Here is a 72,089-nt window from a genome sequence, read left to right as displayed (position 1 = left end):
ATTCATGACTCTGACACTGAACTAGCTGAAAAAACTGCTCAAATATTAAATATCAACGAGAAAAACCCAAACTTTAAAGGCAAACCATCATTCAAAAAATGGTGTAACTATTGCCGTAGATACGGACACAGCATTGCTGAATGAAGACAAAAACAACAAGATAATCAGAACAAACCACAAAAACACAAAGAACCAATTGAATAATTTTACCAATAAATGAAAAAAGACCAAAATCTACCAAACAAAAACATTCTTAGTAACAATAGTTCGGGAAAACTACTTCCTGATAACTATAATATCTCTAAAAAACAATCACCCTACAGACATAACTATTGTTGAAGATCTCCAGATCAAAGAAAATCACGCAATTTCTCACAAAATAGATATAGTCGATCAAACAGTCAAAATAACCAATATCGAAATAATTATTCAAGATCAAACTCAAACAGAAGCAATTACTCAAATTATAACAGTATTCGTTCAAACTCAAACCCCCGAGATAGATATTATACAAACGATCGTTCTAGAAATTCCTCATACAATAAAAACAGAAACTATTCAAACAACAGGAACAGACAATATCAAAATAACAGATCATGAAGTTATTCAAACAAAAGATCAAACTTCAATAATTATCACAATAGATCACGTAAACAATTCTCAAAATAGAAATTTAAACTATCCCAACCGACAAAAAATTTTTCTTAATCACCGCACCAAAATAATACACAATATCAGAATCCACAACAAAACTATAGAAGTAGTACACTTAAAAATCAAAGACAAATTAACCAAGTACAATCAACTGAAGAAAATCAATTAGACCCTCCCGGTATTTTAACATAGAAACCACAGAATTACACCTGAGTCGCGAATTCACAGACGATGAAAGCGAAACAGAAAATACACTTTCAATAAACATGCTTCAGATTGAAAATGAATACGATATACCAATAGAATCGAATTATTACCAATAACAATCTCCAAAACCCTGATAATATTCAAGAAATAATGAATTATACCGAACAAGACTTTAAAGGAAGTTCAAGCACAAAAAATATATATCAAAACGCATCAAACAAAAAACAACTACCCAAAGAAAAAAATTGGACAATACCACTTCTTTTAAAAAGTCCAAAAAGTATAACTTTTCAATCATCACCCTCGAAATTGATTTTTTAATAGACTCAGGAGCAGAATCAAATATAATAAACATTCCCATCTGGAACGACATACAAACACTCCATTCGAAATTAATACCCTCAAAAACCTCAAGCAAATCAGCTACAGCACAATGATCAAGTTTAACTAATTTTGGAAAAATCCAACTATTCCTTATTCCCACTCGAACAAAGGAACAAAATGAACTTTTAACCATACCTTTCAAACAAACATTCCATATCACAGATATAAAACACAATATCATTGGAATACCAGTTATCACTAAATATATCCCTACTATTAATATTTTAAATAGAAAAAAAAAGACAATTACACAAAAATAAAAAACTCATCACATACATTTTTTCAAAAACTAAATAAACAACCGTCATTTTTCTCACAATTCTACACCATATATAACCAAGAACGAAAACAACTGAAACAACTAGCAGGATATGTATATAACTTTTCAGTAACTCAACTCCATCAATATAACATGAAACAAAACAAACAACCGCTATATATGTCAAACCTTGAATTCAAGCCAATTCACAAATTTTTCCGATCAACAACCTCATCCATCAAATATACGAAAAACACAAATTCAGTTATAATTTCACCACATGTATACAATAATTCTCCATATACATTAACATTACCTCTAGGACTTCTAGGTTATAGCAAAACAAATGCAACAATCTCTCCCATATAGAGTAAAAAGTATTTTAAAATTATTAGATATATGTCAGTCAACAATTCCTAATGAAAAAATATCAATTAATATTATAATAAGTGATAACAAACGAAACACCTACTATTTTACAAAACATTTTATTTCAAATCGACATTTCAGATATCAAAATACACCCAGAAACAGCAAGAAACCCTCACAATGTTCAATTTTTTGACAATTTCGAATTACACAAAAAGAATTTGAACAACTCGCCGAACTGCAACTAAAACATCCAATGGCTTGCGCCACATCTAAATTTGATGTTGGAAAAGTAAATTCACCACTACATCTACCTTTGAAACCTCACGCAAGTTTCAAAAAGCAACGAGCAAGACAAAGTAAAAAGATTACTAGATATTCTAGAACAAAATGAAAATATTTCCTCAGTAAATAAAGAAGAACAACCAAAAGGAAACACATTCATAAATCCCGTTATTATTTCAGCTAAAGGAGTATCAATAAAAATCGTTCTAGACGCAAGATATCTCAATTCACTCATTGATGAACCTAATGTAATTGGCCTATAAAACCAATTCAAGTAATTCTCACAAATATAAACGGAAAATTTTTCACAACCGCTGACATGAACAATGCATACAATCAAATGCCACTAGACGAACAATCATGACGCTTAACACAATTTGTCATTGGAAACCAACAATATGAATTTATTAGACTTCTCCATGGAATTTCTATAGGACCAGCAGCATTCTCAGCATTCATGAGCAAAACTTTTTGAACACTCTTTATCAATAAAAAGGTAATAACATATTTAGACGATGTTTTCATGCAATCACAGAAAAAAAACGAAATTTTAATACCTTAGAAAAAACCATCAAATACTACTAAAAGAAAATATGAAAACAACACCGGATAAATCACATTGTTTCTCACCCCTGTAAAGTTCCTTGGACATATTATCGAAAGAAATACGACCACTCCATTAAAATTCCGCATAGACGCAATCATAAAGCTTCAACCTCCATCAAACAAAAAGAAAATCCATGAATTTCTTGGAATGCTCAATTTCTTAATTAATTTTTTAAGACCATTTTATATAATTCTCAGACAGCAAAATAATTTTGAATGGACAACAGAACATCAAAAAAGATTTGAAGAAATAAAAAACACTTCTCACTGAACAAATATCAAACACCATTACAGGTCCAGATCAATCATTTTATGCTATGTGCGACGCCTCCAATTTTGGAATCGGCGCAGCATTGTTTAAATCACACAGTGGAACAAATAAGATGAATTTTATTTCAACAAACTCAAGACTAATTACACAAGCTGAACTTAGAATCTCTACACTTATAAGAGAATGCACAGCTACAATATACACTCTCACAGAATATGAATTTTTATTACTTGGATCAAAACATCCAACAGATGTCTTTACAGACCATAAACATATAATTTTTCTTTTCACACAGAAACCAAACCCAAACCATAGAATTTTACAGTTTTTAATTAAATTTAATGAAATTCCCAAACCTACATATAGTTTGGACAGCAGGAAAAAAACTTGCACTACCAGACACACTTAGCAGAAACACATCACTTGAATTATTAACAAGAAATACCAAAGAATAATAAGTTTTTTCTTGCAAAGACGAAACATCACCAAGACTAAAATACAAATATGCAGTAAAAACCGACATTGATCAAACACAAATAAATAATTTACAACACTTTCCATTATATTTGGATTGCCAAAATATTCACTACGAAGTAGACCTCTTAGGAAACTCTACATTTAAACCAATACTATATTAATCATGGATAAAAAAACACACAACAAAAACCACTCAAACAAAAAACGTACAGAACAAATCTATTTCCTTTTAAAAAAATTTAACTGATAATATAAAATTATCAGGACCTCCAGATACCGATTCAAAATACACAATAAATCAAGTTTTTAACCTCCATGACCCCTTCGATAACATACCTCTCTCAAAGTTTGAAATCGAAAACATCTTTTTACAAGATATAGAGAAATTAACACTTGAACTACTACAAAAATACCAAAATCTTGACCCAGTCATCAGACATGGCACACTTATAAAACAACAACCATAAAAGCAGATATCACAATTCTAGGAAACAAAACACTTCTAAAACACTTTAGAAAATTTAACAATACATCAATAAATGAGAATATCATTTTAGAATTTCAAACATCAGAATTGAAAGTACCATGTTTACCACTAAGTATGATACTCCTAGCATTTAACATTTCACATTCCCTAGACACTAAAGGACATGCAGGATCAGAAAAGACATACTCAAATTTCGTTCAAAATTTTTACTTTCCAAATGGAACAATTTGGATTAAAGTATTATGCAATGATTGCATAACCTGCCAATTAAATAAACTGTAACAGTCGCCTACTTTAGTCACATATGAGGCTTAAGAAAAATAGGCCCTATAACCATTGGCTCAAGAGTCAGGGACACTATCTCTTGTGTTTTTCCGCCTCAAGAACGGTCGGAGCCAATTCGGTTCGCTTGCGACATGAGACTGGAACCCATTACAGCTTAAAGGCCACTACCAAAATACCCCCCCACTCTAGAAATAAAAACGTCCCCATACTTAGGCCTCGGGATACCCAAAATACATGAACGCCGTTAAAAACCGGGTCGGAACCATCCGCTTAGTTACTTTTTATTGGACAGTGGAACTTTGATCCATTTCAGATGGATCAACCTAAAACTCGCCTTATCTCAACATAACTATCATAAAATGCACTCGAGAAATTTAAATTGGAACTTACATATCGACGCACTTGAGTATGAGGAGTAAGTTAAAGATGAGCAGTTTGAGAATTAACTAATATAACTAAATAAGTTTTAAGGCCAATTAGTTTCAATAACAGAAGTAAGTTCTGTCTCAAGAATTGAAGTTTTCGTTTGGACCATTAGGACATTCGAGTAGTCCTCTATTCCGTTGAAGGTCCACACTATTCCATTCGAATAGTGATCCTTCCTCAAGTCAATGTTGTTTTCTCCTGTTTTCGGGATAAGACAGCTCTACTCTCTTGATATTTCGTATCGAGAAATTGCGAACAGCAATTTCCTGCCTTTTTCTTGAGTAGTTTCCCGCAATTGTTAATTCGGGTGTTCTGATTTCTGACTTTTTCATTTTCAGTTGGTTCGAGAAAATTGAGCATGACATGCTCAATTCGAATTTTGCAAAATTAAAATTTCACTCCAAAATTGCGTATTTCTCAAGGTCAAACCCCTAGACATGACCGACTGGCACATACTCCCCGGACTCGAGATCGATGTCCTCATCGTGTGTTGTCATCTGCCAATAAGTCCCAGAGAACCGAGTGTTGCTCAAGATACAGTGCCAGTGGTCATTTACAGAAGTTTGCATCGGACTTAAGTTTATCTACCTTGCAAAATTCACGACCATATAAAATTTTCACACTACCGCTAAACAGCAATCAAAATCTGCATACACCTGCACCCATGAATCCCCGCTTTTTAAGCTGGTAATTTTTAAAATTTCTTTTGTCCTATTTCAGTCAGAGAATTGTCATGCATCAATTTGATTCATATACTAGATCTATCATATTAATAACAATATCTTATTCGTCTAAAATTTCTTTTCCGTGAACCCAGATTTTATCCAAGTTCACGCTCAAGCCCCCTCCCTCTCAAGACTCAAGACTCTAGAATTTCCTTTCGAGCCACTGGCTCACCTCATGTTCTTCGCCTTCGAGGTACCTGATACCGGTGTTCTTGGCACTGTAATTTGTTCCAATAGTGCCTCTTCGTCATCGGAGCTAATCACAATTTCCTCCCAGGCCTTCAGCTGTTCATAGGCTCGCATCCACTCTCTCTGCTCTTGCAACCTTTTCAATTGACTTGGTAGGCCTTTCACCTTCGACTCCCGGTTCAAGCAGAAGGAGTTATGAAGACTCAAGCTCACATTCCTCGCCAGGTCCTCCTCCAGTATCGTTTCCCTCGCTCTAGAATTGTCTCTGGATATTCTGCCTACTCTTTTCCACCCCGCCGTGATTGCGTTTCGATGGGTTAGCAGAGGTCTCTTAAAGGCATCTGGCCCTATTTCAGCTTGGAATTGTCGATATTCCTTCTGATGTTTCCTCATGTGGTTCTTTGTCACTGCATACAACCAGGATGTTAACGTCGCACGAAACCAAGGAAAGAATCTCAGGCGGCTCCATATGTGTCTGACTTGCACTGGTATGGCGAATACCTTGCATGCAGTCTCGAACAACTCCAGTCTCCTGCTGTAATCTATCGCATAAATCGATTCAGCTGTTGGCGCTCTCGATTCTCTGTACTTCGCTATATTCTCCTCAATCCATCTCAGAGCCAGCATCGTGCTTACCACTAAGATGGTCACCTTTTGTCGATACTCCGGTAGTCCTAGCGACTTAATTTCTTCTACGTCCCAGATCAGACAGAGATTGGCGCGGTCCGGGTACCACACTGTCTGCGCCAGACAGTGTCATGGACAATCCCCATGCGTGAGGTCGATGCTTCTAAGGTTGCGTTCTCCCGAAGCTTCTAGGAGAGGCTCAAGTTCCATCATTTTCTCATGCACCACGTCGACTTCTTCCGAGCTTGAAGCACCTACTGCGGGTTTCCCCACCACGTTCTGCTTCCCATGATCACTTGCATTTTCGCTCTCCAAGCCTAGCAGTTCTTCACCCCAGATTTCACTCAAGTCATCTCTTTGCTCCTTTGGTACTGCTCCTCGGATCTTCCTCAATAGCTTGTGTGAGTGGTGTGACATCCGAGCTAGTCTCACGCACTTGGGCACTGAGAAGGCTTTGTCTATCATCACCCTCTGGCTGGACACCTCCACCATCGCCATGTGTAGTGGATAGTGGCTCCCACATAGGTTAGCCAACACTGATCCCACTAAGGATTTTGCATTTAGAGGCAATCCATAGGCTTCGCTCATGGGAAATCCCATCTCTGCCTCGAGTCCGATCTTCCAACTCTTGATGTGCTTCTGGTTCACTTGTAGCACTCCGGGCCATGATTCCACGCTTAACGCGGTCACCAGGTGATGTTCTGACTCTAGCCTCTCCAGTGACTGGAGACTGCACATTCTTGAGAAGAATCCCAAGGCTGTCGCTAGGTTCACGGTGGTCCTCGCGTAACATTCAGCCACTATCTGTACCTCACTCTTCTCCCTTTCAGTGATATCTTCAAACCAGGTAGTGAGGTCCTCTTTCTGGAAAGATTGTATCCTGACGCATAATCGTCCATCACAAATATGTTCGCCGTTACTGCATGTCGAATCAAGACAACTGCCCGGCTCCATCCTCCTCACCGGCTCTGTTCCACTTGTCACCTCACTTGATTCTTTCACCTGAGGCAAGATCAGTTTGTGTACTATGCTCAAGATCGCCAAGTCCTCATCCTCTGTCGGTGCCAATCTCACTCGCTCAGTGACCTCCTCAATCATACTTGCATGGGGATGTGGACACCAGGAAGGTCTGAGTAATTTCCATACCACTCCCAGGTTCGTGATCAACACGCCACTCCCATCACCCATTTTTAGCTCCACTCTTTTACTTGAGCGTGGCACACTTATCACTCCCGGCATCCCCTCAAGAACCAGACCCAGGCTAGGTCTCTCTCTCTCCACAACGTCTATCTCCACTATCTTCTCTGTCCAGAACTTCAACAGCTCCGCCACTTCATAATTTCTGTTGGCTCCTCCAGCTTCCAGGTCCAAGAAGGGGTTGTACGCCATTCCCATTACTCCAGAAACATATTGGTACTCTCCCTTTCTGTTGAGTTTCAAGTACTCCTCTGACGAAGCCAGGTTGCGGTGAACGTCGTGCTCCTCTTCAAACTTCTTGTTGTAGAACCTCCGTATCTCATCCAACTTCCTATGGTTCTCCAGAGATTGCCTAGAACCATCCTCCCTCTCTATCCCAGTGCTCTGATACACATTCAAGATGACTGTGGAGACTCTCCTTTCCAACGTCTTGCTTGCGACTGCTTTCTGATGACATGCTAGGATGGTACTGTCAGTCATCATCGACATCGTCCACCTCAAGAAACAGGTTGCATCCTTCCTCCTTGCCAGACTCAAGCCTGAGTTGTCCTTGGCAACGTGCTGCATCAACATTCGGTATATCTCTAGATTTTTTCCTCCCAGCTTCAACTTGTCGTATGAAGTCAGCGTTTCCAGCTCTATCCCCAACAGGCTCCACGCGAACATCAGTTGTCCTGCAGTCCTGATAAAGGGATTCGCCATCAGTGGTGGTGCCGATGAGGATGTCCTCATCGCCTCTTCAAAATGATCCTTCAATAAGTTCTGCCAGGATCTCTTCAGCTGGTTTGCCAACTCTATCTTGTTGACCTCAGCCTTCTGCTGGGTGGCCCAGCTGTATCGTTTGCGAGCCACTCCACTGTTCAACTTCTTCAAACAGCCTTCCATCTCCTTCAATGTCTCGAGAGCTATCCACCATGGTCGGGAGGTGTTTCTGGTTTTACTTTTCTCAAGTGGATCACTGGTCACTTGCTTCCCGACAGCTTGATGTTCACTTGAGACCCACTCTTTGCCAACATCTACTTCCCAGGTCTGCCCGCTCGTCGAACCTCGCTTCATTTTTATTCTTTGAGGTTTGAAATCCTCCTCCGTCACTGAACTAGTGGGACTCTCCATTTCTTTTTCTATGTCGAGCAGTTTCCTCGGTTCGTAGCTACTCTTGTAGGCTGCCGTTTTCCATCGCGCCAGAACCATGGGAGCCGTCTCTCTCAAGTCTTTTTCCGAGACCGCGTCAGCTGAAGGACTGCCCATTCCCTCCACGTCTCTCTTCCTCTTGCGAGACTTCACGTCTTTGCTTGGGGGCGTCATTGGTATCATCACTGATTCAACTTCCTTTTCTCCAGCCAACTCTTGCCTCCCCCCTGCTCGAGCCTTAAGGAGATTAGTACTTTTAATCATATTACTAGTTCCTACCTTATCCCCCCTTGTACACTTAATTATTTTATTGTCAGTTTTCTGTTTCGGAGTAGAGCTGTCTTTACATTTGTCTTCTCTGGTCTTTCTTGACTTTCTCAACTCGACCATTTTGTTCAGTAGTTCCACTCTAGCTTTCTCTTCTAAACCCGTCCCCACCAGGACAGGCTCACCAAACTTCACCACCGTGTCCCACAGTTCTTCTTTGAAATTATCCAACGTGGTGTCTTCATCCACTTCTCGATTGAATTCGCTCAAGAACTTTTGCCAAGCATCTCCATCCAGAGTGCCCAGGAAGGCGTCTCTGTTTCCCTCGAAGGTATTCTTCTCCCTCCTCTCCGTACTCAAGAAGATCATTCCCATGTTGGGATTCTCGCTTGTCAACGACATTTCCGGGTACTTGCGAGGGGACGAGGTCAAAGGTGGCGTGGGAGTATCTGCCCAGTTTTCTTCACTCAGGTCTTTCAACAATTCCTGCGCTGTGAATTCCACTTCCGTTGGCTTTTGCTCCGGTGTGTTTCCCACTTCCATATCCTCTCCTGCCTCACTGAGGGTTTCATCCATGCTTTCGTCTCCTGACTCTGCTTCCCTTCTCTCAAAGATCCTCTTGAATCGATCTGCCACGGTGCCACTCTTTTTATCCCCAGGGATGTCTACTGGAAGGGGTGATGGTGTCGCTGAACTCGTCGCCTCACCTTTTGTCAGTGCCACGTACAATGGACCTGCTGCATCTAACTTCTTTCCTTCCCTATTACGCTCCATCAGCTCAAGTCCGTAAGGTGCCCGGTACTTCCTTGTGGCAAATAGCATCGCGTCTGCTTTCAGTGCTACATGCCCTTCTTCCACTATCATCCTGCCGTCGTCCCATACCGGCCGCTGGTTCTCTAGGCCTGCCCGCTTAAGTACTCTCAAGGTATCTTGCACGTCGAATTTAGGGGGCATCGATCCTCTGATTTTCTTGGCTTGAGTCGTCCATGAGTTTATCTTCACATCGCTAGTATGGAAATAAATTGCTGCAGTATAGCCGATGAAGAGCGGATCCCAGCCGTCAGTAAACTCCTTCTGCCGTTCTTCAGTCGTGGTTCTCGCGTAGGAGGATGGGACAACCAGGGAACTGTTCATCCCTAGGGTCATTCTCCTCACCATGGGGAACTCGGGAATGCTCGTCGGTAGGGCTTCTCTCTCCAATATCGCTTCCAGCTCCTTTTTCACCAACTCGAAACTTTTTGTCCATGCAGGGATTCTCAAGATTTCTTGTCCATTGGCCGCCAAGGGATTCAAGTTCCAAAACTTGGGGTAAGTTTCGATGGGGCCCTCGCGCTTGCCTCCCATCCGGCATTGCATTTGTCCTCGGAAACTGTACACGATCAACTCTGGATCCTTTACCTTTCCGAAGAGCACCGTGTTGCTCATTTGTGCCCTTAGCACCTCTTGCTGGCACCAGTTCAGTGTCGTTCCATCCAGTACGCTTATGAGGCTCACGTGGGTCACGGAGTATCGATAAGCTGTCACCAAGGGATCTGGAAATGCGAACGTGACAGCCGGTCCATATATACAAGTCACGACCTCCCCCAGCCCCCGGATAATCCCCATGGGATCCGATCTCATGGCTAGGCATAGATCCGTTAATAGGGGCATGCCTCCATTCACTTTCCTCCACTCCTCTCTGGTCTTCGGGCTCTTTTCTTCGCCAGTCAGGTGCCTGTTCTGCATCAGTAGATACTGCACGAGCAGCGTCCTTAGCCCGGCTGCACACTTGTACGAGTAGGTCTCAATACTCGAGTGTGTTCTTCCCATCGCCAGGGGCTCCCCATACCTCATCAATCGGTGAAATGACGCCAGTTCACCGTGGGTCAGGAGTACTAACGTCAAGTATCCATCTATTCTGAGGGTGTCCACACCACGACTGAACATGTACGCGGGGCCCATATTAAACAAGTATCTTGGGTAGACCAGGTACAGCGCCAGCAACAGGCTGATCGGCATATTCAACATCTCCTGTATAAACGCATCAAAGATCGTCTCCTTCGCACTGTACACCTCAGTCAGGAACTCTCTTCCCCAACAAGGACTCAAGAACTCGAGAATCTCATGATCCCTCCTCGTCTTCAGCTCACCCCACGCGTGCTCTCTCCAAAATCCTCCAATCGTGACCTCATTGGCTGCCGTGACGAACCTGCCAACCGTCATCCCTTTTTCCTCAGCTTTTCCCAGTTGCTCCTCGAGAAACTCCCAGATCTGCTTCACCAGAGGCGGCGCATCCTCTCTTGTTTTCCTCGTGGCATTTTCCAACCTTGGGCTTAAGAAGGGCCATCTGCCTCCCTCTTGCGCCAACCGATTCCCCATCGACTCCAGTTGTTTTTCCGATGTGGCCACGTTCTGCCTTTCGTTGTTTGGCCCTCTAGATCTGCTGGTCGAGCTCGTAATGGTCAACTCCATGTCCCGAAACCACAGACTAGCCGTCAGGTGAATTATCACTGGGTGATCATCCCTAAGGATCGGGCTGAGCTTAAGTTGCCTGGCAAAGTTAGATATTTCCAGTAGGAGGACCTCGTCCAATACGATGAGGATATCAGCCAACTCGTGAAAGCCTCTCAATGCATGGGAGACGTCCGCCCACGCTGCCGCGAGTTCTGACTTGCACAGCCTCAAGTTCGTCGGTTCCAATTCTCGGTTGGGAGCTGCCATCAGGACACGCCACCCATTCCCCTCTGCGATCAAGATCAAGATCGCGTACACGAATTGCAGAGCCAGCGGCATGCTCGAGTACCCGGGGGATGTTGTGAACGCCACTTTTGTCTTGGCGCCGAATCTTGAGGCAACATTCTCCTGTACTTCATTAATCGCCGCGAATAAGGTCTGGATGGCCTCCCAGATCCTCTTTGGCGTAGGTTCACCACCCTTGAGCTGCTCAAGAAATCCCGTTGCGTGCAGATGATCGTTCATCCCCGCAAACAGCAGTAACTCAGGTTCGCAGGGCATTTCTGACTTTATTGCCACTACCAGGGTCAACATCTGGTTCAGTTCCGCACCCGGCAAGGTGTATATCAGGGTTTCTGGCCAAAACAACTTGGGAGACGTACCTTCGAAATCTGATCCTGCCACGATCACCACCCTTGCTGCAGCTGGGTCTGCTCTGTCGTAGACCGCTAAGGTTTTGGCCAGTTGCGCCTGCCCACAGGGTTTCCCATATCGGGGGTCATTGGCCAATTTTGCGCCTTCGTATTCGGCGTCTGGTAACTCCATCTCTCTTGGGTTCATCAGTTTGTCGACCACTCTCAACTGTGCTGGAGTGGCCACTCTAATTCTGGCAATGCTGGTCCGGTGCTTGGGAGGCTCCACCACCAGTCCCGGGCTCCCCAAGGACTTGAGAGGTCTGTAATTAATTGGTCCCATCATCGACCTAGTGGGAATTCCACTCAGGTCTGCTGTCTCTGTCAACTTCGCTCTCGAGAAACGCGTTTCATGAGCCTTCAACCAGTCCACGCACTTGTGCCTCCCCAAGTCTTCATGTGAGACCTGCTCAAGACCCAAAGCCCTCGCTAGCTCCTGTCTACACTCTAGGTCTTCCAGATCCAGTTCCTTGACCTTCTCCTCATACTTCTGTCTGCTGGTCTCCAGTGGCTTCTCTGACCTCTTTTTCTCCGCAACCACCACTGAGGACATTACCGACCCCTGGGGAGTTGCTGATGTCACTTCATCAGCTTCCATGGGCGTGGTGCTCGGCAACTTGGCCCGGCTATTCCTCTCACTATCTCTAGAATCGGCCCTCTCGCCCAAGCGACTCGACAAAGATCTCGGGTTGAAGAAGGGTGGGTTTGGGGGTGGCCCGAACGTGACCTGTGCTGTTTCCAGCAAATCCGTCTCTAGCGCGCATATATGCTTTTGAAAGACGTCGTTCAACCATTCCACCCCTCTGGGCCTGTCAAAGTGAATGCCATCCGCAGATGCATTGTCAGGGAAAGAGGTTGATTCCATTTGCTCAGCCACGTCCAGTAGCCTAAGGGGGAGGACACTCCTCTGATGAATCTTCCTGATTGTTTCGTTCAGGCTGCGCACCTTCGTATTCATCTCTACCGCATGTTGATCCGCTCCCATGTTGTAGGGAACAGTACACACCGTGAGAATGGACGGGTCCATTTGGATCCGTATCTCCTCGAGAATGCAGCTCATCTTTTCATGCAGCCTTGTCACCTTCCTCGCTTCCCCCCTTGACACATCATTCGTCCCGACCATCAGGGTGACTGTGTACACGCTCACCATCCCTAGCATCTCAAGAGTCGCTAACATCTGCGGCGTTGCGGCTCCGGCGAAGCTCAAGATTCCCGTTTGCCAATGGGATTGGATCCGGGTCAGCACCCGCAGCAAGCTGTCTCCAATAATCAAGTGAACCGAGCCTTCAGGCACTCGAGGATACGTGAAGTACTCCACCCAAGTCGCATCGTGGAAGCAATCTCTTCTCTCTCTCTGCGCCGGATTCCAGTCTATACGATTGTGCTTGCGATATCTCCCATCCGTATTCTTCTTGTAGCTCGAGATCATCACACTCCTGACAGGCTGTTCCCCCCAAGTCGAGGGTAAATCCACTCTTACCGGACTCTCGAGATTCCTCAGCTGTAACCTCTCCTGCAACTCTTTCAGCCGTGACGAGCCGCCACTACTACCTGGGGTCGAACTCGGTGTGTATCCAGGCAGCGCGACGTCCATCAATGGTCGTATTACTTGAGTCTCCATTCCACGCAGGGAGGACGTTGATTCGGGTGGTATCCATACCTCCAGCCCCTCATTCATATGTTCTTGCGCCGCACGATCGAGGTTGAATCGTCCCTTTGACCTAGGAGCTTCGTCCACCTCCATGCGTGACTCTGGCCTTGAGACAGTCACTACCCGCTCTTTGGGCCTAGCCCCTTTTTGCATATCGAGCTCGCGCTGTTGTTGCTGGATCCTCTCAAGTTTTGCTTGGTCTCTCTCGAGAGCCTGCTTCAGCTGCTCACAATTCGCGGCATTCTCCCGCACCCTTTCTGCCTGCAGCCGTTCCGCCTTCATTATGTCCAATTCTCTCCGCGCTTGATCCCTCTCGAGCACCGCTTGATCCCGGTCGAGGTTAGCCTTATTCTTCTCCCGCTGGGTTCTCTCGAGTTCTTTTTTCATGGCACTGACGTCCGGATAAGCCTCCCCCGTCTGCTGTGCCCGTGACATCGACGGTACTTTACTCGTACTCTGGCTCGCAGGCCTGACTGATGGTCTGGCCGGCAGTGGGAATTCCCCCGCGCCATACTCTGTGTTGTTGTTTAGACCAGGGTTCCTCGCCAAATCGAACCCCCTTATCGCTCCATCCACGTTCCAGGACAGCCATCTGGTCTGTGCTTGATCGGACACCCCTTCAGTGGTGTAGCCTACCATCAAGACCGCCTCCGTCGCAGACTCTCGACACTCGCCCTCATCCTCCAATTGTAGGATGGCGTTCAGCATCACTGCCATTCTCTCGTTCACTTGAGTGTAATCCAGATCTCTCAGCCGTCTGTACAGTTCGTCAAGTGTGGGCTTTTTCAGGGCCGATGGCATGGACTTCCAGTATCGATCGGCCATTTCTGTGACTTCGATTGACTCTTTGAGTATTAGTACTTGAGTTTTACCTGAGCAACTTGAGTTTTACCTGAGCAACTTGAGTTTTACCTGAGCAACTTGAGTTTTCTTGAGATGTCGTTCTCTTCTTTTGATTAAGATGAGTAGTCAATTTGAGATCAACAAATCAATCTGAAAATAACACCCGATATTTAGACCGACAAGCTATGTTCCTAACCAGAAAGCCCCATTACTTTTATGATTAAAAACCCTCCCCTTTTCGCCCTACTAAAATGATTCAATTTAAATTTTCTAAAAAACATGCAGACACATCTTATGTTTTAGCACCATCATTCATTTAAAATGATAATTGTCATGCCAATCACATCTTAAGATCCCCTTACCTACGCCGCACCCCAGTACCTAACTCAAGACTCCTCCCTCACACCCGACTCGATACCTCCATGTACCCGACTCAGGCGATGCTCAAGTAGTACTTCTTGTGAAGATGCACCATTATCTCGGTTTCTGCAAAGACCACATGTAGGATAGCATACAATTCCCTCGAGCTCAGTTTGCCCCTGTTTGGGTCGTACACCGGCATCGAGACCTCCACTATTCCTCTTTCAATCATGAAGTCACGTAGTCTTGTCAGTGCCAATATCACGTGTTCGGGATCAATTGTGTTTCTGTCGTTGACTCTCGTTACTAGGAAGCAGAGGTATTTGCCCGGGACTTGTGCCACTGACGGTGGAAGCGCTGCTATGCCTCCCAGTCCTGGCCTCTGTCTGAACAGAAACTCTACGTTCTGGTACTCTCTTTTGAAGTCAGCCTCCAATCTTGATTTGAAACTCATGTCCGCCGTGATGCAGATCGCGCTGGTCCTGTTTGACAGGATGAAGTCGCTATCCGTTATCATGATGTTCTCTGAGTATTCATTGGGTATTTCGAATTTCGTTTTGAAATTCCTTCCTATGGTAGGCTCTGGTTCTTCTTCCTCCAGTTCCAATCCGCTTGTTTCCCTCACTTCCTTGAGCTTCTTTATCATCAAATTTTCGGTGTGGGTAAGTCCTACCCCCACTCCCCGGACAAAAATATTTATCGACGTCCCCGTCGATGTCGTCGGGTCTGAATTGTCTTTAGGGATGTCCAGTGGCCTGTCTGTTGCTGTCCATCCGAAAAGAGGCTCCGCTGTCTTCATGTACTTTGCTGCTGATACATCGACTTGCTGCATGCTTTGTCCTTCGTGACCCTCGTCTTTGACATCACGCATCCACTCTAGAATCCTCAAGTTCGTATTTTCCCTCCTTTCTATTTCACCCTGCTCGAGATCCGTCTCCACTTCTGGCGTCGAGTAATCATCCTGCGGATAATGTCCACCATCGTCAATGACCTGCCATTCCTCTCCAGCTTCCAGTTCGCCTACGCCTAGTAGTTCCTCGCTTAACTTTTCTGGCTGTATCTTATCGATCAAGAAGTCATCCCCGTACCTATTGTACCTCATGCCTGTGCGTTTACGATTGCCCGTCCTGGTTTCCGGTGGTGTTGGTCGATCCGGTTCCATCCACTTCGGTACCTCGTTTTGCTCTGGGTCGTTCCAGTCTTCTTCTACAAATGAACCTGCATCCGACTCCACTTCTATCTTTTCGTTGTCGTCCAAGCTCAAGTTCTCATTACCATCATTTTTCTCTCTGGTGCCTTTCTCATTCACTTCGCACGCTGGTTCCACCACCAGGTAGTCAAGACCCTCCATGTCTTTCGGCAGGCACCAATCCTCCGGGGACGGAACGTGAGGTTTCAGATTTTCGTAATGTGCTGCTCGCCCTGTACTCAAGCGATAGAACCTTCCTTGTTGATGTACTTCCGTAATCATGAACGGTCCTCTCCATTTCTTGAGTAGTTTCTTTGTTCCCTTGGGCGGTATGACGTTTTGAAAGACCCACACGTATTGGCCCACTTCGTATGGCTTTGCTCTCAGTATCTTTTCGTCATATTTCTTGCGTTGCCTCGTTTGCGCTTGTGCCGTGTTTCTCCGACATAGCTCGTTCAGCTCTTGTTGTCTTTTGATCGCTTCCTTCACGTATGCTTGAGGCGACGTCCTCTTCCCCTCGTACTCCGGATAGAAGAATGTCAGAGGCATTGCCCTTTCCCTGCCCGTCAACATCATGAAAGGGCTGATACCCGTTGTAGAGTGCTGGGTACTATTGTAGGCTCCTACTACCTGTGGCAGGTATTTGTCCCAGTCCGTCATGTACCTTGAGCAGTACACCCTGAGCATGTTGACTAGTGTCCTGTTCTGTCTTTCTACCAACCCATTGGTCTGTGGATGATAGGTCGTCGAGTGTGCTTGAGCAATGTGTGACCTCTTCATCAATTCTTTTGTTAAGTCCCCCACAAAAGCCTTGCCGTTGTCTGACTGGAAAGTCATTGGGCAACCATACCGCGATATCCAATGCGTTATCAGGTGATCACATGTTTCCTCTGCTGAGGCTGTCTGGCACGGAACTGCTTCCGCCAACTTGGTGAAGTGATCTATTATAACTAGTATTTGGTTATAACCCGATTCCGTCATGCAGATTTTCTGATGGTCTATCTGCACCACTTCATTGAATTCCGAACTCTCGACAGACTTGAGGGGAAACTTCATCTTCCTTGGGTCTTTTACTTGAAGGCATGCTAGACAGGCATTCACCCATCTCTCGCAAGCTTTTCTCATTCCCGGCCAGTCAAACCTGTGAAGTATCCTTTGTTGTACTTTATCTATCCCCTGATGGCCCATTTGGACGTGTGATCTGAAGAGCACTTCCGTTTGGTACAGTTGTGGTAGTATGATGAGGTTGTGTTTGTGTAATATCTTTTCCTCATCTCTTCTCTTGCACGCTACCACCCCTTCCGCTGTGTGGTAAAGTAAGTCTCTCTTTTCTTTGTAGAACTGGCTCAAGATCTTGTAGCTGTCTTCCTCAAGTTCCCCCTTCTCCTTGACTCCAGAATGGATCCATTTGGAGAGGTTACTTGTCATTTTGTCATTCTTCTGGGCCCTTATTAGGTCAGACAGTCTATATCTCGCCTTAACGTGCTCCTTTAACGCCATGATCTGTCCATTCATCTCACCAGGATTGTGGATGTCATCGCTCAGTTTCACACATATTATCCTTTTCATGATCTTCATGTCGTCCTCTGGTACCAGATTCGTTCTGACGTTTGAGTTGCACGATAGTTCCCTAAGAGGCTTTCTTGAAACTGCTATTTTCTCGAGCTCTGTTCCACCTCGTACCTCTTGCATTTCCAGATTGTACGTTCCTGAAGATGGATCTGTCTGTAATTCCCTGTCGTGCTGTCTCATCTTCTCTTCCGCCAGTATCATGCATAGACTGTCTTGATCCTCACTGCTCTCGTCCGAGTCTTCATCCCATTCTTTACGCTCCCCGGACAATTTTCCTTCTCCGGTTTCGTCTTCTTTCATGAATCTGGACCACTCCCCGGACTCTTGATCTAATCCCAGGTGTTCAATTTCTTCTCTGAATGTCACTTTCTTATCCCTGACTTTTGTTTGCTCCAGAATTTTTTCGGGGATTTTCTCAACTAGTGATCGCACAACTTCCTTGCTATCAGTGGTGATCCCTTTTGAGACGTCAGTATTGTTCACTGTTTTTTCTCTCCGAAGTATGGTTAGTTCCGGTGCCTCCTGACTTTTCCCTTGGATCACGGGTTTGTCATCCGATAGTTTCTCAAGCAACCTCATTAAGTCTTCATCTATTTGGACCGTTCCCTCCTCTACCTGGGTGAGATCGTGACCTTTTGCCTTGAGTGTTTCCCTCACGATTTTGGACTTGAGCATTATTCCTACCGGAATCCCTCTGTTTTTCTTCAAGATGGTCTTTTCAAGAGACTCTTTTGGCAATTCGGGATGATCTTCAATCGGTTTACCTGATTTGTCCAGCCATCTCGTGAGTGGAAGACTGTCGTATGTTTCTTTGTCCATAAAGGAGAAACCATCTTTGATCTCAGGTCTGTCCGCCTCTCTTTGTTCTTGTCTCTCGTAGAACTCCGTCTTCTTGCTCAAGCTGTCGGCATTTTGATGTTTGTCTCGCGTTCTATGTTCAATTATCATGTTGTATCCGTCCAAGCGAACTATCCATCTCCCAATGTAGCTCTGGTCCATTGAGTACGTTTTCAGCCAGCTTAATGCTCGGTTATCTACTCGCAGTTTGAAAGGTTCACTGCCTAGGTACGCTCTGTATTTCTCGACAAAGGTGACCACTGCGAACATCTCTGCTTTCGGTGCTCCGTACTTCATTTCTGTGTCACTTAGGACTTTGCTCCCGTATGCTATTGGTCTCAAGACTGTCTTCCCATTCCATTCTTGTTCTTGATGGAGAACCCCAGAAATCGCGACTACCGACGCATCTGTGTCCAGCACGTACATCCCCTTCTCAGTCGGCATACCCAGTACTGGTGCCTCACATAGCTCTTTCTTTATTCTCTGGAATGACTCTTCTGCTGCGTTGTTCCACGTGAACTTCTTGCCCTTGTGTCTCATTAATTGTTGCATCGGGTATACCTTGTCCGCGTAGCCTTTGATGAACTCCCTGTAATAGTTAGCGAAGCCCAGGAAGCTCATCAACTGGTGCTCTGTCTTCGGTGATTTCCAGGTTAGGACTGCTTCCACGGCGTCTGGGTCAGGTCTGATGCCGTGCTTGTCTACCATCCTGCCCAAATATTTTATTGAGTCCTTGAGTATTTCACACTTTGATGGTTTGCACTTCAGCCCCGATCTTTTCATGCACGCGAACACCTCATCAAGTCTCTCAATGTGGTCTTCTAGTGTTGGCGTTGCTATTACCACGTCGTCCACATAGCACATTACCAGGTTGCCGTACTTCTTCGTCACGCCTATCAGCGCGTGTGCCATCAGCCGTTGAAACGTGGCTGTGGCATTGCAGAGTCCAAACGGCATCCGTTTCCATTGAAACAGACCTAACTCGCAGGCGAACCCTGTCTTGTCCCTGTCTTGTTTCCTTAATGGTACCTGCCAAAAAGCCGAGCCTAAATCAAGAGTCGTAAAAAATTTTGCATCACCTAACTTCGAGAGGCTTTCATCAATTCTAGGTATGGGATAGGCATCCTTCACCGTGACGGAGTTCAGGTATCGAAAGTCACAACAGAACCTCAACTGGTCGCCTTTCTTTTTGGCCATCACTACTCCACACGCCCACGGTGACTTGGATGGTTCTATCATGTCATACTCTAGTAACGTCTCGATTTCTTTTCTACACGCGTCCGATTTGTGTGGGGTCATACGCCTCGCCCCCTCCCTGTGCGGTACCGCGTTTTCCTCAAGTTCTATTTCATGCTCCACAAAATTACAACACCCGATATCCGCCTTATGCCTCGAGAAGACTTCTTCGTTCCGCTCTAGTACGTCTTTGATGGCTTCGAGCTGTTCATCTTTCAGTTTGCCCCTCAAATGTTCAATCTCCGGCAGAACCGGTTTATCTGTCTGCATCTCATCTAGTGTGGGTCGCTCTGGAAAGTTTGAACAGCTCGACAGCCCATCGTCCGTTTCTGACTTAAGTGATTTAATTAGGCCTGGAGAATATTTAATTTTTTGCAATCGTCTCAAGATACAAATTTTATCCCTGTGATTGGGACAATCAACAACTTCATTTTGTTTTAAGTTCTCAATCGTTTCATATCGAGTTTTAACCGGCAAAGCATATCCCAGTTTCCTCCCTCTCTGTATCGTGATCGGTATGTCAAGGGTATTCAACAAGACACTGACGCAGAGACCACCCTTCGTTATCGAAAATGATCTTCCTAAAACAGCAGCACTTTGACTATTAGGGTTTGGAACTATACATACTTGCTTATTGTCACTTAGTTCATTGTAGTTTTTCATCCTCAAGCTCACGATTGCTGCTTCATTAGCTTTTAGCCTCACTCTCCTACTCAAGAATACCGGTGCTTTGTTTTCATTTGCCATTATTAAATTTACCGGTTTGATTGCGTACCTCCTATCCGGGTTCCGTATCCTGAACATTGCATTATTTAGATCAATCGTTACGTCGAAATTCCTGATGAAGTCTCTGCCCAAAATGAATTGGTCAGATTCATCCAGGTTTTCTACCACGATGAAGCTCATCCACAGGTTACGTTCTCCCAAATTGAGGGCTATTATCGGCGTCCTGCCTAGCACCCGAAGGGCCCCTTTGTTCGCAGCTGACAGCCGTATTCTCGAGTCTATCAAATCATCTTTGTTGAAGCCCATTCGCTCCCAAGTCTCAATTGGTATGACACTCAAGACCGCTCCCGTGTCAAGTAACCCACGTAACTGAGTCTTCTTTCCACTTATGTCCAACACGTGCCCTGTCACGTCTGCTTCCGTTCCGATGTGCATTGCATCTTCTTCAAGCATAGCACAGTGTCCAATCGATCTTACTTTCAATTCCTCCTTCCCTACATAGATTTGTCCAATCAGGTCTTCGTCGCATGTTATCATCGTCTTGGTATAGATGTTGATTCCATCTATGTTTAGCATAACCTCGTGTGGACCGTAAGCTTCAGTGTATCTGTTATCAACACGTACCGACTTGCTGCCCCCTCTCGTGAGTAGTGCCCTGAGCGCTCTAGAAGTAGTTCGTGGACTTATTCCACTCAAGTAGTCTGCATACACGTCAATGTGCATTAACGTCTGGTCGCTCGGCTCGCTCAAGTTTCTAGTCACCTCGTGGCCGCCCACTGTGATTATCGACATTATTCTTGCTCCGATTTTCGATATTCCAAAGGGTTTACCTGTCACCATTTTCACGGTGTTACAATTCCCGTTCTTTGTTGAGCCCGTTCTAGCCTCTGGTACTACGTTCGTTCCGGTTAATGCTTCGTTAAAATTCTGTCTCTCGATCTCCAACTTTAGTCGTTGCTCTATTTCTTTCGCAGCCAGATCTTGTTTCACTTTGGCAATTGCTTCCGTCGCCGCTCTCTCATAATTTATCTCTAGAGAGCTCCCGGCCGCGGACTCTAACGCACCGCTAACATGTGTTACAGCTTTCACTGTCTTCGTCGGCAATTCGGTGTTTGGTGCCCCTAAGTTCCTAGATTCGAACTCGTTTTGCCTGTTCCGCTGATTCTGCACCGCCGCTAGTGCCAACTTATGTTTGGGGTGATTCTGGTCCTTGACCGCTTCCCAGAACAAGGGACAATCCATTCTGAAGTGCCCCTCCTGGTTACAGAAAAAACATCTGGCGCCTATCTTGATGATTAAGCCATTATAGTACTCGTGTTCCTCCATCTGACTCATGTCCTCCTCATCCGGTGCATAACCTAGGCTCTTCATGCCTTGTTTGTACGTTGTGCAGTCAGCCACATGATGATCCGCTGACCCGCAGTTCGCGCATGATCTGCGCTTATCCATATCATCTCTAGGTTTGTACCATGATGACCTCTGGGGTTGGCTTCCCCCTTGCGTGTTCCTGTTTTCAGAATATGAGTATTTCTTAGGTTTCATCAGCATGTATTCTCTTGATTTCTGTCTCATTTCTTCTGGGGTGGGTGCGCTGTCCTTCGACAACGTGTAGTATGTTGCTAACATTGTCCTTAAGTCATCACTTTTCACCCCATCAATGAACTTCGAGGCAATGCTAAAGTTCCGTCTGTTTGTCGACTCCTCTGGGTCACTCCTCCTTCTCAAGCTCTCGAGGTCATCTAGGAACCGATCTATTGACTCGTCGTCCCTCTGTCTCCTTTTTTCAAATCGCATCATCGCTTGATGACCCTTCATGCCTGAGCCGAATCTGTTCAACAGTATTTCAAAGATTTTGTCCGCGGTGTCGCGTTCTTCTTCTTTCTTCGCAACCACACACTTTAATGCCGTGCCTTCTAAATTGCTGAGTATGGCTGTGCACGCTTGTCTTTCGTCACTCAAGTTATCTTGCTCTAGATGTAGTCTCATCACTTCCACCCAAGTGTCAATGCATCCATCGGAGTCATCTTTGAATTCTTTTGGCTTCTTGAATGTTTTTCTTGACTTTCCCTCTCTCCTGTCGCTCGAGTCAGTGTTCCTCGTGGCGAAGGCCTCTAGAGTCCTGTTCATCATCTCCCAAGTGCTGGCCCATGTCATAGCATCCGGTCCTGAGTTGCTGTTGGCCGTTGAATCTCCCGGACCAGTCGTCGTGTTCGACGTTCCACTCTTCATTATTGTTTTCGCAGCTGTTGGTGCTATGCTTATTGCTTCCCTGGGTATGGGCAACGGTGTCGATTGCCGTTTGTTTCTTTGTGGTTCTACAAAATCAACTCTGGTGCCTTGCGTACGATCCGCTGCCGGTCTCTCTTGTGGTGTAGAACCTCTCAAGATTGCATCCAACTTCGCCTGTATTGCACACGAACTCTCTGCTTGACTCTTGCTCATTGTGTCCATTCTCCTTTCCAGGCTCCCTAATTGGCTGTTAACATCATCATATCGGTTCTTCAACTGTTGCATGTCTGTTTTGATGTTCTTTTCTCGTTCTTCATTGGTGGCCTCTACCTTGTCTGACATTTCCTTGAGTCTCTCCTCTGTTGCTTTAGCTAGGTTAAAATAACTGTCTAGATACTCGTGCTTGTTGTATCTTATCTCCTTTTTTATCACCTCTCTGTCTTCTTCACTGTTCTTAAGTCTTTTGTCGATCTGATTTAATTTCGCCAACAAATCGCCCAGCTCAATGGTAGTCTCTTCATGGTCAGCCGTGGGTTTCTCTTCGGCCATAGCCTCTGCTTTAGCTTGTTCCTCATTCTGGCCGGTTTCTGTCGCTTTCGTGCTCACTGTACCAAATGTTCGTGCTCTTTCTGCTTTTGGCTCTTCAGTCACGTTTTCTCTCGTTTTTATTCCGAACATTATTCCCAATTTTTCCGTAAAAGATGTCCTCTTTACTTGAGAGTCTTCTTTCACCGTTTCTTCGATGTTGCCTATTGCATCTTCCGCGTCATCTATCGGTGAGAACTCTATGGGTTTCTGGTTCGGTTCCTCTATATTGGGCATTGGAGTTGACTCTGTCGCCATCTTCCCTGTTTCATCCACACTTTGATCGGGTGTCTCTAGATCAATCTCGATGGTGGGTTCTACTCTCTCCCCTTCCGTGCCCTCTTTCGCCCTGTTCTCCGCTGTACTCCTTGTGCTGACCATGTTAACTGAAAAGTTCTTCTTTGTTATCTTCGGACCCATTGGTGTTGCTTTGCGTAGCGACGAATTATACCTTGCTTCGGTCGATCTTTTTTCAGCTACCGGTACCCTGCTCCGCCTCATTATTTACAATTGTTATTATTTACAATATTATTATCTACAAAAATTCTATTCTAAGGTTTAAAAACTCCAAGGAAAAAGAAATTAATAATTCGCTAAAAACAATTTTTCTTGAACTCTTGTAAGCTCTTTTCGTGTTAGGTTAGGATAGGGAACGTGTTGTTATACTTGGTGCTTCAACCTAACCTATTACTTTTGTAGTACCCCCTTCCTAATGCTGTTCCAAGACTTTCTCTTTACCGTCCCAAGACCGTTCAGCGTTGTCCCAGTACTTCTCGTTGGTACCTTTAGACCAGCGTCCCAAGACCAATGGCCCAAGGCTAACGTCCCAAGACCAACGTCCCAAGACTAACGTCCCAAGACCAATGGCCCAAGACTAATGTCCCAAGACTAACGTCCCAAGACCAATGTCCCAAGACTAACGTCCCAAGACCAATGGCCCAAGACTAATGTCCCAAGACCAATGGCCCAAGACCAACGTCCCAAGACTAACGTCCCAAGACCAATGGCCCAAGACTAATGTCCCAAGACCAATGGCCCAAGACCAACGTCCCAAGACTAATGGCCCAAGACCAACGTCCCAAGACTAACGTCCCAAGACCAATAGCCCAAGACCAATGTCCCAAGACTAACGTCCCAAGACCAATGGCCCAAGACTAATGTCCCAAGACTAACGTCCCAAGACCAATGTCCCAAGACCAATGTCCCAAGACCAATGGCCCAAGACTAATGTCCCAAGACTAACGTCCCAAGACCAATGTCCCAAGACCAATGTCCCAAGACCGCTTCGTACCAAGACTGCTCTGGTCCAAGACTGCCCCAAAGTTGCACTGTCCCAAGACTGTGTTACTCCAAGACTGTCCCCAGACTGCAATGTCCCTAGACTAGTTCGGTACTGTCCCAAGACTCGTTACTGAGTGTCTGGATATAGGATTTCTTTCTTCTTCGTTGTAGGGACTCCTTGGTTGTCTGTACCTTGTACCACCACTCAAGCTCTAGTGAAAATTTTCCAAAAACCCTCTCTTGGTTGCCAAATCTGGCCCCCCCTTTATTAGTTACCTCTTTTTGAATGTTCCCAGCGATTGGGAGCCACAACTTGTGTGCAGGTATCTTGTGATCACCTGTTTGTATTAAAAACCAATCGCAAATCTTCCCCAAAACGCAACAATGTCTATAGAAAAAATAAAATTCTGTACCGAAAAAATAACAAAACAGAGTAATCGACCCACCTAAAATTCAAAGGAGACAAATGTCAACCTTCTTTCAAAAAAAATGTCTGGTACCTAATTGCCACGCGTTTTCCTCCCCCCACTAGTTGTCTTATGAGGTGTCACGAAAACTGTCTATATCCGTTGCCCCCTACCGATCCAACCAGCGTACCAATCTTAACTCGAGATAAGTTTTGGATGTCCACCTATTGTTACCACGCGTGTTGATGGCTAATGTAACTAAATCAACGATGTCGATTAACTAGTTACTCTAATTCCCCCCTTTTTGCAATTTACAACCGCCAACCTCTAACCTAACCAGCCCCCCTGCTAACCTCCCCCCTGTTTAGCCCCCCTCTTAAGCCAAAAAATCCCTTAAGCGCCGGGTGCTAAACCTCTCTTGAGAAAACCGTAGACCTGTTTCCAGGTCTGCTTGAGTAAAAACTGTTTCAAAACGATGGGACTCCGCTTATCCAATTTTACACTTATTTCCTATAATGTAATGTGGATTCTAACGATACCCGTTGTCCGACTTGAGAACACCCCTGTGCGTCCTCTTGTAGTGGCCCTGTGCTGGTTGTCTCTGTTCTGCCCTTAACAGCAGACCCACTTTCCCACTCGACTGGTCACCTCTTCCAATCAAGCCTCCTGGTGGTCCGTTTCGATCCTTGTGAACCTCTTTCCCACTCGACTGGTCACCCTTTCCAGTCAAGTCTCCTAGTGGTCCGGTTGGGTCGCAATCTATCTAAAAACCCTTAACAACGCCCCCCACTCGGGCACCCTACCAAGGTCACTGGTTTAAATTGCTAGATTGATCGAAACGATCGGTCTTGTAAAACAGTATGTGTATACTATTTAATTAATACAAAGGTTCGATCCAACTAATTTGGTATCAAAGTCACTGTCTTTTTTCGTTTTATAGTTTTTGTTCCTATTTGTTTTCCTTTTTTGCTCGTTTTTTTGTCCCCCTAGTTGCCCCCCTTTACTCGGTTAGCTAAGCCTCGTTCGGAGAGCGTACCAGGAAGTTTTCTTGAGTTTTCTTAAAAAGCTATCACGGTACAACCGGAAGGTTTACACGTTCCCGCTGAACCGTACCACCGGTACTCTAGAATGGGCATGTAGCCCGGAGCTGTGTCAAGTGGGTTCGACTCCGTAGTCATGATGTCGTAAAAACACCCAGGAGCGCCATAAAAACACTATGTAACAGTCGCCTACTTTAGTCACATATGAGGCTTAAGAAAAATAGGCCCTATAACCATTGGCTCAAGAGTCAGGGACACTATCTCTTGTGTTTTTCCGCCTCAAGAACGGTCGGAGCCAATTCGGTTCGCTTGCGACATGAGACTGGAACCCATTACAGCTTAAAGGCCACTACCAAAATACCCCCCCACTCTAGAAATAAAAACGTCCCCATACTTAGGCCTCGGGATACCCAAAATACATGAACGCCGTTAAAAACCGGGTCGGAACCATCCGCTTAGTTACTTTTTATTGGACAGTGGAACTTTGATCCATTTCAGATGGATCAACCTAAAACTCGCCTTATCTCAACATAACTATCATAAAATGCACTCGAGAAATTTAAATTGGAACTTACATATCGACGCACTTGAGTATGAGGAGTAAGTTAAAGATGAGCAGTTTGAGAATTAACTAATATAACTAAATAAGTTTTAAGGCCAATTAGTTTCAATAACAGAAGTAAGTTCTGTCTCAAGAATTGAAGTTTTCGTTTGGACCATTAGGACATTCGAGTAGTCCTCTATTCCGTTGAAGGTCCACACTATTCCATTCGAATAGTGATCCTTCCTCAAGTCAATGTTGTTTTCTCCTGTTTTCGGGATAAGACAGCTCTACTCTCTTGATATTTCGTATCGAGAAATTGCGAACAGCAATTTCCTGCCTTTTTCTTGAGTAGTTTCCCGCAATTGTTAATTCGGGTGTTCTGATTTCTGACTTTTTCATTTTCAGTTGGTTCGAGAAAATTGAGCATGACATGCTCAATTCGAATTTTGCAAAATTAAAATTTCACTCCAAAATTGCGTATTTCTCAAGGTCAAACCCCTAGACATGACCGACTGGCACAAACCATACCCACTCCTCTATCGAAAGCAAATATCAGAAAAACAAAATTTTAAAGGACAAAGTTTATACTTTAAACACAGACTCTGATTCGATACAACAGGACCAAAATCACCCTCTTCAGATAATGGTCATAGTTGACGCATTCACTCACTAAGTAGCACTTAACCCAGTACCTCATTGTAATGCCTATTATGCATATACAACACTTTATGAACACTGGATAGCGAAATTCGGATTACCAGAAATCCTAGTCACAGACAATGGCACCGAGTTCCTTAATAATGAAATAATCACATTATGCCATCTATATAACATCGAACACAAACCACGAACATCTCAAGCCCCTTGGACTAATGGTTTAGACGAAGGAATGAACCGTTCACTGCCAGAACACCTCAGATGTATCGTAAATGGAAACGATACAAAATATACTGAATGTTCAACAGGTAAAAATTTATTCCCCTTAGCTTTCAATTCACAAATAACAACAACCTTAGGACTATCACCTTATGAAATTGTTTTTAATCAAAAACACCGATAATCAATAATGTTCACAGCAAACTCCTCGAAAAACGCACAAGGTTTTTGCCAACCCACAAAAGAATCAATGTGTTATAATCTACCATTACAGACAAACAATGAAGATCAATTTCATCACCCACAAATTTTGAAATTAGCCTTTGGCTCACATACCAAATGGATTTTAAACAGATATAAAAAAACACAATGAAATTTATCAAAAAATAGCCAAAAAACGATTACATAGACAGAATATTCATTCCCAAATGAATTCACGATTCACACAAGCTACAATTTTAAACATTGGAACATTTGTCTTAATCCCAAATTTTGTAGAACAAAAAAGAACATCTAAGAAATCCGAAAAGGACCATTTGAAGTTATTGACAAACCCACTGATGTAACATTGACTCAAACTTATGCTTCAACATAGAAACAATCTTTTACCATACTACACACAAGAATACGCTCTTCGCGAACTAACACAATTATTCTCCTTTACAGGACTTAAATTTGTTCACAACAACTCAGACAATTGTCAAAAACAAACATTTAATAGAAATTATTCACCGCAAGTTTTTTAAACAAAAAATAACAAAAAGAATTGACAAAAATCCCGAGAAATCAAAAAATAAACAAATACCTCAAAAACAAAGAAAAACCCGAATATTAGAAGACAAAATTTTACCACTGACCATACCATCCTAGCAATCTCCAACAACACCAACATGCAGTCAGACAAACCACCCTCAATCATCAACCCGTATTTAATTTCAAGAAAACCCATATTCACTTGAAGAAAGACATTCACTATTATCAGAACCTTTAGAGCCTGTAGTTCGCCACGCACCCCTAAGCGAACGGCAATACGAACCAACATATGATATAAACCCTCCCTTCAGCAAGACCTTAATAGAACAAGACACCCAAGTCAAAACTAAATTACATTCACAATAAATAGACAAATCATACATCCAAGACAAAATAGAAAGTTTACAACTCCCAGAGTTTATTTTAATATACCCTCATCGCCAACTCCAAATCCTTTAGATCTTTCCAGCAGTACAATTCAAAGTACCCTCCCCACCATTACAATCCAGCTCACAACAAAACAGTCCAAAAATACCATCGGACTCCTTAGGATCAACCCCCACATCCGAACAACATACAAATTCTTATACAAGACAATTTAACACTTAAATTTGAAATTTAAAATTAAACAATCTAGTACATCAATCTCTCCCCTTAGCTCCACCAAATATAACAGCTCAATTATTACCTCCCCCATTTATCACAACAGAAATGATCTATAAATACGACACTTGGATACATCACATTCTATAATCCCTTTTCAGTACTATGCTACACAAGTATTTTTTAATAATTTTTCTTTTTCAGACACTACCCCCTTTTTCGTTTTCAGAAACAACAAATAAAAAAAAACCCTTCCACTCGAAAGGTTTATTAGTCACACGCTATGGTTGTGAAGAAAATGAACAAAAAATACTACATAAATACGCTATAAATCAAGTAACTCAATGCGAGTCTGAACCAAGAAATAGAAACAACAAGTATAGTAGCGACAACTTATTCGAAAGCCAGAGCTACAACATTAACAGGATACAAGTTTACGCAACATTCTGAGAGAAAAAAGTAAATTGTTCTCAAGTCTCAAACGGAAAAATAGACTTGATCACGAATCTTTCTATCAAAGTAATATAGAAAGACTTTTACATCTTGGCCATGAAGATTGTAAAAAACGAACTTAATAGACTAAAATAAACCACAAATAAAGGCACAAATCGACTCTGTACATCAAGTGGAACTTGAAAGATACCAAGGTCATATACATTAGATGACAAACTCCCAGTCCACGGCGTACATGGACAATTAACTTATGATATCCATGATAAAAATTAAATACCACACATTGGAAATAACAACCCTTCTAATTGCAAAGCTGACACAAAAAACAAAGGATATCAAGAAATTATGTTTTTTGATTAGAAATTTCAACTAGAAAAAATTTAATTAACACGAGACTTAAAAGATGACAACAGTCATCTTTTAAGTGGACTGGGACAAGAACACAAGCAACAATTGTCTGGTTCCCCGAAGACACATACACCAGATTTCAAGTTGCAAAACTACACGCAAGATGATTAAATGTCATCAAAAACACTTCATTGAATCCATCCCATAAGATGAAGTAAACCCTGAAAAAGTCAGACGAAACAATCAATGTTTCAAAATTATTAATAATATAGAAAACAAACAAACACGTTTTCAAATGTACCCAAAAACGGAACTCGCTTGCAAATATAACACTCCTGTTTTTAAAACGCAATACTCAGAAATTCTTGTCGAATACGAAAAAGGTTTTGACATGAACACAGGAAATCTAAAAATTACACCAAAATCTGACACATCACATCTCAAATAGCGACGAAAATGCATACATCCCAGTACATTTCTAAAAAAATACAGGAAGAAGTGGTGGAAAACGTCGACCACAAGACAACAGGTGAACACGCTTACAAGAACTATCACTTATGAACAATACCTATTTTGGTGCAGTTCAGTATGACATCCACTTAGACATGAAATTAGATTACACAATAAATAGAATTTTTCACGAAATGTCACTATCAGAACTAGAAACACTTCATCATTTATGTGAACTTGAATGCACACAAGTCCTACAATCACTTGCACTTGCAGTATTTAAAATACCTTATGCAGGATATTTGTTGTCAGGAAATAGATCAAATTTTATTGACTTCGAAGGAAATATATTATGAGATTACACATGTACGAAAAGAGTATCACCATTATATGTATTTGAAGATAAAAGATGTTTCAAAAGAATTCCCATATTCTACAAAAATAAAGTACATTTTGTTGACACGCTCTCTAGGAGAACATGTTTTTGGGATGCAGCCGTCCCATGTGGATTTGAAAATAGCCACAATGTTGTACAATTAAATCCCGATGAAGATAAATATTATCTTCTCACACCATACCCAACACTTATGCCACCATTAAAAAAATTTTCACCAGAAAGTATTACAGCTATTACTAGAAACCCAAATAAAGAACTACAATCAATAGGTTTATACACCAGATCAGATATACAGTATCACATCCGCACACAACAATTTCAAGAACTCCTCACAAAAATGGACACAATACAAAGACAATCCATTGACCAAAATTTACGAAAACTTGCAGAAACCGCAGGATTTTCAGACATCTAAACACAAGACTGCAGTGGTATTTTTAAAGATATAAAAGATTACCTTTATCTAAACGGTGAAAAATACCGTCCACAAGATGTTTCCCCTATCAAAATTTTTAGAATTTTTAAAAAATGAACTACTCGCGTTTCTAGGATGGCCCTAATACATCTTAGAAAAATTGACTATATTATATGGAATGTTAATTTTTTTTTTGGATTTCTTTTTTCATTATTGAAAGGAATTTACAATACATGCGCAATACACACACAAGTAAACAAACAAGCAAGTGTAGCACGAATACTCTTCGTAGGATTTTTTGGAATAAATTTCAACCTCAATTAACAAAATACTTTTAGACGCTCAAATAAGTGAATACAATAAAAAACTATCAACTAAACCCAATACATAGGATAACTCACAAGACACTGGAAATACAACACCTACTGCACCACAATTACATACATTACAAAATAACCATCCATTATTTTTAGTACCACGAAATTACAGGAAGTAATCCTTAACAGAGCACATCTCATAGATACCCACAAAATCCAGTTACCCACATTGTAGCACAACAACCAAATGTCGACGAGACGTATGAACAAATTGTAGAACATCCACATACCACTAATTTCTGTTCTCAGAACAACCATCTTTTTAGCTCACGATGAGCCGCCAGATTGGATCCCTCAACCGTTCCCTTTCATACCCATCCAACTTCCAACGTCACTACCAGATCTCCCCACTTTTTGATTTTCCTCCCTACCCTAAATCATCATATACTAAAAATTCACCAAGCATGGACTCAGACAACACTTCAACGAACACAGTTTTTCACACCATTTCACAATTTAATCACTCTGATATTGAAACCCCGATGAATTCGCAGACTGCGAACCTAGCCCATCCACTTTTTCCCCACCCCCCTTTCAACCCATCCATACTCAAATCCCCGATGAACCTTCCTCAGCCCCTTCCTCCTATACTGATGCAACCCCAATCTACTCCCCAATGACCAGCGACCCACCTGACCACTCTAGCCCCGTTGACATCGAACTTGAAAACGATTTAGATAAATTCATAACCCCTCCACAACAACTACAACACCCTAGCACACTAACCATTTATCATCTCTCACAGACCATCCTTTCCTCAGAATCCTCCAACTCCCCATCCACTACTAGAGGAACCCGAGCCCACCGAGTATTTAAACGAAAACTCCCCAAAACTCCGTTCCCTTCTAGTCCTCGAACAGCTCAGACCATTATGGATCATCCACTTCATACTAAGACAAAAGAACTTCTCCAAGTATGCTTGCCGTTTTTTCCACAATATACTTACTATCAATCAAATCTTAACAACTAACAACCAAATTACGTTTACGAAAATGCATTATTTCCCACATTTTCATAGACCTCATACTATCACTTCAGTAACCCATTATCACATCCACTATATAATAATCTAGATGATAATGAACTATGTCAAACTAGGCTATATCATCTCACTACAGCATTTTACGAAAAAAAGTTCACAACTATCGTATTAAACAAAACACTGAATGGATTCACTGCACAAAAAGCTGATAGATTTTCAATTAACCATTATGATCACGCCATTGCACAACCAAATGAAGATATTTTTTCGAATGTACGATAAAAACGCTAACCCCCAAATAACTGAGAAACTTTTCATCAAATCCTCATATGTATTTACTATCAACTGCATGAATAAAAAAAATGACCAGATTATATCCGCAGCACTTCGCGACACAAAAGCTCTCGACTCTTATTTCAGTAAATTTAACCACTTTTCATTAACCTTTAATTTCCTAACACCCAAAGAACGTGAATTATGTTACGCACAAAACAAACTCACACATACACTTGTTACAAATTCATACAACACCAATACACAACTAATACACCATCACGAAACCCACACCATCAATTTCAAGTCATTAGCTCCATATACACTTCACCATTCTTCTTAAATTTTACATATTGTATCAAAGACACTAACATGCAATGAATCATTAGAAACTACGACTTCTGCCCACTAACCCGAACTTTTAGTGTTGATGAATCCCGTCCACTAATTGTCCCTCACGAATATATACAGCCCGTTGAAATCCCAATCCTAGAATACATTCATAACATCAAATATAATCAGAAGCTTTATAATCTAATCCAAAACACCCCGCATGACTTCTCACCAAGTAGTGAAGAACACAAGATCATCAAAGCACTTGAACAGCTTTGACCACTACTGCAAACTAAATATATCACCCGCTTACTTGCTAAATTTCTAACAAAATCAAACGTCATTCACGATATTTTTTCAAATGGATTTTTTGCTGATGATTAAGTAAAATGAATTATGTATTATACACCAATGAATTCAAAAAACAACTAACCAATTTTTATAAATGTTTCACCTTCTTTTTAGATCTGATCAAAACATCAACTAAAATAGACAAAAACAAACGAAAAATTGAAAATTTCTTCTTAAAAATTCTAAACTCGTATTAACAAACCGCAAAAAAATTAAAAAATCTGTAAAATTTCTCACAAATAGCAGTAAATTATTAAATAATAACCCAATGCAATAAAAATTTTTCACCCAGCAGTAAATTTATAAATTAAAATTTCTCAAAAGCACTAAAATTGAAATTCCAACGCAGTAAATTCATAAAAAATTGCAGATAAATTCAAAGTACTAACCTTTTTACAGGACGCTTCGTTTATAAAATTTGAATCATTCACTCGCCTATAAACTCTTCCCACAATCGCACAGCTCGCCCACGAAGAATTGTTTAAATAGTTTTAAGTTTTAACTTTGACTGATTACAACTCGAACCAGTTTTCACACGATTCAAACTTTCCTTTAACCCGGTTGGAAGGAATTACTTTATAAACTACAATAACCAACGCAGCTTACTAACGTCACAAAACCACAAACTAATAGCAAAGCCCGCGGAATTAAACTAAAATTAACAAAGCAATTTATATTTGTAAAAGATAAATGAAGTATGTATAGATTTCGTAAAGCCCAAAAGACGAGCAGCAAAGGAGACGACAATCCAATCACTTTCCAACTTCGGAAGGGCAAATCTATTTGATTTGCTGCCTAAAGTCACTACCTCAAAGGATTTATAGTATGGACCCAACATTGCAGCTAAGGAAAATCATTGAACCAGACCAATGGCCATCTCGATGTTGACCACACGTACAGATCCTAGTCACTTGGCACTTCACACGGAAAAGTCAAACTTCACCCTGCACGCAGTCTCGCTCCAAACTTAATGAAATCGATACATCATTGTATCGATCAGAATTCTTGACACATTCACACAAGACTACCACGATAAACGAGACCCATCTACAAATACGAACATGACAATCTTCACTCGTTAAACACCAACAGACACACTTCTTCTTCCCCCAAGAAGCCAATGCTCGCAACTTCCAAAGGATTTTACATCAACCGTCCTTCACTACATTAAAACAATAAAAACTAAAAACTCTCTAAACCCCGGATGGGTGGAACCAATTCTAAACTAGAATTTCTAATTGGTTATAAATATAATTCTCTAATTCTATAAAATAACCTTAACTAACCAATCATATTCCATAACTAAATTTCACACTTATTTGTAAGTGCTGAAACTACTTGTAGTTTCAGCACCAGCGCAATTTGAATTAAACTTAGAATACAGTTGTTCTCCTTCTGGAAACTAACTCGCAGAAACCAGTATACACTAGATCTATTGAGACTAGGAGATATAAGAGTAAGATTAAGATTGGTATTAAACTAACAAATTGCACGAATCTATCCGGCCGAAAATAAGATAGCGTGACGAGCAGACGGTGTACCTTATCTGAAATTACTCTATGAGTATAGTAATCCGTACAAAACTCACGAAGCTTTTGTTGTAACCAAGTTTTTTTCCTCAAAATTTCATCACATGGAATACTTGTTGTCAATCTTTGTAGATTTTAATGACAGTGTATTTTGTATTCGATGTTTATCTGCAGCTTGATAATTAAATAATTTTCAATTTGCTGAAGTTAAGCACTTCAAAACTGAAATAATACGTTTCTAAGCAAAGTGCTATGAAAATCTTCTGTTTGACCCTCCCAGCTGGATGGAAAAATACACTAAAGTATTTCTCGTTTTCTTCTTTATCGACTATCTGTATTTAGCTTTGATTTCATTGGTTAGATTGTTTGTTCTTGGATTCTGTTTTGAATTTGGCAGTGTCCAGAGACTGCTTCTCCATCCGCATGATGATGGCAGGAAGGGAGTTGTCGTGCAATGAGCCCCCCATGCCGAACACGTGTTCGTAGAAGGCCATGTGCTCCCCCATCGAGTAAAGACTCTGGTACGACTGGGCGGACCTACAGAAGACATCTAACAGTTTGAAAGTTCAGGTTTCATGGGAAACTATTAAACAATTCAAGAGCACTGGCTAAATAGTTAAATCCTCCGATGGTAAACACTTCGATGGTAAATCCTCTTTTTCCGTACAAAAGTCAAACTCAAACCCAATTAGGACGATCCAGTTTTGATATCCTTGTTTCACGGGTTGAGTTCCTAGTAAAAATCTGATCACTGATGAAAATTGCTTATCCAGTGTAAATAACATTTCCATGGATGACCTTGTGTTATTTCATAGATCGATGAATAAGCGATTTTTTAAGAAAAACTAGCGCTAAATTTGCAATTAAAATTGCTGATTTATCTCTTAGGCCTTACATTTTTTTCAGAGTCTCACATTTTCAGAGCCTTACATTTTTTTGTTTTCCTTCTAATCATTATACCGATTAGCAGGGGCGGATCTAGGATTTTCTCGAACGGAGCGGATTTTGAAAAAATTTGTGTAAATTTTGTCGACCAAATTGATTTTCCGAGTTCTTCCAAAGCACTAAAAAGACACTGTTTTGGTCAAATTTTCTGCGCCGCCACCAAAAGAGGATAACTCAAATAATGCAAGAAAGAAAGAAACGTCCACCACATCCCCCTGCCCCTCCTAAATCCGCCCCTGCCGATCAGAACATTATCAATTATCAGAAAATTGCTTTTTTATATTAGACTTTATCTCAAATTTTTCGGATTTATTCAGCAGTTGGGATAGGGTCAATTGCAATATCCATTTAATATTTCAACTTAAAACGCGACTCAAATTTCATTCAGCCAACTAAATATCTGTCGAGGTGGAAATACTTTAAGACTTTCTTGAAAGAAGTCAAATCTTTTTAAGCAACATGGTAACTTATGTATGTGAAGAGTTTGTATAGATGTTTGACTTCGGGCTATTGTGGTTATTTGGACTGGAAAAGTTTTCATGCGTTTGCAATCCTTCCAAATATACTTTTTATGTCGCCCAGGATATTTTAGAGTTTTTATAATTAATGATTTTCAAAACTCTATAAAAATTTTCAATTGATTTTTTAAAATTTTTTATTTAAACTTTTTTGAATTGATTTACCACTTCACACTCAAAAAAAAAGATTTATTTTTCAAGAAAAATATTCTGCGCAGGAAGAAAACTTTAAAGAGAACTTTAGACAAAGGTCAGTGCACTCTCTCTCTCTCAGTCCTCTAATTCTCGCTTAGGTAGCTTTTCTGCCAAAATATAACCAATTGTTGATCTTCTATCCTGATTATTGCGGGTTCAAATCGCACGTGCGCTGCAATTTGTGTGTTGAGTTTTTGTAAGATAGTTGAAACATGGTGAATTTTCAACAGTTAACCTCCGGCCTAGGCTCTTTGTTGGTTAAATAGAAAAAAAACACTTACAGGATTATTTTTTTTCGATGTTTAACAGACTTTTTCTGTGAATTTATACCAAACTACTATAGAGCATTGTTTCTTTTTATTATAGTACCGCTATAAGAAATGATAGCGCGACAACTCGCAACAAAAGGCACATCGTAAAAAAGCAACTCGCAAAATTTAAGAAAGGCGACAATTCCTCAAATATAAGAATTAATTTCTAACTTAACAATTTTGGTTTAGGGTAACTAGTGGACGCGGTGTGCGGATTTATAAAAAAAAAAACAATAATGGGCTTTTATTCCTAAGTTCATTCATACAAAAGTGCATCCTTGTTTTGTTAATACTGAACTTAGCGCCGCATAGAGTTACTAGTTATGTTCAAATAAATAAAAATACACATGATTATTCACTGTGCTTGTTAATTTGTTGTGTCTGAGTTATTTGCTGGGGGGAGGCTAGATTAGAAAAGACCGTTTAAATTAGCAAAACTGCTCCTATACAGTGCAAAGCAATGAATGTTTCTTACCATTAACCCATATCGAATAGTTTTTGGGAAAAAATATTGAGAAACTATAAATTTTGGACGGTATTAAAGAGCAATTGTGAACACTTGAGTAGTGTGAAACTAATAAGACCGACTAGCTAGCTGTCATACCGCTACTGCAGTAGCAGTAATTGTTTATGTATGTACAACCAACCTACGGTGCTTACTTATTACTTTTATGGTATACTCAAGGTCACAGTGTGTGATGACATTGAGACTAAGTGAGAGATCAAAATTTTCAGCACTGATCTAGATCTCAGTAACCAATACCAAAACAAAGAAAAGAAAAAACTAAATTCAATATTCAGAATAAAGTATTGAATTACAACTTGTTTTCATTTGATATCGCAACGCAAATCACATGGCGCAGCCAGCAGGATTCGCAGCACAAGATAACAGAACGGATATGGGAATCCCGGTATTTTGGGCGTCAGCGAATCTAGATCCTCCGTGGCAATTCAAAATCTGGCTTGAACAATTTCTCATGGCGGTTACGGTTAAAGAAAACGTGAACCCAGAGATTATTTTGGAAGAACCAAAAGACATACTAGAGGAACCACCCCCTCGACCAGAAACACCCCGAGAGGGAAAGAATGAAGATGCGAGGAATGCGAGGACCCTTAGAGACAAGCTAGCAAGAGATAGAGTATTGTTGGAGAATGAAGAGAGAAGGACAAGGGGCCCACGAGTCGGACACAATGTTTTCTATAACAAAGTACAAAAGAAACTGGTGTCCAGGTTATTTTTGTCTCTGGGTACAGAAGGAAAGAAACGTTTCCTACAGAAGAACCCACATGCTGAAATATCGAAAATGACGTTCAGTGAAATTACAGAACTGGCGGAAGTTTCGTTTCAAAAGGTGAAATGTGTAACGTATGAAAGATACAAGCTATTTACGAGAATGCAAGAATCTGGAGAATCTCTGGAATCATTTCACGCAGCGCTAACTGCGCAAGGAGCCCGATCAGAACTGGGAACATTGGAAAAAGAAATAGTCCGTGATCTATTTATTTCAAAAAAGAAGAACATGACATTGCACGACACGCTGACATTCGAGACCTTAGACATAGCAAGTTAACCACAATGGCGTTCCAAAAGACAAATGCAGCGGCTACAGGAGGATCAAGTAACAATTACACCTCGGGTGTGAGAAAAAACAAGAACCTGTAATGGCAGTTCGAAATTTGTCAGGGACAACAAAGAATCAAACCAGAAAGCAATCGAACAAAAGACAAAATAATAACAAGAATCACAACATGAAAACAAAACCATGTAACAGATGTGGAAGGACATTCAATCAAGGACATCTAAAAAATTGTGCAGCGATGGGGAAAACTTGTAAGAACTGTGGTAAACCCAATCACTTTGCAAAAATGTGCAGATCTCAACAAGTAAGCGAAGTTGCGGAAGACTCGGAAGGATCTGTAGAGGAATGCGATCAGATAAGTGAAAGTGTTGGGTCATGTAGTGAGTTTGAAGTTATGTCGATACAAACCTATCAACCAGAAAATGAGAGAGTTTCAAAATATAGGAAAGATCGAATTAATGAAATGAGGAACAATTCAAATGCTGAAATGATACGAGTTCAGAAAATAGATTCGATTCGAGATCAAACATTGAAACGAGTAAAATCACTAAGGCCATGGTACGAATCGACAACCAAATACTACAACTAACAGTGGACACGGGAAGTCCAGTTTCATTTCTCAATTGGGCGACGGCGAAGGAAATTATGGATAAATCAAGCAAAGTAAGATTCCTTCCTTCAGGAAAACTGAACTGACAAACCAAATTCGTTGATTACAACAAACAACCGATCAGTATACTGGGAGCCCTTAAGACCAATCTTCGGTCGGCAGGCTGGGAGGTAAAAGGCGCTACCTTTCTGGTATCAGAACGTAAAACCAGATGCATCATGGGACTAGACCTGCAAGGACAAGTGGGAATAGTTACTACACAAAAACCAGCATCAAAGGAACTTACCAGGTTTGACGTGCTCATGTGCGAGCAGTCAGAAGGTTGGAAAGAAAATTTTTTTTTCTAAATTTAAAAACTTATTTGACAGACAAGGATTTTTAAAAAATCACATTGTAAGTTCAAAATTTAAATATCCACTATGTCCAATTTAAGAAAAGGGGAGAAGAATCCCAATTCACATACTGGATAAAGTTGAAAAAGAAATCGAGAAGTTGTTGACAGAAGGTCATATAACAAAACTCGACAATTGTACAAGTGATTGCTTTATCGCTCCAATGTGATAACAGTAAGAAAAGACGACTCAACAAAATTGGCCATGGACGCGAAACCAATTAATAGACAATTGTTCAAAAACAAATATCAAATGCCGAATGTAGATGAACTCATCGATGGGGTGAGCCAAATTGTTACCGAAAACAAAAATGGTACTCTATATTTTACGGTGTTAGATTTGAAATATGCGTACAGTCAATTAAAATTGACTGCTGATACAGCTAAACAATGCAGCTTTAACATTGTTGGTGGGAAAGCAACCGGAACATACAGATTTCTGACAGGGTTCTATGGTTTAGCGGATACGCCAGCTGAATTTCAAAAGGCTATGGATAGGACTATCAATCACGCTAAAAACACGTTCTGTTTTCTGGATGACATACTTATTGTGTCAAAAGGAAATTAAACTGAACATGGAAATCTGGTGGAAGCAGTACAAAAGAAATTGGATGCGGAAAATTTGGCATTGGAATTATCAAAGTGCGAATTTTTCAAACAAGAAGTGAATTGGTTAGGTCATCAGCTCTCAGAAGTCTCAGAAGTAGGGGTTAGACCTAAAATTACTAAAACCGAAGCGGTTGTAAATCTGAACCCGCTGAAATCGCTTAAGCAGTTAAGGTCCTTTCTGGGAAGTATAAATCACTTAGCTAAATTTATACCTAACGCAGCAAGCCTGACTGAGAAATTGAGACCACTTCTTAAAAAAGAAAATCAAAAGAAAAAGCTAAAAAACATGAATCTCCCGGTCAAAAAGTTTGAGTGGGGGGATGAACACACGGTAGTATTTAATACTATAAAAAAAAGCTGTGGCAAATATAACAAAAGTATGTTATTACGATGCTACCCGAGAAACACGAGTTAAATGTGATGCGAGCCATGACGGGCTAGGGGCTACTTTGGAACAACAAAATGACGAGGGCCTGTGGGTTCGAATTTCATTCGCATCCCGATATCTGAATGCCCAAGAAAAAAAAATTCAACAAATGAACTGGAGTTATTCGCAGTTGTTTGGGCAGTAGACAGATATAAACACTACCTTTTGGGAAAACCATTTATCATCGCAACAGATCATAAAGCGCTTACATCAGCGTTAGATGGTAACAAGTCAAATAAGACCTACCAATCCCGTTCGACCCGCTGGGTTGGCCGGTTATTGCCATATCAGTTCAAAATAGTTAACATTCCGGGGAGGGACATGGGTATAGTTGATTATTTATCGCGTGATCCATACAATGATCCCTGGCCCGAATCAGAGTTAGAAATAAAGTTTGTAGTGGCGACAATAAACTCCTTTCATGGAGCATTAGACTGCATGAACAGTAGGCTCAAAGAAACTGGGTCGCTCGACCGGAACGAAAACGTTCTAGAATGTTCTAGAAGGAATGCAAAGAAACAGTCATCAAGTAATGGTTGCTATAGCAACCAAAACGGTCAAAAACGAACAAAGCTCGAACGGAACGAGAGAAAACAGTTTCCACGACTGCAAAAACAGCTAAACACAGCAGTTCAACATAAACCGATCACTTTTTTGTCAACTCAACTCAATAATCAGTCAGTCTCAAATAAATCGAAAATCATAGAAAAATCAGTATCGGAAATTCAGAAGAAGAAAAAAACAGACTCAAGGAACGAGATGTCAGGAAACAGATCCTACGATTGGTGGTCGGATTCACCACAGGAATGGCGTAACGACGAACGTGAAGAGAGCCTACAGGACCCAAAGTGGAACAGCTTAATGACAAGTGCAAACGAACTTTCAGAAGAGGAGGAAATCACAGAGACAGTTCAGCGAACAAGAAAAATCATAAGAGGTGGCCGTAAAAATAGGGATAGCTCCGACAGTGAAACTAGGCAGGCATCAAGAGTGAAATGGCAGCTCGAACCAGATCAACAACGACAAGCAGATCAGAGACTTCTTTCATTCTGGCAACTAATTGGCGGAGAAGAAAACATACGGGGACCCAATAGAGAATTGGTGGCACACACAGAGGAGGTCAGGGACAGCTCAGAATATGGACAAAGTTCAGCGATACACAAACCAACCGCATCGGCGGAAAGAAAGTTAAGCGAGGTGGAGGTCATAGAAATGGACCTGATGACCACAGAAGAGGCTGAGAGTGAAGAAGAAGTGTGTGCAATTGAACTGCCGAAGACGTTGGGAAAACTAAAACGGCCAAAGCAGCAGCAAGAGGAGACCCTGGAAAATTTGGCAAAACTGTTTGACAAAAGTCTGTTGGCCGAATTAACCACCGAAGACACATGGATGGACCGCCTTAGACGAGTGATAGAAAGAGGGGACAAACAAGGCTTCGAATTGATGGGACCTTATACGAACACATTGTGGTCACAGATGGCAGTGCAGGACGACTGCATTTTGGTGAATAATCGGCTAGCGGTCCCAGTCCAACTAAGACAAGCTGTTCTCAAACGAATACATCGAGGGCATCCAGGCCAAGAAGCTATGCTAGGAGCTTCACAATACCTGTGGTGGCCGCATATGAACAAGGACATTGTGAATCTAGCCGAGGAGTGCCGTAGCTGTACCAGATACGGTAAGAATGTAAAATATCTTATTTCGAAAAACGCGTCAAAACCACTGCCACCGCTCACGCAGCCGGGACAGGAAGTACAATTAGATTACGCGGGGCCCATAGAAAATCAAAAAGGAAAAAAATCTACCTCTTAGTAGCTATAGATCGATTTTCAATATTTCCATCGGTGAAGGTTACAAAATCTACAAATGGGAAGTGTACAGTAACATTTTTGAGATCGTATATCGACACACATGGGATTCCCGAATCATTTCGCTCGGATCAATTTTCAGGCTTTAAAGGCAAAACGCTGAAAAAATTTTGTTCGGAACTCAATATCGAGCAAAAATTCTGTCCGGTGGGGGACCACCAAGGCTGTGGTTTGGTAGAACGTACAATCCAAACTATAAAAAGAAGACTGGGGGTGATGTTGCTCGAAGAAAGTAATAAATCGATCAAATTATGTCTTAGTATTACAATGAGATATTTGCGGTGGAACAAGCAGAAAACCATTCAAGTATCCCCATTTCAAGCGCATTTTGGCAGACTACCAAAAACGCAATTTAAAATTGTGAGGGATAGGTTTTTAAACAATTCAGACTATTTAGACAAACAACACTTGAAACGCTCAGCGCTGACGGCTTCCCAATTGAAACGCAGAATTGACCAATCAAGAGAGAACCTCAAAATAGTACGCAAAGGACAACTCAGCAGGGATACAAGCCCACTGAGACGATTAGTGGACGAGACTGGACTACTAAATCCTGATCTACGAAAGGAGATGATATATTCATGGGAGAAAGGATTTATTGAAGACAAAGTTGAAGATCAATGTAAATCCCCGCCTAAGACAATAGTTGGAAAGGACCCGCTAAGAAAAAGGGGACAAGCACTCACAAAACAATTAAAGGGGAAAATCGCTTCAGAAACAGACTCAACGACCAAGACGTCTACAGGCTCTATCTATCGGAAGTCAGATATTGCAAAATCGAAAACAGTGCTGACACAGGAAAATCAGCGGAGTGCGAGTAAGAGTCCATCAGCGGAACCTACGAAAAAGTTTCAAAGGATCAGTTCCCCCGAATTACCGGAGGAGTTGGGGTCCGATGAAGAACTGCAACGAGACATGGAGATCGCAGATGCGACGAATCCCATAGATAGTTTCCAAAAGAGCCAAACAGTAGTGACTTCAAAAGACACGGAAGCAGGGGGAGGCCTGAACTTGGCAATTAGGAGGGCAAAACCAAATCTGGCGGGTCCAAGTTCAACTACAAAGGAAAGCGATAAAAAGAAGACGGGGAAGAAAGTGAAAGAAAAGAAAAACCAAAACAAGCAACAACAGGGGGTAAGCCAAACTGCGACGGCAGCCGATCCGGAGCAGGAGCAATCTACTTCAAAGTCGGGAAAATTAGATCATAAAACTCAGACAAGCTCTACACCTAAATCAAAACAGAGGTCGAAATTGAAATGTATTGATTCCCAGACACCTCCAGAGGACATAATCGACACATTCCACAATCGAAATTTAGCACCGTCCGAGTGGGAAAAATATGCAGATCATTTATCAAAACGAGGATTTCAGCGAGTTGCAGACGAAATTAGAGAAAACCCACAACAAATTTCGGAGAAAGATACGACATTCGAACCACCACAGGGATTCTTGGATGAGTCGAGTACCGAAGAGTCGGGTATCAGACGAAGCTCCAGGCAAACGAAAAACAAGGAACCGAAACGCTTTGGTGACCCGATAAAGCACTCGATTAAAGAGATATCAGAGAATCTGACAGGGGGAGCACTCCTGAAAACAGCACTTCAGGAATATCGAAATCAACTAAGAGACTTCAAGGAACGAAGCGACAGACCGGTAGAATCGAAAATAAGACGGCTCGAACGACACTTATTCATGCGAAACTTTGGGTATGCTACGCTAGATGAAGGAGTGGAATGGAACCCGAGTTGGGAAATAGAGCTGGAAGAAAATTGAAAATTCTATAAACTAAACCTTCAAGTAACCCAGCAACTTTCTTGTGAACTGAGTACAGTGAACTCTTTTTACAAAAATTATCCTACTTATGTTGTATAATTTATTTCCTTTACCGAGGGGGGTGTGTCATACCGCTACTGCAGTAGCAGTAATTGTTTATGTATGTACAACCAACCTACGGTGCTTACTTATTACTTTTATGGTATACTGAAGGTCACAGTGTGTGATGACATTGAGACTAAGTGAGAGATCAGAATTTTCAGCACTGATCTAGATCTCAGTAACCAATACCAAAACAAAGAAAAGAAAAAACTAAATTCAATATTCAGAAGAAAGTATTGAATTACAACTTGTTTTCATTTGAAATCGCAACGCATATCACACTAGCCTCAAAATTAGTTCAGAACATGGCCAAATTGATAATTTTGAAACCATAGCAAAAAAAAGATCGAAAGTAAAATATCTTCTTACATTTAATTTCAGTCGACACCTTCAATGAATATAAAAAAATTTAGTAAAAACCTATTATTTCGATGACCGAAAATTGACTGAACAAAAAAACTACCACAAGCATAAATATTCCGTTTTTTTTTCGAAAATCGGAACAACAAATTGCGCGGTTAACTTGATCGGCGAGGGCGTATTCTCATGCAAACATGACCTACTTGATATGTATCTCTGCGGGGTATCCAGGCCTGGAGCTCTGTGTGTTCTGCTCTATTAGTCCCTGAATGAGAGCGAATGTCCTCTTCGACTCGGCACTCGTCTGCTCATAGTCTTCACGGCCACTCAGAGATCCAGTCATCAGGTCCACTCCAAACAATCTGTCCGCTCTAGGCGAACAAAACTAAGTGTTCTAAATTAATATGAGACATGAAAATTATAAAAACAGCTATTGAAGTAACCGCCAAATATTTACAGAGCCTAACTGATGTTTCGAATTCGCAAGGGTTGAGAAAGAAGCTCTCATCTCCCAAGGATGACCAAAGGAGATGAAGTGTACGCTCATTTCACCAGGAACCTGACCATTACTGCAATTTGAAAAAAATCTCGGGTCATCATTTTTCAAAGCTTTCTGAAAATTCAAAGTTGCATGGAGTTATTTTGAAAATGTTATTCTATGGTTTTATAGAATTTTTGGTGATTCTGGCTGTTTCTTTATAAATTAAATCGTGCTCTCCGAGCTGGTACTTCGAATTTGCGGCTGAAGAAGAGGAGGACTTGTTGCCGGAGCTGCTGCTGCCTCCCCCCGTCCCTGTTAAGCCCCCCTCTGCCTTCACCATCTGCAGTGTCTGTAACACCTCAAACTCTGGATTGCGCTCCATGTTGTTGAAAACTACGGCTGCATGTTCTTGTATTTTGGAGTTGGACATTATGCTCTTGCTGTGGAAGAGTTCATCGAACTGGGTTTTAGCTTTGCTCAAGAGAATATTCTGAAATCATTCAAAATGCATCTTGTCTCAGTGAGAGGATAAAAGTTCGTGTCTGCGAATCGCAGAGGATCTTCTAAAGACTGTGCAGCCTAACTAATGATAGTCCACTTCTTTAAGTGAGGATCTGGTTATAAAATTGGTCAAACAAATCCTGAGTGGCTGAAAGAAACTTTGAAGAATAATTTTAATTTATTGCTTAGTTTTTTTGTTCTTGGTTTAATCAGAAGATATTAACAAAAGCTTTGAATACAAGCGAAAACGATAGTAATTGTAAATTAGGCATACTGAACTGCAGTTTTATTTGTTTTGAATTTCTTTTGAAATAAAAAAAAATTCTAAGTGGCTGACAAAGTTTTCACGGCATAAAACAGTAGATCACCCTATTATAAGCCTGCTTAATAGTTCAAATCACGACTCATCATATACATACATACATACACACATACATACATACATACTTACATACATACATACATACATACATACATACATACATACATACATACATACATACATACATACATACATACATACATACATACATACATACATACATACATACATACATACATACATACATACATACATACATACATACATACATACATACATACATACATACTTACATACATACATACATACATACATACATACATACATACATACATACATACATACATACATACATACATACATACATACATACATACATACATACATACAAACATACATACATACATACATACATACATACATACATACATACATACATACATACATACATACATACATACATACATACATACATACATACATACATACATACATACATACATACATACATACATACATACATACATACATACATACATACTTACATACATACATACATACATACATACATACATACATACATACATACATACATACATACATACATACATACATACATACATACATACATACATACATACATACATACATACATACATACATACATACATACATATATACACTTCTCGGCCAGACAAATTTTTTCCGTTCAGTTCTTTTTTTTCGGTTGAAAAAATCTTCAGTCGATTGTTTTAACTGCATCAATTGCTTTCGAAACATTTTTCTCTAGTTGTTTTTCCCCGATTGCTGTTAACTTTTATTTGATCGCGCCGATTGTTAATTTGCCGCGTAATTTTCCGACCATGCCGTGACAAGTTTTTTGACCGCCGCTACTCATTTTCCGACCGCCGCAACTAATTTTTCGACCGCCACTGATAATTTTTCGACCACCGCGACTAATTTTTCCACCGACGCCACTAACTTTCGGTCGCGGTTAACTTTCATTCTTTCGGTCGCGGTTAGCTTTCATTGGGTCGCGCCGGTCGCAGCTAACTTTCATTCGGTCGCGCTGGTCGCGGACACATTGCTTCGCTCTGCAAAGTCTAGAAATATCAAACTTTGTTTGCTGCGGTCTAAAAATATCCAACTTTGATCGCGGCGGTCTGGAAATACCGAAATTTGGTCGCGACCGTCTGATCATAAAACCACAACCTCGATCCGGGCCTAGGATCATCTAAAATACCTGATTTTGCGTGGCAAAAAAGTACAAAAAAGCTAAAACACACTCGAAGCCAAAGTTTTTCCTCACATTAAGTGGCAGTAACAACAAAAAACTCCACAGCAACTTTTCGGTTGCTAAAGCTTACGTGCTCCAAAAAAAGAATGCACTTGGTATAATTCTGGTATTCAATATTCTGGTGTACCAAATTTTCCTGTTTTAATTCTTACGATGATCGAGCTGAAACTTACAATTAGGTTAAGAAGATGATCCACACTCTCTAGTGATCCCTTCTGAAGCAGAGTGCACACTGCAATGTCGGCGTCACCCCTGTCATGCAGGTACAGAGGAACTCTCCCCCACTCCTAAAAAGCACAAAATATGTGCGAAAATTGTAAATTTAGTGAAGTAGATCATATCAGAGTGTTTTCGAGGGGTCTTTCAAATGAAATATCCACATGTCTTATTAGTGTGTTGATTTGAGCGTTCTTTTGAACTAACCTTAGAAAAAGGCGTGCTAGAAGAATAAGTGAAAGAATAATTTCAAACATGTACCAGTTCTGGTATTTCGACGGAGCGTTTGCTGCTCTCATCAGCAAACAGACTCGCAGCAGTAGCCCCGCCCATGCCCAGAGGATTAGAACCTCTAAGGGTTTTGAAGTCACGTGGTTTGAAGGAGGTCGAGGTGTGGAGGTTTTGGGCAATGTTGTCTGAAGATTTGAGGCACTGGATGTATTGCTCTTTCGTTACGTAAACTTCTCTTAAGTTCCGTAATTTAAGATCCTCTTGACCGATTTCTTGTTTCATACCTGCAAGAAGTATTTCAATTGGAAAAAAATTGGGTTGGAAATTTATAAAAGTATTGGAAGGTCAGCCCATGAATTCATTCTCCAAATAAGACGCATAAGATTCATTGAAAACCAAACAATTTGGAAGTTTTAATTTCAATTGGAATGGGCCTACAGAATCCAGCAAAGCGTCTACTTAACTACCCCCCCCCCCCCCCTGTAGTACTACAAAAGAATCTCCACCCCTATAAATGAATACAGTAAATTAGCACCAGAGCTTTGTATTGACAAGTGTAAGTTTGTTGCATTCAAGAAAGGGAGGAGATTGTTGAGCGGAATCGACAAAAGAATAGGTCTTCAAATATGTTTCCAAAATTTCTCAATTGCTATTTTTCTAAACCTTATTTTAAATTGCAAGGGTCGCATGAAGTCATAAATTGTTTACTCACCTTCTACGACAAGCTATAACAAAACGTATAATTGACATTATGCCTTTGCTCAAATTTTGATGCTTTGCAATTTAGTAATAGGAGAACATTACCAGGCCAAACTGCGTATTTTGCGAATTGTTAGCGGATTCAGGCCAAAAACAGTATGTCGCGCAACCCACAACATTGTTACTTTTCTTTGATTTTCTTGAAGTGTAAGCGGAATCCGCAAATTGTGGGCAGAATCCGCAAAAATTTGCTGAATCCATTGACATTTGGGGAATCCCCTTAATTTTGCTGAATCCGGAACAACTGGCTACATTCGCTCGTTGCGGCATCGGCAAAAAAACTAATTTACCGCAAAATTTACGTTACAAAAATTTGTGCGCGGAATCAAATGTATTTTTCAACCGTGCCTTTTTGACGTTAGAAATGTATGTTTCGACTACACTCGATGTATGTTTGAGAGTATTCGAGGTATGTTTCGACCGTTCTCGGAGTATGTTCCGACCGTGCTCGACAATTATTCCGATCATTCACGTATTTGTTTCGACCGTGCTTGAGGTATGCTTTGAAATTGCTCAAGGTATGGTTCGATCATGTTCGAGGTATATATATATCGACTGGGCTCGTGGTATACTTCGATCGTGCTCGAGGTCTGTTTCGATTGCGCTTAAAGTAATTTTCGACCGTGATCGAGGTGCGTTTTGACCATGCTCTGGGTATTTTTTGACCGTACTCGATGTGTATTCCGACCGTGCTAGAGATGTTTTGTCTGTACCCTAGGTATAGTTTGAATGTGCTCGAGGTATGTTTTAACATGCTCAAGGTATGTTTCAAACGTGCTCGAAGTATGTTTCGATCGAGCTCAAGGTAGGTTTTGGTGGCCGTGCTCGACCAAGCTCGATTTATGTTTCGAACGTGCTCAAGGCTTGCTTAAACCGTGCTCGACGTATGTTTCGACCGTGCCTGAAGTTTGTTTTGACCGTGCTTGAGGTATGCTTTGACAGTGATCAAGTATCGTTCGATCGTGTTTGAGGTATGTTTCGTCCGTGCTCATGTTATGTTTCGACCGTGCATGAAGTTTTTTTGACCGTACTCGAGGAATGTTTCAGCCGTGCTCAAGGTATGTTTCGGCCGTGCTCAAGGTATGTTTTGACTGAACTCGATTTATGTTTCGACCGTGCCCGAGATTTTTGTGCCGTGCTTGATGCATGTTTCGACCGTGCTGGAGATGGGTGTCGAAAGTGTTATTTTTTGACCGTTCTCGTGCTATTTTTTGACAATATGGGCTATTTTTTGACCATATTTTTCGACCGAGCTCGAGGTGTTTTTCGACCGTGCTCGATGTATATTTTGACCGTGCTCGAGGTATACTTCGACCGTGCTCGAGGGATATTTCGACCGTGCTCGAGGTATATTTTCAATGTGCTCGAGGTATATTTTGAATGTGCTCGAAGTATAATTCAACCGAGCTCGAGGTATATTTTGAATGTGCTCGAGGTATACTTCGACCGTGCTCGAGGTATACTTCGACCGTGCTCGAGGGATATTTCGGCCATGCTTTAGGTATATTTTGTTTCAGCTGCGCTGGGGGCATATTTTGACCGTGCTCCAGGTATATTTCGACCCTGCTTGAGGTATATTTCGACCGTGCTTGAGGTATATTTTGACCGTGCTCGGTGCTCGAGTTATATTTCGACCCTGCTTGAGGTATATTTTGACCGTGCTTGAGGTATATTTCGACCGTGCTTGAGGTATATTTCGACCCTGCTTGAGGTATATTTCGACCGTGCTTGAGGTATATTTTGACCGTGCTCGGTGCTCGAGTTATATTTCGACCCTGCTTGAGGTATATTTTGACCGTGCTCGGTGCTCGAGTTATATTTCGACCTTGCTTGAGGTATATTTTGACCGTGCTTGAGGTATATTTCGACCCTGCTTGAGGTATATTTCGACCCTGCTTGAGGTATATTTCGACCGTGCTTGAGGTATATTTTGACCGTGCTCGGTGCTCGAGTTATATTTCGACCCTGCTTGAGGTATATTTTGACCGTGCTCGGTGCTCGAGTTATATTTCGACCCTGCTTGAGGTATATTTCGACCGTGCTTGAGGTATATTTCGACCGTGCTTGAGTTATATTTCGACCGTGCTTGAGGTATATTTCGACCGTGCTCGGTGCTCAGTTATATTTTGACTGTTCTCGGAGATAAGTTTGAACAGAAGTCGAAATATTTTTCGAATTTGAGCTCGACTCAAGCCCCTGACCTGACCACTCATTTTCATCCGTGCGCTGGCATCGTGCTCGACTTTAAAGGTCGATACTTTACGTGAGCTGCTTGAACCCGCGGGTAAGTCAACAATTTCCACTGCAGAAAAATTGCCAGATAATTGGATACGGCATATAATTGGAGGAACATCAGCATTCAATAATGAATTGAAAATCTAGTAGGTTTGTATTTTCACCTCCCAGCTCGAGGTTTTGGCTTATCTTTTGACCCAAAAGAACAAACTAGATGTCAAAAAGCGATATGGTTGTATTAAACGTAGAATCAACTGTTTTCTTTCTGCTCTATTAGGAACGTAGAAGCTCGAAAAAATTACCTGGGGTAGTTCCAGATTCATTTCACAACGACATTGTCCGTTAATGACGTCATTGTTGTCTTTCTTCTCCCTGTCCAAAGAGGCTATCTTCTGTTCAATCAGGTACTGGATGTTGCTCGTCAACTGGTGAGGCAGTGTCGACAAGATCGCCCTTTCATTGTAACAAAACAGAGTCTGGATAATATTGTTTTTTCGACAAAATAGGGTCCTTATAGTATTTTCAGAGAGCTCGGAAAATCAAATTGGTCGACATTAAAAAAATGCCGACAAAAAAAACCACCCCACCCCCCCCCCCCCCCCTAGAAAAACTTCTGCGCTCGCCACTGGTAATATCTATCAAAAACCTTATTTAAACAATAATTCAAACAGCTGAGAGAGCTATAACTGAAATCAAACGGTCTCATCAAATTTTGTAATATTTTTTTAATTTCGATTTTCTGAAATGTTAGATAAGTTTCACTTCTTAAAAATTATACAAAATATCTTAGAATTGCTTGTTGTATTGAAACCCGGGTTACATAGCCAGGAGGAAACCCTGGAATTCCTGCCAGGAACTTAAAGAGCCCATGGCAATCCAGATATATGAAAAAAAAGATCAGTTTTGTTTTCCAAAGATCAATTACAATTTGGAATAACATTTATCAGAGTATAACGTCAGATTTCGCATTGACTTAAAGAAAAAACTGAAAAGTAAAAATGAAGACACCTAATGATTTCATGAAATGTATACAATGAAAATTTATGGTAAGCTTTCATGGAGCAAGTTCAAATTCATTTAAATTTCTCCTTTGATGAATATATTTTTTTGTTACTAACAAACAAATTACACCAATGTTACTGCGAACAAATTAAACCAATGTATCTGTGAATGTGAATTTGACATACTCTTTTCTTTTCAATTTATCTCCAAACTGCGAATAAAGTGTTAGTTTTTTTGTTGCATTAACAAAAAGGATATTCGACTTTGAGTAGTGGAAAAGTAGTTGCTTGATTGAAAAAAAAACGAGGATCAAAATCCAAAATAAAAATAATTCAGATTAAAGCAAAAACCATGCATGCAATCTATTCCAATTAATATATACCCTAATTGATATAATTTTCACGTGTGTGTTTGAAACTATGGGGTCAATGTGTTGTTTGGCAACGCGACAGCTCGCAACAAAAGAAGAAAAAGAAGCTGTTTTTCCGACTATTTATAGGTATTTTATGGTAACCCATAGGAGTTACGTTTGAGATCACTTTTAAACCTATTGTTGTTGATTTTGTAATCTACATTAGAAATTAAAAGTTTCGATTTTCAGACGCAATTAATGAAGTTTGATGAAAGGCTGGCCTTCCAACTAAAATTTTGTTATTTTAGCAATTAACACCTTTCTGTAGTTTTTAGCTGAAACAAGCAAATACCAAAAAGTTCAGAATAAATAAAAACAATGACAAAGAAAATGAAAATTTTTTCTTTCAATTGTCTTTCTATAGTTTCAACTTAATTTTCCTAAATCACTCAGATCGGACAATTTGTGATTTTTGTTCAGGAACTGATTCTCTTTGTTTTTCCTTGGATTCTTTGTATTCAGGTGGGGGCGGGCGCTTAAAATTGAAATTTTTGGGTCAAAACTTCCACAAAAATCATAAAACTATTGCAAAAATTGTCAGCGATGAAGAAACTTTTGGCAAAATGGGATCACTTTGCCTTTTAAGAGAGATCGGAAAGCCAATTGGTCGACCTAAAAATTTTTTTTTAACGAAAATTTCCATCTCTAAAAATCCTAGATGCGCAGCTGATTACGACATTGGAAAGCAATGACAACCAAAGAACATGACTCATCAGGAGCTTAATTCTTATTGATCAATTCACTTTTTTTTGAAATGATATCTAATGTTTGCGCAGTTTTGCGAGTAGGCGACCAAATGGACTTAAACTAATGAGTCCAATTTTTAGATTATTGAAACCAACCAGTCGGATATTGTTTTTTTCAATTGTTGCGCTCAGTTACCCTCCTATAAAACTTCTGTATAACTTTGCTAACCAACAGAAGATTCTTTATGAAAAACTGTTTGGATTTCAAAAGAAAAAGTCATGCGTGGACGCATTAACTGAATTCACCAAACTCATTAGAGAGGAATGGGACAAAAAAATTGGTTGGTCAATCATGCCTTGTTAATCTCAAAAAAGCATTTGATACCATAAATCATGATCTTCTTTTGGCAAAATTTGAAAAATACGGCCTCAGAGGCAAGATCATGGTCTTCTGAAAAATTACTATACAAACCGGTTTAAATTTGTTGAAACTGAAATCAAAATATCTTCCAGTCGCTCTATGTCATGTGGAGTACCGCAAAGGTCGGTTTTAGGTCCGTTTTTGTTTTTGATATATAAATGATCTTCCGAAAATTGCTGAAGGATCTGAGGTTGTTCTATTTACTGATGATACTACAATATGCAATACAGAAAAAAAAATTTGCGATATATGAAAAAATGCGGCTTAATAAATTGAGTTTACAGCTCCATTTAATGCAGCATATATAGTATTGAGAAAATTTCCGGCTCGATTAGTTCCTACTTTTGTCGTCGTTGTCTGCTTTTCCGCTTTGCGACTCAGAGTTTTGGTTCATCGTCTTTTATTACGAATCGACTAGGTCTTTAGTTTGAGCTAGACTTGATTAGGTTTGTTGAGCCGTGGAAATAAGCTATTTCTGGTTCAAAACGGATGGATTTTGTGTCAATCCTGGTACAACTCAAATAATGAAATTTGGTAGAAACTTTTCAAAAGATTACTTTGCTTTTGGTACTTCAGTTCAAATTACAATTGTGTGTAAATATTTAAGAATTTTTTTTGATAAGAAACTTACTTTAAAATTTCACATTGAACTTGTGTGCAAAAGTTAACCAAATTTTGTGGCATTGTCTGGAAAGCTAGGTATATTTTTTCCAAACAGCAGATGTTTCGCTTCTACAAAGCATAAGTAATTCCTAAAATCCCTTATGGATTTTAATACACGGCGATACATCCCAACCTCACCTTACCGAGATAATGAAACTACAAAAAAGAATCATAAGAGCAATGTTTTCAAATGTAGATATGAATCAATCAATCAAGGAAACCATGGACGAAAACAGATTGCTTACTGTTTTTGATTTATACTTTTTGAGATGTTTAAATAATTGTTTATGAAATTGCGATCGCACAAAAAAAGAGTTCTCTGTCCCAGATTTCAGATTTACTCCAAAAAAGTGGACCATGTACCAGGAGCAAAGCAAAGGCGTAATTAAAGTGTCAAATTTTTCTACACTCACTAAACAGAGATCGCTTACAGTTAGAATTGTGCAGGCCTTTAACTATTTAAAACAAAATGACTTGATACCGGTGAATATATATGAAGTGTCGCAAGTTAGCTCTTTGAGATTTTATAGACAGTTTTTCAATCTCACCTAAAAGACAATCAGGACCTCTATAAACTGTTTTTTAACTTCAGCCCTTAAGTTAATTTGTTTGTTCAGTTGATGCTGGCTGTCTTCTTTTTACTCTCCAGGATATCCTACTCGATGAGCAGTACTGCTCTTTAGGATCTCCCTCCAGGCAAAATGTATTGCTTTTGGCGTTGTGTATGAAGCTGGTAAAGTAATTCAAATTTCAAATTATACAAAACGTAGCCTAGTGAGCACCCAGAAAAAAACCAATTTACTCACTTTTGGCTCAATGCATTTTTCCACAACAATGGAGCTCATTTAGCGAACCGGATCTGAAAAAGACATAAACCGGAATCAATTTTGACCCGAAGTTTTGCGCGAAGTGTTTTGGATAACTGCCGAATGGAAGGTGCTCAAAAATAGCAGCTTTATTTACTTTTGCTAACTGATTGCAACCTTAAACAAAACAAAATTAAAAAAACGTAAGTTCCCCGATAAGAATAGAGCACAAACCACTGCAGTTGTTAGGTTATGTTAACGATTTTTTGACTTTCTTTGCTTTTTATGTATCATGTTTTCCTTTACTTGAAAAAAAGAATCAAGGAAAATTTGAGATGAATTGACTTTTTTTCGACATATTTTCTTTTTCTAAGTGTTGTTTTTTTTCGATTCTCGTAATGAGATGATTCTGTTCTTCATGCACAATTACTGAATCTTTTTTTAAAAACTAAGATAAGTTTGCCATAGAATTAGAGTTTTCAACGAGCCATTATGTAGAATTAGCGTTTCTACTGTAAATTCGACTAATAACAAACTCGCTCAGGAAAGCAACACCTTGGATTTATAGACGTTTAGCATTGTTACGCTACTACAAATGATCAGTTGAAAAATTATTAGCCCAAAGTGAACAAATCAGGACAATAAAAAGTTAGAGAAAGCTCAGGTTTTAACGTCATTATCGATACTTTCCGAAAAACTGACATTTAGATCTTTATATGCACAATTGACGGATTTTCAAATATTTAGGGCCAATCATCCTTATGGCTCAGTTAAAGAACGCATTCAACCTTATAAAACCAGAAGACAAAAACTTATAGATATACAGTGCTGTCAAAAGCCCTTAGTATATTGTTCTCATCCGGGACTTCCCAAAATCGTTTCTCGGCCCCCACTGAACGCAGGGTGCCAGGAATCCAAACAATAGCAAATAATGTCGTATGTCATAGTTGAAACCAAACCTGACCGCTGTACCGGAAATTATTAGCGCCTGGGAAAAACGCCCCTTAGACTGGAAGTGGACAATTTCCGGAAAAAAAATGAGCTGGTGACCTTTAAATCACCTTTGGGCGTGAAGACCAAAACTGCATAGAAAACCCTGGGATTATTATCAAAAAATTGCGTCATGCAGAACCCTTAGAAAGTGGATTCGATCACCTTACTTATAGATGGAAGCAAACCTATCTTTTGTAAATTGAGGCAGAAGCTAAAAGGGACAACATTTTACATAGTTTTACATAGATTTATTAGTGCGGACTTAGCAAACATAGGATTCAGTTTAGCTGGGCAATAAAGTTCTTACTAGAAATTCAACTAGACTAGAGAAAAGAGGTATCAGATGAAAATTACGGTAATAGGACGGCGACATGGAAACTAAGTCTCCCAAATTATAGGATTAGACGGGATACTTACCTAGCTCCCCGGAGGTGGCTTTTTGGCTCAGTTTGACCCCTAAGAGGCAAATTACGTTCCCCTGTTAGCTTGAAGCTCCAGATTGGAAAGTGTACAGATGCGTGTTTTAGGTTTTTGAAGTGAAATAGCTACCCATTTAAAAGAATTTCCGCTAGTCCAGAGAGAACGTTAACGAGGTAAGTAAAATAAGTCCTTGGGAGATTGCTTAAAAAAAACAACTTGGCCTAGTTGTGAAATTGATTTGATATTTGCACAACTTAAATGGAAACACCAAGGTTGAACTTGGCTTTCAAAACTAAAGTCGTCAGGTTAAAATTGCTGCTGAGACCATGCACCAGGGTGCCAAAAAAGTTTCAGGTCTTTTAGAGACGACCATAACCCTAAGTATAACAAAATCTCAAATTGAAAAACATGAAAGAGCAAGAAGGAAAAACAAGAAAGAAAATTTGAGAAGTACTAAATGTTAGCAAGAAAACGATTTGCAAGTAAGCAATTGTGTTGATCAATTGCAAACCCTTTCCTCTGATTAGTTTGTAAGATTTCAAATTAGTTTGTAAGATTTCAAACTTGATTACACTTGTAAAAACTTGCGATCATGAGTGCGAGCGATAAAGCCTTAAGACTAGTAAAAAGGGGCCAACGTCATAATAATTTAAAGAGTATTTGCCACCAATTTAACAGTTCACGGATTTTGAATCTCGGTCGCCCCGTTTGACTCATAAGTACCCAAGGGACCACTTTGCTATGTCGTTAAAAAAAAGAGAGCAAACCCGGAGAAACAATCCCCTGAACCTACACATTAGGCAGTGTTTCCCAAGTTTTGCACTCAATTAGGGATTGGTTGTTTCTAGCTTAGAGAACAATTGCCCACAAACGCGCGTACAATTGGGACCTTATAAGTTTTGCTCAACTCGCAACTTGAAATTGCAAAAAACGATCAGAGCAAACAAGACTGCTCGTATATCAGGGCAAAGCCTTGATTGTTACGATGGCCCTTAACCCGTATTGAACATTACGGACCAAACTGTTCAGTTTGTGAATTGTAAACGGCTTCTGCAACAGGCAAAATCTCTGTATTCCAGAAACAAACAAACAAAAAAATTTTGCGCTTTTTCAGTGCCCAGTTTGGCATCGTACTGAACAGTTTTCGGGGGAAAATGTTGAAAACTATAAGTTTTGGACATTACCGAAAATCAAGAGTAAAACTTTGAGTTGTACGAATATAATACGAACAAATAGCTGCCAACACTTCAATTTGGGACGTTTTTTGTGCGATACATTTCGCCACGCACAAATAATTTGCGTTACACTTTTAGCATTATGAAAAAAAAATCTTCAAAGCGCGCACAAATTAGTCAAAAGCATGGCCAAATTGGCATTTTTTAAACTCACAGAACTTTGCAAAAAAAACGGAGGTTATATATCTTTTTAAATTTGTTGTCAGGGAGTCAACATCTTCAATGGGTTATAAAAAAATTTGGTTACAACTTTCATTGCCGAAAATTAAAAAAAATCTGCCCCAAGCACAACTATTCCGATTTCTTCGAAAGCCGGAAAAAAATCCCTTACAGTAAATCCCAGTGATATTTACGGTTGTTCTGTTATTTGTTAGTGATTAGATAATTAGAGCTAGTGCTAATTTTTTTTACAAGGAGCGTTTTAAAACTGTTGACACGAATTGAAAAAAATGGCTGGGGAAAATCAAAGTTCCCTTTTGTTCTGCAGGTTGCGACCTCTAAACTCTTTAACTTCTAAAAAAAGGTATCTTTTGGCTTTCCTGTCACTGGCTGTACTCTAAATTCGACTGAAAATATAACTTTCAAACCTTAATTTCTCGTTACTGAAAAGGGCTTTCGGAGTTTTAATAGAAGATCGAAACGCAACATAAACGCTTTAATATAATATATTTTTCCGCCTCATTTGAAATTTTGTGGGGTGGAAAAAAACTAGTTTGCATTGTATAAGGGGTGTGAAAATTATATATGTGTGGTACCGCAACTGCTACTGCTATTGCAGTAACTATGCAGTCCTCTTATATTGGCCTTGATAGTGCTACTCACATCTGCTACTGCTATCGCAGTAACCAGATAGTCATCTCATATTGGCCTTGATAGTGCTATACATATTGTTATCTGTAAATTATATAATCCTATTATAAAAAACCAAGGTCAAAGCATACGTGACCTTTTACAAATCTTAGAGAGTCAATCTCTCAGGCCTGTGGCTAAGAACACAGTCAGTAAGAAACTAACAAACAGAAAAACAAACGGTTTCAACATGGTTAATTAAACTCTTCGAAACCACTTCAGTTTTCACTATACAACCTCAGAGGTATTGTTAGTTACCACATGGCGCAGCCAGCAGGATCCGGTTTTACTGCTCAGGATAATAGGACTGATCTAGGAATCCCAGTATTTTGGGCATCCGCAAATTCGGACCCACCTTGGAGTTTTGAAACGTGGTTTGACCAGTTCCTATTAGCTGTTACAGTTAAAGAGAATGTGGATCCAGAAACAATGTTACAAGAACCCAAACCGGTATTAGAAGAACCTTTACCAACTCCTGAAACACCAGCACAAAACGAGGATGAGATTGCGGCGACAGAAAGAGAAGCTCGGAACAGATTGGCTCGAGATAGAGTGGTTCAAGAAAATGAAGAACGGACACTAAGAGGACCTAGAGTGGGACACAATGTATTCTATCACGAAGTGGGCAAACGGCTAACATCGAGATTATTCCTCGCCTTAGGAGCAGAAGGGAAGAAAAAATTTATCCAAAAGAACCCTCACACAGAAATATCCAAACTAGGGTTTCGCGATATAATTCGATTAGCAAAACTCTCATTTGAGAAAACGAAATGTATTACCTATGAGAGATACAAACTGTTCACACGATCCCACGAATCAAATGAAACGTTGGAATCTTTTCATGCCGCACTGACTGCACAAGCAGCAACGGCTGAATTGGGAGCGTTGGAAGAAGAATTGGTACGAGATTTATTCATCTCAAGAATGAAAAATGCTGTCCTCCAAGACACATTGACTTTCGAAACATTCTCTCCAGAAGAAGTGTTAAAACGTGCACTAAAGTTTGAATATAGCAAACAAACCACACAAGCATTCCAAAAATCTTCAAGCACAAACAGCTCAGGACTGTTTACAACTCCACAAATGAAGATTAAACAAGAACCAATTATGGCAATCGGAAACAAAGGGTATAACCCTAGACGTCAAAATCAAAACAGAAGAAAACAGTACGAAAACAAACCTCCAAAAGGTAAAGGAGATCAAAAACAATGTACGAGATGCGGTAGAGCATTTGTAGAGAATCATTTGAAAAATTGTCCGGCAATGGGCAAAACATGTAAAAATTGTAACAAACCAAATCACTTCGCTAAAATGTGTAGATCTCAACAAATTAACGAAATCGCAAATGAAGATTCGAGTTCGGGGGAAGAGTGCAACCTAATACAAACATTCGATTCATGTGATGAGTTTGAAATCATGTCAGTAGAGGAAGATTGCACTTCCATCATGGACATAGAAAATTACATCACAAAAAGGATTTCGGAAAATGCGTACAATAACGAAAGAAGTCAGAAAGAAGCATTGCCGGAAAGGTCGGGTAACATTAAAAAGATTGAAATTCGCAGAAATCCCAAATCGCATCAAATTAAAGCACTTAAAGCTTTGGTTAAGATTGATAGTCATATTTTGAATATGACTATAGATACTGGCAGTCCAGTATCACTCCTGAATTGGGCAACAACGAAACAAATTCTGGAAGGACCTTCAAATTCGAAATTTATTCCGGCAGAAAAGCTGAACCTGTCCGCGCAGTTTGTGGATTATAATAAACGACCTATTCTAATATTAGGAGCGTTAAAGGCCAATCTACGTTCGGCGGGTTGGGAAGTGTTGGGAGCGATGTTACTGGTCACAGAGAGACGTATGCGGTGCATATTAGGTTTAGATCTTCAAAGTAAACTAGGAATTCAAACCACGCAAAAATCGACTCCAACACGAAGGTCCAGGTTTGATGTGCTACTGTGCGAACAGTCAGATAGTTGGAAGATTTCCTTTTATAAGAAGTTCAAAGATCTATTCGATAGACAAGGGGAATCAAAAAATCACATGGTGAGTACAAAATTTAAATATCCTCTGTGCCCGATTCAAGAGAAAGGTAGGAGAATTCCTATACACATTCAGGATAAAGTTCAAACAGAACTAGACAAGCTGCTCACAGAGGGACACATTGAAAAACTAGACAAATGCACAAGCGATTGTTTTATTGCCCCAATTGTTATCACAGTAAAAAAAGACAATTCTATTAAATTAGCCTTGGACGCCAAACCCATTAATAGACAGTTGTACAAAAATAAAAATCAGATGCCTAATGTGGACGAACTGATTGATGGGGTTAGCCAGATCATCACATCAGCATCAGAAGGCTCTCTCTTTTTCACCGTGTTAGACCTGAAATATGCCTATAGTCAGATAAAACTAACTGCGGAAACAGCAAAACAATGCAACTTCAATATAATAGGGGGTAATGCAACGGGTACTTACAGATTTCTGACAGGTTTTTACGGGCTGGCAGATATGCCAGCCGAATTCCAAAAAGCGATGGACAGAACACTAAACCACGCAAAAAATACCTTTTGTTTCTTGGATGATATTCTAATTGTTTCAAAGGGGGAAGCTAAAGAGCATGAGAAATTAGTACACAATGTGTTGCAAAAGTTGGACGACGAAAATCTCGCATTAAAAATTTCGAAATGCGAATTCTTGCAGCCTGCGGTGAACTGGTTAGGTCATAACTTGTCGATACATGGCATAATTCCAAAAGCTACTAAAACTGAGGCAATTGCAAACCTTCAACCCCCCAAATCATTAAAGCAACTCAGATCGTTCATGGGTAGCATCAACCACTTAGCGAAATTTATCCCAAACGCGGCTAGTTTAACTGAAAAACTTAGACCACTACTGAAAGAAGAAAATGAAAAAAAAGAAAATGAAAAATGTCCGGTTACCAGTTAAAAAATTTGAGTGGAACGATCAACACTCAGTAGTCTTTGAGGACATAAAAAAGGCAGTTGCTAATATAGCCTTGTTAAACTATTACGATCCAGCAAAGCAATCTAGAGTAAAATGCGATGCAAGTCATAGTGGGCTAGGGGCTACTTTAGAACAATGGTCTCATCAGAACGATTGGATACCGATCGCATTCGCTTCCCGGTATTTAAATACTCAAGAAAAAAAATATTCTACTAATGAACTTGAGTTATTAGCAGTAGTTTGGGCGGTAGATCGCTTCAAACATTATCTACTAGGGAAAGAATTTGTCATAGCAACTGACCACAAGGCATTGACATCAGCTTTGGGGGAGCATAGATCAAACAAAACGTATCAATCTCGTTTGACCAGGTGGGTTGACCGATTACTGCCCTTCCAATTTAAAATTACTCATATTCCCGGAAGGGATATGGGTATCGTTGACTACTTGTCAAGAGAACCTAATGGAGAACCGTGGCCAGAATCGGAACTGGATGAGAGATTCGTAGTAACGTCTATAGAAAGTTTCCATAAAGCACTCGACTGTTTAAACAGTCGGTCTAGTGAAACAAACCAAAGTAGCACTATAAACATTCCAGAACATTCTAGAACACCAAGAGAAATTAACTACTGTAAAGACAGCTCATCACGCGGTTGCTATGACAACCAGTTTGTTCAAAACCGGACAAAGCTCGACCGGAACGAAAACGGTCAAAACTCAAGTTTTCAAACAGTTGAGAAGCACAAAAACACATTGGACAGAATAGCTCGTGAGAAACAGTTGGTCGATATTTCAAAACTCAAAGATAAATTAAACTCCAAACAATTAGAATCCAAGGAAACGGCGTCATCGAAAGAAATGGAAAGAAGCGAAACAGGAAAATCCAAGAGAACGAAAAATAAACAGAACGGAAATCAGAGGGAGGACGATCAACTAACCGAACAAGTAACAGAAACCACCTTCTCTCGAACACGCATGGTAAAGAGAGGTGCTGCATGCAGTCGACAAGAGTCAGACGATTCTGATTCAGATATACCACAAGTTGAGTGGAGACCAGTGAGAAAGACGATAAAGCCTAGAGGACTTAAAGAAATACAATCTGGAAATGTGACAGGAAGTAGTGGAGCAACTCTGATGTCATTTTGGGACCTCCTAGGGGCAGAAAGACCAGATAATCCAAAATGTCTAATAGAATTAGAGGCACGGACCAGTCATCACAATTAAATACCCGAAGTGAATTCCCCCAAATTATTGAAGTGGACCTAACAGCCGAGAGCCCTTCGGAAAGCCCAGAAGTCAGCATGATTAAAAAGGAAAAGACATGTCACGATTCCAGGAAAGGCAAACCAGATCAAAATAACGTGCGTACAGATATCAGTCTGGACAATCTCAACAAACTATTTGATAAAAGCCTATTAGCGGAGCTGATATCAGAAGACGCCTGGATGGACAGACTGCGGCGGGTCATTGAGAGGAACGATCGATACAGCTTCGAGCTGATGGGCCCATATACCAACCCTCTCTGGCACCAACTCTCAGTTGTTGACGACTGCATCCTGGTTGACAACAGATTAGCTGTCCCGGAACAATTGCGCTTGGCAGTCCTAAAGAGGATTCACCGCGGTCACCCAGGCCAGGAAGCGATGCTAGATGTGTCAAAATACCTGTGGTGGCCGCACATGCACAAGGATATCGTCAACCTTGCAGAGGAATGCAGAAGTTGCACCCGCTATGGTAAGAATGCAAAATACATCATACCAAAAAATGCTACGAAGCCTCTGCCACTGCTCACGCAGCCAGGTCAAGAAATTCAGTTAGACTATGCTGGCCCGCTTGAAGATTTCAAAGGAAAAAAAATTTATCTGTTGGTAGCAATGGATAGGTATTCTAAATTTCCTTCAGTAAAAATCACTAAATCAACAGGGGGCAAGTCGTCAATAAAATTTCTTCGCTCATATATTGATATACATGGAATACCTGAATCAATTAGAACGGATCAATTTTCCGGGTTCAAGGGCAAAGCAATGAAAAAATTTTGCTCCGACAATAACATCGAACAAAAATTTTGTCCAGTTGGCGACCATCGCGGATGCGGTTTAGTAGAACGCACTATACAAACCATCAAGAGAAGGCTGGGAGTAATGCTACTCGATGAAAACGTAACATCGATAAAATTATGCTTGAGTACGATACTTCGTGACCTTTGTTGGAGTAAACAGAAGACAATTAAAATGTCGCCATTTGAGGCGCACTTTGGGCGATTGCCAAAAACAGAATTTAAAATTCTCAGTGATAGGTTCTTACAAAACTCTGATCGTTTAGATAAGGAACATCTGGAGCGCTCCGCCTTGACGGCTTCGCAACTCAAAAAGAGAATCGACCAGTCTCGTGACAACTTAAAGATTGTTCGGAAAGGACAAAACAGCCGAGATGTGAGTCCATTATTCAAAGAGCAAGTCGACTCGGCAAAGGATCGGGAAAGAGCGCGGGCCCTAAAAGAGCTTCTGGAAGCCAATGCAAGATGGAACCAGACTCGACGTGATACTTCGGCCAACGATCTAAAACGTACAGTGGATGAGACGAGTACCATTAACCCCGAGCTACGCAAAGAAATGCTATATTCGTGGGAGCGGGGGTTCGTTGAAGATAAGCCGGAGGCCATTTCACAGCAACGTCAGTCGTCACCAATCCTGATACGAAAGGACGAGGGGAGGAAGAGCGGTAAGGCCCTCACGAAACCTCTGAAGGGAAGGGTCGTGGCCGAAACGCCCTCCACAATTAAGACAGCTGCAGGGTCCGTTTACCGGAAAAGCGATATTGCGAAGGTTAAGGTTGCTGTTCAAGACAAGGAGAAAAGCACCAATAGACGATCCCCAACGGGAGAAGAGCCTAAAAAAAAACAACAGAGGCAATCGAGGCGACAATCAGACGAACAAGATGAGGCTGAATTGAGTCAGTCGGATGAAGACTTATTGCTAGAGCAGCCAGGTGCAGCTAAGGAAAAATTTCAGGACAGCCCAACGGTGATCACTTCAAAAGACACTCTGCAAGGCGGTGGACTGAATTTGGCGGTACGAAGAGCGAAGCCGAACTTGGCTGGACCATTCTCGAAAACAACTAAGGCTAAAGTGGGCCCAATCTCGACGAAAGACGCACAACAAGTCATATCACAGAGTAAAAGTGCTGCGTTAGCAACAGAAGTGAACGAACCGCAGGCGCCAGATCACGCATGTTCGTCGAATACTATAAAAAACAAGAAAGAAATTACACGCACTACATCTCCTGAAACAATCCTCGACACTTTCAATAGTAAGGACCTATCGGCGAATGACTGGAATCGATTAGCGGATCAAGTACTTGAACGAGGAGTTCAGCGCGCGGCGGCAGAGATACTGCGATCCAGAGAGGATGCGGAAGACGACGAGGAATTGTTGAATCCTCCGGGGTTTTCTGATGAATCCGAACTTGAGGAAACATCAGTGCGGAAAAGCGGAAGAACTAAAAAGGGACCATCCAGATACGGAAACCCGATTAAGCATTCGGTGAAATCAATCTCGTTTCAGAATAACCTACTAGACTTAAACCAAGCCGCGCTCGAAGCATATAGAATCAAGCTTGCAAATTTTAAACCCGGTGCTTCTAATTCGGTGGAGACAAAATTTGGTCTGCTGGAGAAACATCTTTTTAGGAGAAAGTTTGGCAGCGAGGCTCTAGATATAACCCGTTCATGGAACGCCGAGTGGCGAATCCCTTTACAGTTGGAAGAGGAACACGAAGAGAGAGATGGAAAATGAGTAATCTAATACACAAAGCCAAAACTTCTTAAACTGAGTTCTAAAACTCCTATTCATTATTATTTAAAATTTTAATAACATATTATAAAAATTTTCTTGATCGAGGGGGTATGTGGTACCGCAACTGCTACTGCTATTGCAGTAACTATGCAGTCCTCTTATATTGGCCTTGATAGTGCTACTCACATCTGCTACTGCTATCGCAGTAACCAGATAGTCATCTCATATTGGCCTTGATAGTGCTATACATATTGTTATCTGTAAATTATATAATCCTATTATAAAAAACCAAGGTCAAAGCATACGTGACCTTTTACAAATCTTAGAGAGTCAATCTCTCAGGCCTGTGGCTAAGAACACAGTCAGTAAGAAACTAACAAACAGAAAAACAAACGGTTTCAACATGGTTAATTAAACTCTTCGAAACCACTTCAGTTTTCACTATACAACCTCAGAGGTATTGTTAGTTACCACAATATGCATGAAATTATATATGCATAACTAGTCTCTTAAATAAAAGCTTAAAATGTGGTAAATTACTCTCACTTTCCCTTGAAGAAAACTGCCACCCCACAAACCATCGGTCGACTGACAAGGTTGCTCAAAATCTGATGAGTCAGCAGTGCAATGTCACGCTGAAATTTGAACCATGAATTACTCACATTTTTTTCTACCAAAACAGAAAAAAACTTTGAGCGGAGAAAACCCCAGTGTCAATAAGTCCAACAAGCTCAGGTATTCAAATTTTCAACCAATGCTTACTATAGAGTCCACGAGATCATTTTTCTCAAAGTTTTCAATGAAGAATATATATTTCGATTTGACAACGTCCCATAAACATCTTATTGGGAAAACATCTAAACATCTTCCGAAGCAAATATTTTTTGAAATTAGGTTGATTTTATATTGAAGTGCAAATGCCGGCTACGAAACTTCAGTTCAGTAGTTTTGAGGCTGGTCGCTGTAGGTTTTTTGTAGTGGACGACGAAAATAAGAAGAGTTTGATTTCATACCTCGCTGTGCTGAGGAATGAACTTCAAATTGAAAGCAGTTCCAGGCGCAGAAATGAACCTCTCTTTCACATATCGTTCGAAAAAGTGGCCCAAAGCAGGAGTCGAACCACAGCTGCCTGTTTCATCAGGTAGAAACACTGGTTCTGTGCTCTGTTGGCTTTCCTCCTCCTCCTCCTCCTTATCGACCGAGTGATAGTCTTTAGGATAAAAAGCGGTTTTGAATTCTCTCGTTCTTTTGTAATCGGGACCAGGTCCTATGATGCTCTAAAGTGTAATGTTTTTTGGTGGCATATAAAAAATTATTGGCTAGTATTTAAGAGGGGTAGTAAGAGTAAATCTGGTGTGGGTTTTTAAAATTAGTTGTAAATTTTTTGGCCGTCTTTTGCTGACAAAATTAACATCCGATCTCCCAAAAACAACACACGTAACAAATTTTGCAAAAAAAAACAAACGAAATAAATGCTCTGAGATGACCTTAGCGTACCTTGCTTACAGTAATTTTTGAGCATACTTGACATAATTCGGCTTCAATAACGGTATGCAAACACGTGATGCAAAAAATGGCCTCCAGTCTCAAAAAGTTAGCTTTGTTCAACCAAATAACTCAGCTTAAAACATTGGAAAGTAGTAGAAACGGCTATTCCCTACACAGACTTAAAAGCCTTTGATAGACCCTCTGAGATTCGCAGAAACAATATTGTCGTGTCAATAACATTACCAGTCTGATTTTTTCGAAGGATCCACAGTAAAAGGAGAAAATGTCGACGATTGTCTTCAGTTTACTGTCTACTTGAGCATTCGTGAAACATTTGCTGCAGCCAAGACCCTGAAAAAATGTAACCGTCGAAATCATATAATTCCAAACTCTCCAAATCTCGTCTTAGAGTAACCATGTTTTTTTAATTTTGGGTTTAGAATGAAGATCCAAAATTTTTAGTGAGTCATTTTCCAGTCTTTCGCATAAAATGTGGTCCCATCCAATCACCTGAAATTTAACTAGTTCAAGAGGATCAAAATCGACAACATTTCTCAGTCAGCTACCCAGGGTTGAAAATTCCACAAAGAATCCCCAATCTACGAAATTTTAATGAAATTTGCTGGTAACTTTCCCTTTTATACGTTTTCTTTGATGAAAATTTCTAAGACGGCAAATTTTATTCCGAAAAAGAAAAAGATTGAAAACATTGCCGAAAACATTCTATGCCATAATTTCTCTTTCTATGCCATAATTAAGGACGAAAATCAACTTAGGAAAGTTGTTAATTTTTTTTGCAAATATATACTTGTAAGATTTTCAGATTTTAATTTGTTATATGCATAAACAATGAATCCCGAGATAATGAATTTCAATTTTTTCCGAAAACAAATGTCTTAATTATACAAATTTAGCGGTTGTAAAATAATTTGGGGACAATAAAACATCAATTTCGACAATTCATGTCATATGATTCCGGAAATTTTGTATGTGGTGCTCATATACATTACTCATAAACATTGCTGTAGGCAACAATTTATAAGTAACTACGCAAATTTAGTGGCTGCGATGCACTTCGTACGGATATCTCACGTAGCAAAATCCGAGAAACCCACATTGACACATTTGCTCGTATCAGGATGAATCCTTGAATGTTCCGATTGACTTTTGAGGTTTATGGAGCAGTAACAACATGAAAAAATTAATTGTAATATAAAAAATATATATTTTTTTAATTTGAGATTTTTTGTAAAAATCATCCAGCCAGACGGCAGTTAAAGTACAAGTGATAAATTTTGCTCCTAAGTTAAGTAACAAATCGATTATGGCAAATAAGCTTCCTTCATCCAATTTGGAGCGATTTTTAAGTTGACCAAATTGGCAAAAATGGCAACCGTAATAGCGCGAGTTAATTGTCCCAAATTGGCCAAAATGGCAAACTTCAAACTCCCATAACTTTAGGAAAAATGATCACATGTGTTAACAAAGTTAAGCTCAGGACAACAATACCTTTTAAACATAATTTAAAAAATTTCGTCAAAATTGGCTATTTAAAATGTCACAATTTGCTTGAAGAAAAAAAAACCCACCCGAGCACAAATTTTCCGTTACTTTCGTTAGGAAAAACGGAACAATTAGATCATGTTTCATACAGATGAAAACAGTCTGAAAATCTGTTCACGCTAGCTCATTTACTGGAATAAGGTAATTTTTATTGAAGAAGGTTTTCATCAGAGTTGCAGAGAGCTGCAGTCGTTCAAGGAGAGCTCATTACAAGTTATTCAATTTAAGGTAATTGTTCCGATTTTCGTAACTAAAGTAACGGAAATTTTGTGCTCGGGGTGGTTTTTTTCCCTGAAACAAATTTCAGTTTTTTAACTAGTCATTTTTGACAGAATTTTTATGATCATTCAAAAGGTTTTCCTGTCCTGAGCTTAAATTTGAAAAGATATTTCACCTGTGATCATTATTTGTAAAGTTATGGGCGTTTAAAGATTGCCATTTTAGCCAACTTGGGACAATTAACACGCATTATATTTCGAGTTATTAACGCGTAAGCGGAGATTTAATCCTTTTCGGAAATAGTTCCAAATTAATTGACGAAAGTTTGTTTGCCATAATTGATTTGTTACTCGGAGCAAAACCTATCACTTTGTTCTTTATATGGTGTGTGGGGGATGATTTTCACAAAAATTGCATTTATTTTATAAAATTTGTTTTTTCATATTTTTCATCGATAGACCTTAAAAGGCAGTCGGAACATTCAAGCTTTGCCCTGATACAAGCAGTTTTGTTTTTTCAAAAGAATTTTGCGTATTCGAACATTCTCGCGGTGATGAAAATTAAAACTATAGAAATGTCAAATTTGTTATAAATTTTCTAGGCGCAACTCACTGGAGGAAATCAGTTTATAATTGAAAACTCAACTTAGATTAATTCACGTTTGGAGTAAATTTACAAATTTTATAAAATCATAGTTTTTTTTCAGGCCAAACATCATCACAAAAAATCAATGGAAAGCATGTGAAAAGCATAATTTTTTCATTGTTTGATAGTCGAGGACATTGGGGTATAATCCGATAATAATCTATTATATAAATAAAACATAAAAGAAGTGGAAGAAAATATATGTAAAACCGATTTATATCGATTTAAGTGTTGCTAATTTCTGTATTAAAATGAGCAAGAAACACGTCAATAAATGGATTCATTTAGAATAAAGGAAATCTATGGCTTAAACTAAACTTTTTATTAATTAAATCGTTATCAAAACAAACAAATTGAGTTTTCGTCAGCAAGTAAAATATATTTATTAAGAAATTACTTTGAAAGTTTTTAAAGAAAAAGTCTTTACAACTTTCTTTCAAGAAAAAGTCCCTCTCTTGTAACATTCTTGGAGCCTAGTTTTGAATGAAATTGTACGAGTCTTATGAGAAAAATCCAAAATAACTCGTCTAATTAAGACGTAATAGCTAGATGGCTAGATGAAAGTTGAGTAAGGGACTAACTATGACGAATTGGTCGATAGTGAGAACTGAGATTCGGAGGGAGGATGTGGTGATGAATCGGATGCTACTTCTGCAGATGGAGTCCTCCAGGTAGTCCACACATGCCACCACTATCTTCGATATCTGATCACGCGCTTCCTTGTCATACCCACCCTACAACAACCCAAATCGCCATACCATAACTGCCAACTAAGTCCAAACTAGGTCCAAGCTTCAAACTTTAGAGAACCTCGTAGTCATGAATGTAATAAATGCTTCGAACTTTAATTAGTTATTTTATTTTCACCCTGTTGATTATTTGTGTAGAGTAATTATTTCATTTTTTGAAATAGTGCGACCAACTCACTAGCAAAATTCAGAGTCTCTCTAGAGCTGCTTGACTACTTCGTGCCCGCGTAGAGGAATTGAAAAGAAAACCATCACTCAAACGAGAAAGCTTATTGACTGACTCTTTCTTAGTTTTTACAACAGAAACTTCAAAAAGGGTGGAAAGTGAGGAGCTCATGCAAAAAAAACAATTCTACAAATTGCTGAAAAATGGTTTTTTGGCTATTTTTCAATAAGTTTACTGAAGCGTTTTCAAACTATAAAACCTATCAGGTCAGGGGCGGATTTACAGTGGGGGGGGGGGGGTGGTGGAGGCGATCGCTCCTTTTATTCAAAGATTCGACCTTCGACCCCCACACCAACCATAGGGTCCCCCTTCTGGTTTTATTTTATGACAATTATTTTCGGCCTAAAATTTTACTAATATTTACTAATTTCCAGAGGGGGGGGGGTTGTCTCGTAAAAAGGCAATTTTTTCGACAAATCTTTCCAAAATGTGCCCAAAAATGGCCATTTTTGACCGGTTTTTTTTTCAAAAAATTGTTTAAGGCTCAGAAAATGTTGTCAAAATAAGGTCTTCATAGTGTTGGGAGTGGCTCGAAAAATATATATGATCTACCTAAAAAAATATTGACGAAATTCATGTGAAACAACTAGGTACAACTATGAAAATTGGAACCTCAAAATATAGATGGATCTTTGACGAAAATTTTAGGGGTTCATTTTTCCATTTTTCTATAACATTTTCTATTTAACACCAACCTCAACAAGTGACCAAATGACCCAAGCATGATCATCATCGCCGTCTTGCGGCCTCAGCTTCTTGTCAACAAGGAAAAACATCTAGACTTGCTATATAAAAAGAAATTAATTTAATTCTTCAACTAATAAATTTATTTCAGGTGAGCTTTGTAAGTTGAAAACACAATGAGTTACAATTTCTTGAGCGTAATGATTCAGTAAACAATCATATTGCAATGTTGTTTATATTTACAATATAAAGTAGTTTGTTCTGGTTTGCCCATATTGCTTGAAGACCTTTGAAAATGTATAATCAATTTTACGAAATTAATCAAATATTTTTCTCTGCAGTGTTCAGGTCTCGCGTTCAAATCGTAGAATATAAGATAAAACCTTAACGTGCTAAATCGAAAGGATCAGGGATAAAACTCATCTTGAACCTCCGGGAGTTTTTTTAATAGCTGGGCAGCGAAGAAGCACCGATTAGACTTCATCAGTATCTCGGCACCATAAATCCTCACTCGCGCCGAGGTTAAAGTCGCACCAAGTCGTGACATAAGTTGCGCGAGATCGCGACATCACTCGCGCAAAACCCGGCTTATATAAAAAATTGGTCACACAAATTCCCAAAAGCCGTGCAAAGTCGCAACACAAAATCGCGCTTAGTCGCCAGGAACATAAAGTCGCGCAGTCTCAACATGAAGTTGCGTAAAAATTTTCCTGAATGTAACTTAAAATTATAAGCTATAGTAATGTTTTGAAATCTGAGGGCTCCCGAGGTAGGATATAGTAAACTTGATGATAATTTATTTTTAAAATAATAATTGAAAAAAAACCTGAAAAAAACCTGAAAAAAACCTGAAAAAAACCTCAATCTGATCCAGATACAGCTGGCACTTAAATAGCATTTTTTGTTATACTCCCTTAATAACGTTTTAAAATAAAAACAAAAAATTTTCAATACAAAAATGGGTTGAATTCATTAATAAAGCAGGGCACTCAGGGCAAGAACAGGTCAAAAGGAGACAGTTTCGTCAATTATGGACACAAACGGAATGTTTTCCTGTTTTATTTCACGTTTTCTTTAAAAATGTAAAATAATCTTCCTTCTTCTGTTTTGATGGCTGTTTATAGCATATTTTTTTATTATCAACGTTTTGAGTCTTGTGATAGGTGTTTATAATTTGATTTTTCACCATCTGGGGAGCAAAAGCAATATAAAGACCCCATAATTATATTAAAACAAAGTCAATTGAATTAATTTTATTCAACCTGCATTGATTTCAAAAAAAAAACTTAAAATTTCAACGTAAGAAGTGCGAATATGCTTATATCTTACCACCAAGTGAACAGAAAACGTCAAGTGCGGTAGCTTGGGATACGCTCTGGCCAGAGATGATTTTTTGTACTGGAAAATAATGCTGGTCAACGCCGAAAGTTTTTGATAGTTTGCTAAAAATACCATTTCAGAACTGAGTCACTGCTTATCGAGCTCTCCAAAGCTCCCACTTGTTTCAGTGATTACGATACGGTTTAGTTTCCCCAGTTTACCAGGAAAAAAATCAGGAACACGATATTATAAGAAGTTTGATGTAAAAAAAAAGATTTAAAACATGTTACTAAGCATCACAATAAAACATCACATGTGCTGCAGCGGGTAATCAAAGACAACCTTCAAAATTTACAACCTTCAAAGTCAGCGATGTGTCATGTCATTGAGAGGATATCCAAAAAAATTTGCTGCCAAAGACGGACCGGGCAAAACATAAATTCAGGAAAACGCAATTGCCTTAAGCTTCCTTTTTATGTCTTGGTCGCAGCATCAAGAATGAGCGACATTGTTAATATATCACCACATCCTCAAAGTCCCTCACTGTGATATTATAGAGCTTGATCTGTTATTTTGAGAGGGAACATTACTTTTTGTTTTCAGA

The 72,089-nt window shown here is 40.3% G+C and overlaps 1 protein-coding gene across 1 annotated transcript; it reads right to left on the bottom strand.

The window, feature by feature from the left end:
- Positions 1–34,759: 34,759 nt before the first annotated feature.
- Positions 34,760–70,378, bottom strand: LOC134844137 (uncharacterized). Its single transcript, XM_063860655.1, has 12 exons — positions 70,177–70,378; positions 69,088–69,240; positions 66,323–66,430; positions 65,605–65,868; positions 65,138–65,226; positions 50,645–50,795; positions 48,061–48,073; positions 47,379–47,632; positions 47,075–47,188; positions 45,030–45,271; positions 44,504–44,671; positions 34,760–35,148 (listed from the first exon to the last, which is right to left on the bottom strand). The coding sequence occupies exons 1-12, from the start codon at positions 70,255–70,257 to the stop codon at positions 34,962–34,964; spliced, it is 1,824 nt and encodes a 607-aa protein (XP_063716725.1). The 5' UTR covers positions 70,258–70,378; the 3' UTR covers positions 34,760–34,961.
- Between the last annotated feature and the right edge of the window lie 1,711 nt (positions 70,379–72,089).

The sequence above is a fragment of the Symsagittifera roscoffensis genome, chromosome 4 (genome assembly GCF_963678635.1).
Source record: "Symsagittifera roscoffensis chromosome 4, txSymRosc1.1, whole genome shotgun sequence".
Lineage (NCBI taxonomy): Eukaryota > Metazoa > Xenacoelomorpha > Acoela > Convolutidae > Symsagittifera > Symsagittifera roscoffensis.
This window is presented reverse-complemented; position numbering and strand designations above follow the sequence as displayed.

Bases quoted from the DNA above. Each gene is read 5' to 3' on its own strand.
- LOC134844137 (XM_063860655.1), bottom strand. From the start codon at position 70,257: ATGTTTTTCCTTGTTGACAAGAAGCTGAGGCCGCAAGACGGCGATGAT. The intron at 45,272-47,074 runs GTAAGTTTCAGC...GAATGATTTCAG, and splicing joins ATCATCTTCTTAACCTAATT to AATATTCTCTTGAGCAAAGC. The intron at 35,149-44,503 runs GTAGGTCATGTT...TGTCTTCTGTAG, and splicing joins CCCGCAGAGATACATATCAA to GTCCGCCCAGTCGTACCAGA.